The sequence below is a fragment of the Sarcophilus harrisii genome, chromosome 4, assembly GCF_902635505.1.
Source record: "Sarcophilus harrisii chromosome 4, mSarHar1.11, whole genome shotgun sequence".
Lineage (NCBI taxonomy): Eukaryota > Metazoa > Chordata > Mammalia > Dasyuromorphia > Dasyuridae > Sarcophilus > Sarcophilus harrisii.
In genome coordinates, this window is record NC_045429.1 from 27,889,615 (window position 1) to 27,961,703 (window position 72,089).

The following is a 72,089-nucleotide window of genomic DNA, read 5'->3' on the forward strand; positions in this document are numbered from 1 at the left end:
CAGTGTTTTCCTGGTTCTTCTCACTTCACTTTGCATCAGTTCATGTAAGATTTTTCTGAAAGCATCTTACTTGTCATTTCTTAAGCATAATAATCTAACATCACAATCTATGTTTTATTTTGTTAACTATTTACCAATTACATTTTAATCTGGTTTGGGCTGTACTCTGGCATGTTGTGAACAGCAGGAAGTTACAGCCTTTTTGTCTGACATTTCGGGTCTTAAATAATTGCCTAGGACATTGAGCAGTAAAGCAGCTTGTCTAGATTCACACAGCCAATACATTTAGGTAATCACTCTTTAGGAAGGAATCTGATAAACTGATGAGCGTCCAGATGAGGACACCTAAGAGATGAAGAACCTAGAGTCCATCATCAAGGAAGATTGCTTGATGAGACTGGACATATTTAGTTTGGAGAAAAGATAACTTGAAGTGGATAGATGTTGTCTTTAGTTATTTGAAAGGGGGAATTATATTTATCGGCTTTGATTCTAGAAGGCAGAATCAAGAACAATGGATAGAAATTATAATGAGCTAAGTGGAAGATGGATATCACCATAAGCTTCCTAACAATTAGAGGTATCCCAGCAAGAAAAGGATTGGATTACTTTCAAAAGGTATTAGGCTCCTTCTTTTTAATAGTCTTCAAGTAGAGTTTGGAGGGTCTCTTGTCAGGTATTGTATATACAGGGCTGATTACTCTGATGTGAGTTGGACTAGATGGTCAAGTGCTCATCAAACTTTAATTCTAAACTCTGTAATTCTTTGATTTTCTAGATATTTCATCTACCTCTTCCCAATAGATACAACTTCTTTACATTCATAATGAAGTCACTCTCCTGCTTTGTATCACCAGGATGAGTTCAAAATAAACTCACAATTTTTATCTCTTTAAACTACACAGGAATTGATTTCATAGATTCCTTTTTATCTATCCCCTTATGCTTTATCTGTTCCTTTATACAGTAAACATTTGCTCAGAGTATAATAAAAAGCAACTCATCTTTATTTGGAAAGAAAAACTATTATAAGAATACAGGCAGTGAATTGTTCATCTTCCACTTTGGAAGAAGATCAATGACATTATGGGTGATGTCTTGACTTCTTTATAAACTGGTTTTAAGTAAGGCAATATTGCATGAAGTTCTAGGTATTTCATTATTTTGGAAGCCTTGTCTGGATACCCTATCTAAAATCATACCTTTTTTTTGGTTCTGGAATAGAGGGTTATCATTTTGTGGATGATTTGGTGATGAAATTCTTACTCCCCAAGTAGTTTTTTTTCCTTTACTGGAGGACGCCCTAAGTCTATTCTATTGCTCTGAGCATTCAAGGAATCCAGGTTTATCACCATCATTAATAGTGGTTTGAGCAGGGGGAAAAAGTGAAAGGCATGGCCCCAGAAACTCTATAGGATTATATAATTTACTCCAAAGCCACAGAGAAAAAAAAGATGGAACCCTTTTGCCTAGTCCATGTCCATAATTCCATGTCTCTGTATCACTGACTAAAACTAAAGATCATGATTTCTACTATGATATCCAGAAGATCATGAAATCCACCACCACCATACAGTGGGCTAGTGGAGTGGCTTTAAATACAGATGAATCCCATTCTTGGGCTTGAGAATTATTTGGAGAGAGGGTTTGGGAATCTTCTCAAAGTCTGGAAATACTTCAAACTGGAGCAATGTCCGGGCCAGGGCCACCTTTATGAAAAGCATGGCTAATTGCTGCCCAATGCAGTTCCTGGGGATAGGAAAGAAAGGGAGAGAAAATAAGATATGAGCATGGTTTTGCTTCTCCTTTCCCTTTAGTCTCTCTTTGAAGTCTTAAGTCCTTGAGTAGAAAGACTAAAATATCTTCAAGGTTCAAAGGGTTTAGGATTTAGGATTTAAATGGAAATATTTAGAAAAGTACACCTAATCCAACTCCCTTAGATTACAGAAAAGTAAACCAAGGACCAGAAGGTATTGAATAATCTTTGGGTCAAGAACCCAGGCAAGACAATTCCAGAACTTCAAATTTGGAAAGGATTCGGGAAGCCATGTAGTCCAAGTATGCCTGGGCAGAATTCCCATATCTAGAGCACCTTCCAACAAATGGTCATCTAATCTTTCAATCATTTTTTAGGAGAAGACTTGACTCTGTACCCCTTCCATTTCACACATTAGGGAGATTTTTCTTTTTTCTTACTGCTTTTCTTACTTTGTCTCTTCATAACCCCTCACCCCCAAAAGCTCCTAGTTCTGGTGCCAGGATCCAGTTGCATAAATCCAACGCGTCTTCCACAAGATGGCAATTAAGTGGCACAGTAGAGAGAGCACCGGCTTGACATCAGGAGGTCTCATTTTCATGAGTTCAAATCCAGCCTCAGACATTTATTAATTATGTAGTTCTGGACAAGTCACTTTAGCCTGTTTGCCTCAGTTTCCTCATCTGTAAAATGAGCCGGAGAAGGAAGTGGCAAACCACTCCAGTATTTCTGCCAAGAAAACCCCAAAGAGGGTCACAAGAATAAGATCTGGCATTACTGAGATGACAACTTCCCTTCCAATACTTGAAGTCCCCTTACTAAATATTAACATCACTAGTTTATTATTCAATTAGTCATCATATCCAACACGACTGTGAGACTTCTTACCATCCTGCTTTTCCTTTCTAGGAGATAGTTCATATTGCCATGTTTTTCTCAAACTACAGTGTCTAGAATTGAACATAATAATCCACATAGGGGTTAACCAGGTAGAGTAATATGGAATTATTCTCTGCTTATTCTAGGACACTTCTTCTAAGAAAGCTCCATTTCTGACACTTCTTCTAAGCAAGCTCCATTTCCAGATACTTCACAATATTCTTTACATGCTCTCTTCTAGCAAACTGACCTGCTTACCACTTCCACAACATAACATTCTGTCTCCAGCCTCCAGACCTTTGCTTATGCGTTATTCCATACTTGCAATGCACTTTCTTTGTGGCCCTGGATGCTTCAAAAGCATAATTCGGGCTCCACTTGTGTTTGTTGTGCTTGATGCTAGGGTTCTTTCTTCTGGAAATTAGCTTGTGAACAGTGACAGTCCATCACCTCAAGATCGTGTAAGCTCACTGAAAGTGGAGACTGTTACTTCATGTTTTTATAGCCACAGCACAGTGTTCCGACTAGTTGACAGTGGAGTTCACTCTTTAAATGTTTGCAAACTTTATCTGATTTGAATGTGTCCTAAATTTGCATATGCTTTTAGATATTAATTATATTATATTGTTTAAAACAGTATATCAAATCCCTAGATCATTTTCAAATGAGCTTCTCCAGTCATGTCTCTCCTTCCCTGGACTTGAGAAATAGATTCTCTCAAGCCAATATAAGACTACTCATTTCTACTTTCTCATTTAATATATTAAGTATCCCTCTTAGTCTTGTGTGATCTGCAAATCTATTAAGTGTGCTACCTATGTCATTATCCAAGTTATTCATAAAAACAGTAAACAGCCCATGGCCACATACAGGGGACATTAAACTACAGACTGGTTGTCTATCATCAACTGCGTCATTGGTTCGCTCTTCCTTTACTCAGGTCTCAGATGTAATTGTGGTTCCTCTTACCAGTCCTTCTAGTTGTTCCCTAGATCTCATCCATTTTTGTCTCCTTGGGAAGATTTTTCCCCACAACCATCTCCCTTCTAATGCTTAATCTTACCCTATTAAGAAATTCTTCTGACACTTACAAACATGTTCAGATTTTATTCTTCCTCATAAAAATACTCATTGATTCCCTCAAGCTATCATCCTATATCTCTCCCCCATTTCTCAAACTTCTTGAAAAAGATATCCACACCCATTACCTTAATTTCTTTCTCTGAACTCTCTTCTCAATTTGAATTGCGATTTTATCACCCAACAAAAACTACTCTTTCCAAAGTTACCAATTATTTCTTAATTTTCAAGTCTTGTGATCTTTTCTCAGTTCTCATCTTTCTTGAATTCTTCACAGTATCTAATCGTTGAGTAATCCTTTGATGGAGTCCTCTCTTCTCTTTGGGTTTACACAACATAGCTCTTTTCAATATTCCTCTCCTCTGACTTTCTGCTACTTATCTACATTCATATCATACCCTAACTTGGGGTTTCTTCCAGCCCTGTGTCTCCAGTCTTCTTTTTCTCTACCCTCATGGTGACCTCATTGGCTTTGACAGGTTCATTACTATCTCTATACAGATGAGTCTGAGATCTCCATATCCTTCTGTAGTCCCTCCTAAAATCTTTCCTCTACTCCTATTCCTTTTGTTAAATTCTGTATTTCTGCTGCTGACATCATCATCCTCTCGTATCCAATTGGTTACCAAATCTTATTGAGTCTCCTTTCACATCATCTCCAGCATTTTTGTTCCTCTTCACTCACACTGCACCACTCTTGAGAAGGTCCTTGAGAGGAAACTTACACTTTCTTCGAGGATAAAATACAGCTATCTATGATTGAGTTCCCCATCACTTCACACCCAGCTACTGCAATGTCAGTTGGTTGGCTTCCACACTCCAAGTCTCTTCCTACTCCAATCCATCCTTTACTTGGCCATTCAAGTGATCTTCCTAAAATGAAAGTCTGACATTTCACATACGAACTCTTCACTTAATAAACTCCGGTGGCTCCCTACCATTTCCATGATCAAATATAAAATCCTCTATTTGGCTTCTCAAGCCCTTTCTAACACAGTAACTCTCCCTACCTTTCTAGTCTTCTTATACTTGTTCCTTCCCTGAACCCTGATTTTCTCGATGCTCCTCTCTATCTCTATCTCTCTTTTCATCTATCTGCCCTATTGCTGGAATTCTCTCCCTTTCCACTTCTGCTGTCTGCCTTCTCTGGCCTCTTTCAGGTGTTAGCTAAAATCCGATTTTTTTTTACAGCAAAGACTTTTTCTTGATTCCCCATAATTCTGGTACCTTCTCTCTGTCAGTTATCTCTAATTTATCTTGTTTATATCTTGTTTGTATGTTGTCTCACCCATTAAATTGTGAGATCTTTGAGAGCAGGGAGTCTTCCATACCTTTTTTATACCCCCAGTGCTTAGGACAGTGTCTGGCACATAGCAGGTACTTAATTAATTTCATTGGCTGATTGGCTTTTATTGGCTAATTGGCTAATAATTCCCTTTGGGATGACTGGCTAAAGTGAGGGGAACAGTTGTGGTCAAGAAACACACTGGTCTCTCTTGTGAAGTCTTATACTTCACAAGCTTTCAATCATTCCATTCTGCCTCTAAATAAAATATAAATTCTTCAACCTGACATTCAAGGCTCTCCACAACCTCAATTATTTGCAGCCTTTTCTCCATATTAGTCTCCTTCATATGCCCTATGTAGCAGCCTAAAAGGATGAATTGCTGCTCCTTGAACTTGACATTCTACTTTCTGCCTTTCAGAGTGGTTTTCTCACAAGTACAGCTGAGATACTATTTCCTCCATGACTCTTCAGTGGAAAGTTTTGTCCCCTTCTTCCAATTTCTTTGGCTTCTCATTGTGTTGTATTCTCATTAGAATCGTAGGTGTGTAACTCTAGAGCTGGAAGACACTATGGAAGCTATTTTATATAATCTCCACATTTTACAGATGAGGAAACTGAGGTCTGGGAAGGCACAAGTAGGATCTGAAATCAGGTGCTTTGACCATGATCTCCTCCGCCCTATATTCAGGTGTTCTATTCCTACTTCTAGAAAGTAAACTCTTTAGAAGAAGTGATGGTTTCATTTTTGTCTGTGTGTTCCCAAGTAGGGGAATAGGGTAATCATAGAATCATCATTACAGTGCTTAAATGGACGAGGCCATTGAGTATAAATTTCAGATGGAAAAACAGAGAAAGAAAGGTTAAGTGACTGGACCATAGCTACACATATAATAAGCATTCTAGGGGGAGTTTGAACCAAAGTCTCCCAACTCTATAGTCTGTCCTCTGTCTACTTACTCCCCCCGTGCTAATTTCTATGCCCAGTATAATCATTTAGGGTAAGGGCTGATTCATTTTTGTCTCTTTAGTCCCAGATATGGAGATACCTGTGTGGCGCACAGCAGGGACTTAATAAATGTTTGATGAATGAATAACTGGTACAGAGAACCAAACATGTTGGTATACTCTCATAGGTAGCATGTCCTAACTATTGAAGTAGAGTCAATATCTAAATTTAATTCATGGGTATAAAAACTAGGAAGAGAGATGGAAGCAAAGGGGGCTGAGGGAGAGAGCCCTTTCCAAATAAAGCTTTTTGACATTTTTCAACACAATGCCCCATATAATCCGATGCCGTATCCTTACCTGGATCCAGCAGAAAATGGTAAGAAAGCGAAAGAATGCCTCTTGTCATAATTTTCTTGGGAGAACCTTTCAGGGTCAAAGACCTGCAATGAGACCCCCATCAAGCCCCACCCCCATCACAATGTGTAAGAATATATTGCTCACAAATTCTAAGTCTTATCCAAAATGCTTTTTTTCATCCATTTGGGAACAAATGTAATCTTTAGAATTAGCCGGGCTATTTTCAACTGTGCAGAAACCCCTAGGACAGAGAAAAGCGGGTCTGAGCTTTATTCTCAGTTGTCATGGAGATACAAACAATCGTCTCACCATTTCACATAAAAGATCTTTAATCCTTAAGATGATGGCTGAACCTCCATGAAGAGGGGGAGAGAGGGTATTTATTTGATAAGTTTTGAAGGCTTAGATGATGAGGCAATTTAGATGCAAAGGGACTTTTCCAGACAGTTGAGCTTGGGCTGATGAGGGAGGTCATGTTGGGTACAGTCTGTCCTGGCCATCTTATGGCTATATTCACTAGGGGTTTAATATCAGTTTGTTTTGTAATTTGATAATGTTAATACTTTAAGCGGTTGGTGTTTCATCAGTGGAGGCCCTCGGTCCCCCATGTCTATAACAACGCCTTCATTGCTTTAGGGAACAGTTGCTGAGAAAAGTCCATTACCTAAGCTACATATTTTGGGTCACAAACTTTGTTGTCTTTCTTTTGACTAGAACTTGGGAGCAAGATCCATGTGACACGTGACCATGTATTGGAAATCTTCTCTCCTGGTAAAATCTCAGAACCCAGGCAAGGCATCCCTCACCCCAGCTTTGGAGGATGTTAGTGAATTAAATAACTTCCTCCCTCTTCTCCTATAACCAGTCCATGGACTGGCCAGGGAAGAAATGTGCCCCAGGGATATTTCAACAAATCTGAAGTTCTGCAGGAGCTAAAAGATAAAAATGGTAAAATATAAAAGGGAAATCATGTCGATCAAAATTAAACATTCCCCACCACGGAAAGGTAGCACCTCAATTGATTCTGAGGAGAACAATAAGATGGATTTGCCTTTACTGCATTGATGCCATTCTTACCTTTTTCTTAGCCACTTATCTACATAAGATTCCAAAGGAACTCAAATTAATAATCTTAAGGCATTAGAGTGCTGGGCCTGGAGTCAGGAGAACTTGTCTTCCTGCGTTAAATCCAGCCTCAGACACTTACTAAAAAGTGTGACCCTGGGCAAGCCACTTGATCTGTAAAATGAGCAGGAGAAGGAAATAGAAGACCATTCCAATATCTTTCTCAAGAAATCCCCACTACTAAAAAATGATTGAAAACAATCAGGGAAGGAGTAGCTTACTGAGGGAAGGGGCTTTTGAGCCAAGAAGAAACTCTTGATACGAGGGGCAAGGCTTCTTCCATCTCCTTAGAAGTAACAAAGGGAAGAAACTTCTGCCCTCTTAAGCTAGGGGATGTTCCCCCAGTAAAAGAGCTTTGTGACACTTCAGCTGAGGGGTGTCCAGCTGAGGATGCAGGAGCATCCAGCCAAGCCAGTGGCTGAAGTTTAAAAAAATACCGCAGCTGCTTACTGAAAAATAAGCCAAGAGATCAACAAATTGGTCTGTTCAGCAGAGATATTTCACCCCACGGTCAAACAAATGAGCCAGCCTGGCCATGGTGCCCCAGTTCCTGGGTGGCTTGACCCCATCCAACACCTACAAGTGACATTGCAGCCCAACCTTGCAGCCGCAGAGACTAGGAAGGATTCAGTCCAGCCAGTGGGTGACTTGCCTGATCCAGTGCAGCCCTAGATTGGAACATCCAACCTTGATTCCGGGAGGAATGAGGCTACATGAGCCATCGGACACAAGGAGACATACTTCAAGAAGAGACAGCTAGATAAATGATGGAGTGTTTGGGAATGATCTTTTGGAGCCACATTTACTCTTCCCCTCCATTTCACCTTAATTTTGTGCCCATTCTTCCCTGTCCTGGATTCTGAGCATATTTGTGGGAGAATATGTTCCTGATAGCAGAGGAAAGCTTCGTAATTGCTTTTCTTGCTATGCTCTGTTAGGAAAGTCTATATTAAGGGCCAGACTTTACTGGCCGATTGTGAAGGGAAAACCCAGTGATGGGTGCTCGGGAGCTAGTATTTAGCCACTCACAGGGTTATCTATAGAAATCTAGGAATAGTAACATCCATCTCTCTGAGGATCCAAGCTACCAGGGATGGTGTGAATTAGGTGAGTGAGCTCTAGAGAAGTGTTCCAGAGGAAGAAGCATTTTTTTCCTTTTTATATTTAATTCTCCTGACACTTGATCATGATGTGGAGGCGTACCGGAATTCTTGAAGGCTTTGCCCATAAAGTAGCAGGTGTTGTTAGTTCTACTAAAGCCATACAGGCTTTGAACATGGACCTGACAACAAACAGCCTCGTGTTTGTGGTCTTCTGATCAGTCTGGGTCAATATGAGAGATTTGATTTTAGGTGGGGATTTTTTTTTAGCCCTAGCAACTCATGAAGATCAACTGTTAAGGCTGATCATGATTTGCTCCCATGCATGATATTTGAGAAGCACATGTTTTGGGAGTCAATTAATCAATAGAGTGAATGCTTTGTGATTTGGGTTTGTGGAGAGAAGGCCCATATTGATGAAAATCCCTCCATTCTTTAAAATAATTCCTTGGATTGAAGATTAATCACTATTTATCAAGTGCTTACTATGCAGCAGGCACAATCCTAAGTCTTGAATCATAAATTTTATCATAGATTTACATATACATGATACCTTAGTGGTTATTTAGTCCACTTCCTTCATTTTATAGGAGAGGAAATGAGATTTGGAGAGCTTAAAGATAATCAATTCCTAAGGGTCATCGGTAGCAGAAATAGGATTTAAATCCATATCCTCAGAACTATTTCAAGTCTATGGGAAGAGCAATATCTAGCTGTCCTAAAGAAGGTCTGGATAGCACAGCTTCTATCAGAAATAATCATACCTCTGGGTTTTCCCAGACATCAGAGTTATGGTGAAGAGCCCAAATGTTCAGGATCACTATCATACCTACACGGGGAGAGAAGAGAGGAGGGAAAATTAATATTTTTAAAAGCTATTTTTGAAGCTTTGTTATCTGGGAATATAAAGAAAAAAAGGAAATAGTCCTTGATGCCATGGGACTATAATCTAACTGAAAGAGATAATGTATTCACACACATATAAATAGACAAAAATAAATATATAGAAAAATCTAGATGTAGATAAATAGATGGATATATAGATATAAAATGTGGACATATTTGTTAAAATATTTAATATTTATATGTCTACAATATGTTTAGTAATTTACTATATAATCATTTATAGAGGTATTTAATATATGTCATGGATATTTAGATAAATAATGGATATAAGGGCAGCTGGGTGGTGCAGTGGGATAGAGCACCAGCCCTGAAGTCAGGAGGACCTGAGCTCAAATTTGACCTCAGACACTTAACGATTCCTAGTTATGTGACCCTGAGCAAGTACCTTGACCCCAACTGCCTCAGCAAAATAAATAAATAATGGATATAGATAGATATAAATATAGGGATATAAATGTTACAAATATTACATGAAAGATACTTTGGGGGCCTAGGACAGAGCAAGAAAGATTTTGTATAAAAGTGATGTTTGAGCTGAATCTTGAGGGAGCTCTTAGGTCAGCCTGGGCCAATAAATAGGGATGAGAGGTAGAGGGACATACGTGAAGAACAGTCAGAAAACTTCCCGGATTTGTTCTCCATCTTGTGCACATCTCTCCCTCCCTCCTCACCAGATGTGGTCTCCTTCCTTCCTTCCTACCCTCCCTCCCTCTTCCCTCAGCCACATAAGATCCTCCCTAGAAAGGTGAGTGGCTGTTTTCTTCCCTTATTGGGTCTCGTGTGTTTTGTGGATCTTGAAATCCTTCCTGGGCCCTACTGAATTCTGATTCTATTAGTGCTGGTATCTTCTCTTTCTGCTACCCTTTGAACTCCATGATGGCTGCCCCAGGCCCAGGCCCATGGGAGCTACTGAGTAAGTCAGAATTGATTCCAAAGTGGAGATGAGAGGATTCAGAATAAACAGGATTGAAGTCCTCAAGTACCTGAAGTCCTCCTGTAATGTTGAAGCTAATTCAACTTTTTCTGCTCAGTCCCAGAGAGAAGAAGTGGGTAGGGAGGGGAAAGGAGAAGGGAAGGTAATGGGGTCGGGGCCAACATCGCCTGGATGTGGGGATAAACCTCCTCATGGTCAGACCTAAGCCAAAGTGGAAAGGACTGGCTCTGGAGGTGAGAGGCTCTCCTTCCTCCCTGAAAAAAACAACCCAGTGGAGACATTATAGAGAGGGTTCTTGTTCAGGTCCAGGCTGCACTAGTTAGCCTTAGAGGTCCCTTGTGCTTCTGGGAAGTTCTGGTCCTTCTTCCCTGTAACACTGGACACTGTGCACCATGCCTTTGCTACTTTGCTACAAAATATGATGCCTTTGAGAAAGTAATCCTTGACTGAGCCCCCGCCATGACACAGGGCCTAGCTAGGTGTTCTCTCTGTCTCTACCTGGTTTACCAAGAAAACAAATGACTGGCAGGCTCTGTTTCTAACAATCCACAAGGCCACCAGTTCTACAGAAAACAGAATTGGGTAGGTAAGGAGAGACATACCTGGAGGGAGGGTGCGTCCATCTGGGAAGGTGATGGGCGTGCTGAGCTCCCTGGCTATTTTGGGACCAGGTGGGTAGAGACGGAGGGACTCCTTAATACACTTAGTGAGGTAGGACATCTGGCCCAGATGATCCCTGTGAGGAATCCCAGATTAAAAAAAGGAGAAAAAGAAAGGCATTAACTAAGGTTTTCTTGAGCTCTGTAAGGAATGGCACAATGTTTGCTTTCCAGATACAGATTCCCCACATCTTAGAGTTGCAAGGGACTTCAGAGAGTATTTAATCCGAATCACAGCTGAAAAAGAAGCTCGGGTGCGCTCTGGCAAATCTATCTTTCTGGTTCCCCAGAGAGCAATCACTTGACTTTAATCACTCCTCTTTTTGTTACACACCCAATCTCCCAATTTAGACATGAATACATGTGTGTATATGCATATATGTTTACCTACACACATATACACATATAATTTTGATCGATGCTTTTGTCCAGCTGGACAGAGAAAAGTGGGAGAACCAGACACTCAGCAACTTTGAGTTAAACAGAGAGCAGCTCAGCAAAGACTCTGATATTCTTCACCTTTGAAAAATGACCTTCCCCATCCCTTGAATGCACGTCCTGGTTAGGAGCAAGTAGGGCCAGACTTGATGGGAAAACCAGACCATTGCCCGGCTTCTGCCAAACCAGATCATGATGTAAGAGTTTTCTTTCTTGGTTTGTGGCTTCTCAGTTCTCAGAATGTCAGGTTTAAAGTCAAAGCACTTGAGTTGCTTTCTAGTAACAATTTCTTTTCTAATCACATAAATAACGATATAATGTCTACTAAAGGAATGCTTAGAAGTGAATGTTTAGAATTAGAATGAATATCATTAACGTAAATGTTTAGAAAAGGAAGATTTGAGCATAAAAAGCAAGATAGAACAGGAGAAAGGATGTTGGACTTGGAATTAGGAGAGTCCTCAGTTCAAATAGCTTTGAGGTCACATACAAGTCTCTCTCGAAGTCTCGAAGTCTCATTTTTTCTCAGCTACAAAATGGTAAGAAAATCTACAGTAGCTACTATAGCAATGACAGTGCGAAAGGGAGTCAGAAAAGCACAGTGGAAAGGGATCAGAGGATGTGGGTTCAAATCCCGACTTTGGCCCTAACTTTAACATGTGTGATCTTGGCCAGCTTACTTGACCTTTCAGTTTTCTAGACTGAGAAATGGGCAGATTGGAATACATGGTCTTGAAAGTCCAGTTATTCTTAAAGCTACAAATTCAAGATCTCATTATCAAAACAAGGTAATCTTGTGATAAAGCAAGGAACAATCTGGATCAGAATGCATCTAGGTAGAATAGGAGAGTGCTAGAGACACATTTGTGCTAGAAAATCATTAAACAAAGTCAGCTGCTCTTCCAGATAGGATGGAGAGATCAGAACTAGATAGGAGGATATAGAACTGGCTAAATGGGTGGACCTAAAGAATAGCCATTGATGGTTTTATGTAATTTGGAAGAAAGTTTCCTCTTCAGTGCCTCAGGGACCTAGACTTGGTCCTGTGCTGTTTATCAATATTACTTTTATCAAGGACTTGACAAAGGCAGAGAGATGACTTTCGATCCTTATGATTTTCCAAACCAACAAAATCCTCCATGTTTATCATCCCCCATTCCTCTTGTCTCACTCTTGAGAGCAAGAATTGTATTTTTCTATTTATATCTCCAGTACTTAACACATAATAAGTACTTAACATATCTTTTCATTCATTCATTAAATAGTTATTTTCAAGTACTTGAAGGGCTGTTGAAAAAAACAGATTACATTTATTTTTCTTGGTCCTAGAGACAAGAATCCTAGGACTCAAAGATGACAGTTCAAGAGACATACTTAAACTTTATTTAAGGAGGAAAAATCTCAAGCTTATACTAATTATAACTCTCAGGAGCAGCTCGGTGGATAGAGCATTAGCCTTGGAGTCAGGAAGGCCTGAGTTCAAATCCAGCCATTTACGAGATGTGTGTCCCTGGGCAAGTCATTTAATCCAGATTGACTTGCCAAAAACAAACAAAAATCTCAAAAAGGGTAATCAATTTCCTCTGGAGGAAATCAATTTATTTCTCTTAGATCTAAATATACCTAGCAAAAAATTTAAAGGACCTGAATAGAATTTAAGAAAAATTAGATTTGATAAACCTCAGGAGAATATTGAATAGGAATAGAAAAAGAGTATAACTAATTTTGTGGCTGTCAGAGCACCCTCACAAAATTGACCAGTTATGAAGACATAGCTTCCTCACAAACAAATACTGAACATCAGAAACATTAAGTGCATCTTTTGTTAATCATAATGCCATAAAATTGACATTAAATAAGCAGCTTTTGAAGCATACATTAATAATGAATTGGAAGTATACTGCAGAGAACCAAAAAAAAAAAAAAAACCTAAAAGGAAGCAAAAAAAGTTGGTTTGCTTTGAAAACGATGTATAGGATTGATTACATAGGTTTTCAAGAAATGGAAATGTATTGTGTTACACTGAATTCTCTCATGTTTTGCTGTATATGTGGCAATGTTCTTTTTCCCCTATTTTTTCTCATTTTGTATTTAAGATGAATAAAATTTTTTAAAAAATGAATTGGAAACTAACTTAATCCTAAAGAATGTGTCTGTCAGAGAATAAATTATAGAAAAAAATCAATAATATCTCTGACAGCGTTGAGATGATACACCAAAATTGGGATGCAGCAAAGCAATATTTGGATGAAATTTTAAATTGCTAAATGCTTTCATTAATAAAGGAAACACCAGGTTAAAGTATTGGGCACACAACTTTAAAAAAAAGCCTTAAGAAAGTAAAAAATTACAGTGAAACACCAAAATAGAAATTCTGAAAATCAAAGGAGAGATTATCAAAATTGAAAAATGAACAAAAAAGCCTTTAAAAGCATAACTATAAATAGGAACTTAAAAATAAGCTATCAGCTGCCATCCTTACTCTATCACTTATTTACAATCTTTCTTTGTTAAGTGGCTTTTTCCTTCCAATCCATAAATATGTCCATGTCACCTATCCTGTAAAAATCAAACTCTTACTTGGTCCATCTCCATTTGTTGTTCTTGTTCATCCTTCACTTTCCTTTCTTTTTTTAAAAAAAAATTTCAATAGTATTTTTGTTCTCAAATATAGTATGAATAGTATATTCATTCTCAAAGAGGATTAATGACTTGAGGAGAGGGATATCTCGACTTGCAGTGAATTAGATTCGAGTGAGACAAAACAATGTGAAGTCATCAGTCTCACTCTCTCCTTCAGAGCCATTGGAATTCAGTGGCAAGACATTGGTCAGGATGACTGGCAATAATCCCAGATATAGAGGGAGATTTGTCTTTTTAAGCTATATCTGTCCCAGGCGTCATTTTGTCTAAGGCAACGCCCATTTAATAATTAAAGACTACATAAGAATGGAAGCCAAAGGTGGCTGAATTTGCCTTTACCAAAGAATCCATCTAAGAGAGGAAGACCCTCGGAGTTGCAGATCAGAACAGAAACAATTGCTAGGTAGGCTCATTCTGAGCCTTCAAAAACCCAAACTATGAGCAAGCGGGGCTTGGGCTATTATTGGCCAGTCAGTGAGAGCCAGAATTATTTGTTTTTCCTTCTCTGAGACACTCTCTGATTGATCCTTTTTCCAGTGTTTATTTTGCTTCTCTCCCAATTCAACAAATATTGATTAAGAATTTATTATTTATTCCACTCTCTGTCAGAGACTGTGCTAGGATATGGGAATACTAAGATAAAATCCATCCTTTTGGATGAATCAAATGAGATAATATTTGTAAGGCACTTTGAAAACCTTAAAGCATTGTATAAATGCTAGCTGCTGTTGGTACTCTTAACAATTATTAGTGAGGATAGCCTGTGCAAATGCATGGTGAGAAGAGATAGCCTATTAAGTCATACTGTAGCAGTACAATATGACTGGGATATAGAGTACATAAAAGAAATTAATATGAAATAAAATCCGGAAATATATGGAAGTACTTGATGGATAAAAGTGTTAAATGTCAGAATGAAAAATTTACATATTATTCTATTATAGTTATTTGTGTATCTGTTCCTTGTAGGGGTCCTCAAACTATGGCCCATGGGCCAGATGCAGCAGCTGAGGACCATTATCTCCCTCCCCCAGGGCTATGAAGTTTCTTTATTTAAAGGCCCACAAAACAAAGTTTTTGTTTTTACTATAGTCCGGCCCTCCAACAGTCTGAGGGACAGTGAACTGGCCCTCTATTTAAAAAGTTTGAGGACCCCTGCTTTAAAGTGTCAGTAAGCTCTTGGGTAGCAAGGTCTATGTTGTAGCTAGCTCCCTTTGTCTCCAGCACAAAGTCTACTCCACAGGTAATCAATGAATGTTTACTAAATTAAAAGTTGAATTGCTCTCCTGAGACTTTGTCTTGGGCCAGAGAGAAGGAAGCAATTACATTTGGTGGAGGAGGGAGGGTCTTGGGCTTCGCCTGTTCTTTGAGGAAAGTAATCATTTCCAACTTAATTGGACATATCAAGGGGATCTGAAGAATTAAGAATAAGTGTTGACTCTCAATCTAAAAGGTAGGGGGAAAAACCCAAAGGATCAACCGAGGTTTCAGGATTGACTCTTTGGGGCTCTCACCAGGTTATGGAGTCTCCAACTTTCAGGATACCTTGGATCTCCTCTCTGCATTTCTTCTGGTATTCTGGGTTCAGAGCCAGGCAGTATAAGCTCCAGGAGAACCCAGATGACATGGTGTCTTGGCCAGCAAACATGAATGTATTTACCTCAGCCATTAGATCCTCATCTGTAAAGTCTTCTTCATTTGTATCCTAAAAAAGTCAAGTCTTCTTTTATGCAAGACCAATATCATGGATTTGTTCTATCTGCCAATAATCAGAATGATTATAAGAAAAATCATAATTGTAAAGGGAGAAGTCTTCAAGCCACAAGAGACTGATTTTAGGACCCCGTTAACTTTCGGAGCTCTGCTGCTAACATTCCATCCAGCCCTATCCTTAATTAATATGTTCTAATTTCCATCTCACCTGATCTGGGGTCCCAATGACTCCTGGAACCACACATCTTGGTACCGTGTCTGAACAAGACCCCAAACTTGGGGTCTAAGTGATTTCCTGCATAGACTATTCTGTTGATGAAGGCTCCACCTCCCCTCCCTTGCACTTCCCAGAGGACTGTCTTCACTAACTTAAAGTCCTCTGTAATATCATAATCAGCAGCTTTCTTCCCTTTACTAGACTGTATGAAGAGGACATGGACTGCATCTTAATTACATTGTACCTTCCCAAAAGGCTAGCATAGTATATATTACATACACCAAGCATTTATAAATACTTTTAAATGAATTAATAAATGAATGAGAAAAAATGATTGAAATTAGAGCAACTTTTCACCGAGAGTTGGGAATCTTCCTAGAGCAGCCAGTTTGCTATTCAATGAATTTTTTTTAAGCAATTCAAGCTACCAGCCCAATTTCTGATTTTCCAAGTCACATAGTTTTCCATGGATTTCACCATTTTTGTTTATGGGTCTTCAAGTTTCTGAACATACTAGGTAGAGACGTTCTACTTTAAAGTTTTGCAGGCTTACTTTGGCTTGGAAGAGAATGTCCAGGAAATCCACATGCCTCCTCTTCTTTTGAGTGTTGTCCTGCTCACCTGGATTCTTTAAGAGTTCTTTCCTATCCTGGAAGATTTTAACTATTGGGGGAGAGGGAAAGAACATGTTTCTGTTACCTGGGAACCATGGATTCTGCTACTACTAAGACCCCAAGAGACTTCTGTGAGCCTGTTATGAGCTTCAAGTGAGTTTCCTATGTTGATTTTTGGCAGTGACAACAGAACCTACCAAGCTGATACTGAGGCTCTTGAAAGACACTTAATTAGTGCCCTGTATAGAGCCTCCCATGGTTTTATTGTTAGCTATTAGAAGAGGGGATTCTTGATTAGGCATAGGTAGGACTAAATACTATGGAGGTCCTTTCCCACATGAGTAACTGAGATCTATGATACTGCCAGGGTTAGAAATAGGCAAGTTGGGAAGAAAAGCAGATTTTGGTTTCAATGGTTCTAATGGCAGCATGCTCTTAGTTCAGATTCAGGGTTAGAATAAAGGGAGGCATTTGCAAGTCACTGAATATTTTACAAAAGAGGTTTACTTTGCGGTAAACACCAGGGATACGACAGCATTTCACCACTGTCTCTGGACATGCCCTCCATCCCTCACTATCTCCTTTTGAAAATGCATCGGATCAGTACATCATCAGGGTACCTCATGTGGTCTCAAGTGCTGATCAAGTTCAAGGAGCTCCTCCCTTACTCCAGTTAGAGAGAGTGGGGTGAAGGGATCCATTATTTCAAGAGGACATGCAGGACATTATCTCCTAATTCCCACTAGCTACTCTCCTGGACTTTTGAATTCTTGCAAACTCATCATTCTGAAAGAAACTGTCTCTTAGAATCCACAATTTTCTTTCAGAGTCTCCTCGGGATCCACATCTTGTGTGAGCCCTTTCCTAATTCTCCCCATTTCCCACATACTCCATCCAATGAATTTGTATTTTTTAAGCCAATGTACAACCCCAGCTCCTCTTCCCTAATGAGGTCTTCAAGCTCAAGGGTCATTATCCTTCCTTTCTTTGAACCCTAGAGCCTGGTTATAGAGGTCCTTTATATATTCCTGTTTGTATTGAATTGCACTGAATATCCCAGTCAATCATAGCATTATAGATCTAGAACCAGAAGGTCTGCACAGGCATCCTGGTACACTCCTCTTCTTTTATAATTGAGGAAATAGAGGGCTAAAGGGCATATAAGTAATTAGTCAGAGTCAGGAATTGAACCCAGATTCTACAGCTCTGGGAGTACTGCATCCCACCAAATAGCTGTGAGTGATACCCCAGAGGGCATCTATGTCTAGTCCACGTCTTAGGAAATACCTGGGTGCTTCTTTACTTCTTGGCAGAGAGCATGGAACTTCTGGAAATCAGAGGTCACCTTGTAAATGAAGTCATTATGAAGGAAGAAGTTGTGTGTGCGAAGGTAGACGTAACTTATCAATTCGGACAAATTCTGGGTATAGTTGGTTAAGCTGCAAAAGGAGAAGACATAATGTGTTACCAGGAGGAAGGGTGATGATCAGTACTTGGTTCTCATTCTAGACTGTTGGCACTGACCTGTCCTCTTGGAAGAAATCCTGAATGCCGAAGGTACATTTCAGGACACAGTCTAAGGCCATGAACAAGCTAGGCTGGTAGATGTCCATGGAACTATCCTCAGTTGTGAGTTTTTCCCATTTATCCTAAGAGAGGAAGATCTGCATTACTGTTGCTGTTCAAGAACCCTTTTTTGTTAATCTGTTTGCACATGGCATTGTTCTCTGTCTCTTTGTCTGTCTGTCTGTCTGTTTCCTTCTCCCCTTTGGATTTGACTGCTGGGTCTGTGACTTACTCATGTGATCATGGACCAAAAATGTTACCTTTATATCCATATTATTATAAACTTATTATCTTATATGAAAAATGATATAAAATTAATAAATGCTTTGTCTTAATATATTAATATTAAGAATCTCTAAATATTTTATTTTAATAAAAATTTTATAGTTTGAGACTCAGATTGCTTTTTTATTGTCTCCCTTTTATCATTTCCATTAGGAAAATTCTGTAAAATAAGCTTACTAATGCTTACACTATCTTTGTAGAATTGCTCTGAGAGTCCTGTGAGATGAAGCACTATAGATATCACAGAAACTCAGAATTTGAAAGGAATAATCTGTAAGGCCAACTAATCTAATCTTTGCTGGCAACTCCATCTTTATTTTCAAGCACACTGCCAGACATAGAAACAGATTCTTAGTTGGTCAGAAGGTTCCATTTCTTGATGGTGTTTGAACCTTTTGTGGGGATCTTTTTTTTTTTCCCTCACCAGCATCACGCAGACTGAGTTCTCTATGATGCTGACATACTCCTTCAGGATGTTGATATGGAAGGCTGGGGTCACTAGGCGCCGATGGGAATGCCATTTCTTGCCGTTCAGGACCAACAGACCGTTTCCTTAAGAAATAATAGCAGTTCTAATTAGGTTACACCAAAGATAGCACTGCCCAGACTAAGAAAAAAGTGTGAGTAGTTCCTTGGGATTTTCATCTGTGCTCACTTATCCTTCTTGTTCCCCTTATTATTTTTTTCTTGTAAGAAAATAGGGATAGTCTTGTTTTCTTCTTTACTAAGCACTTGATAAATATTTCAGCCATTCAGTTATCATCAATCTATTCTTACTGGCATCTTCATTCCTATCCACAATTATATCTTATAATCTATATATCTCTGTTCCTATTTGTATAAAGACATACATATTATTCATATATATACATATATATATATAATATGTATTATATACATATACACAAACATGTGTGTTTGTGCACTTCTGTCTATCATGATTTTTGTTACTGCTATATAGATTGTTAATTTTTGTGGGTTCCTTTTGTATCCTACTGTTTTGTTCAAGGTATTATCTCAGATTCTCTGGAGTTTTTTTTAAATCTAAATAAATGTAATTAACAAATACAGACAGTTTTTCTCCTTGTTTAATATGATTATACTTTTATTTTTTCTCTTTCTTCCCCTTCAATTTCTTTTTTTTTTAATGTTATTTTGCTCCCAACGAGAATGAAGCTGAGTGGCAATGCCTCATTTAAATCCAATTCAAGCACAAGTCAAGACATTGGTCCTCTTTGAGAACAAAGTTCAAACAACTACAATCATCACCACAACGGTTCTACGATTATGTCAAATAATAGCGAGGAAAAGAGTATCATTGCTTTACTCTTATATTTATTGGGACCTTCTGCATAGACTGTTATTTTTTAGTTTTATGTGTAGACATTTTAAAAAGTCCTTCTATTCCTGTGCCTTGTGGTGTTTTGTTTTTTGTTTGTTTGCTTTTTAGTATAAATTGATTTTACGCTTTGTCAAATATTTTTTCTGTATTTTAAAATACAAATCAACGTAGTTTTGGTTATTTTTATTTTCAATATTATCAATTGTTTTGTTTTAGTATGCTGAAGCAGCCTTGTATCCCTTGTATATATCTTTAATCACCATGACTCTCTTTTTAATATTGTTGTAGGCATTTTGCCAAGATTTCATTTAAAATTTTTTAATCAATTCATTAATGCTGTTGTTTTATAGTTCTTCCTTTTTTTTCTTTTGTCCTTCCCTGATAGATGTCTTATGTGTCTCTTAGAATTGGCATGGTAAAATATTTTCTTTCTAGATTTTTGAAAATAACTTGAACAGCAAAATGCCAAATTGTCCTTTAAATGTATCATTGAATTCACTTTATTAATTTGGACTGGGAGTCTTCCTCTCCCATTTTTGTAGTTTCTTATAGCTGGTCCTATTTGTTTTCCTGCAATTGGGTTATTTAATGTTTCTATTTCCTATCCTGTTAATAGGATTTTATATCTGGAAGGATAGTCCTTTATTTCTTTTAAAATTTCATGTTTATTGATATATAGTTTGTGATACTATGATCCAATAATTCCCCACCCCCCAACTTTTTTCTCTGCTGTGATTTTTCCTTATTCTTAAAAAAAGACAGGTCATTTGATTTTTCCTAAACTTCTTTTTAACCATTTTATCAAAAGGCTAATCAATTTTTGTTATAATCAGCTTCTAGTTTGGTCAATTCTATATATTTTTTGGTTTTCAATTTATCTTTTTTACCTCTAACTTTAAATTTTTTTAGTCCATTGGTTTCATATTTTAATACTGTATATTTAATTTATTAACCTGTACTTTGCCATTTTGCTAATAAATGTTTTCAGAGATATGATTTTTATTTTGAGGACTTCCTCAGCAGAATTCCAGGAAATTGAGTGTAGTCATTTGCTATCATTTTCTATCACAATTTTTGTTTTGACGGTTCAATAATTATTCGTTACTTTGACTTATCACTACTCCGTATATCAACTTTCATCATTAGCCCCATGTATCCACTTAATTAAAAATTTGACCTTCTTCTATCCAATTTTAACCTATCATTTCATCCTTCCTTACACCTCACCTATGGTAAATCTATTCTTTGCTTTTGATTTGCTAATCCCTCTACCTCTTAGAACTTTCTAAGGCCGTTAGCCACGCTGTGACTCCCCTTTCTTCCTTAAAAAATTTTGACCCTATAGTTTTCAGTCAGCTCAGCTCTATGTTCTCCTCTGCTCTCTAAACTCTTTTACCACTTACTTCTTGTCAGATCCCGGAATGTTACAAATATTTTCTTCCGTTGCTCTTACTCAGAGGCTCCTATATGGAGCTGGAGAAAATTCCACAACTATGCTGTACATTCATGTTATTCAACCTCAACGAGCCCATTCAATGGAAGCTCCCTTTCCTCTCTTTATCTTCATCTCAAAATCCTTTGGTATCAGGTGTCCACTCTGACAATGAGATCAACCTTTTACTTGCCAAGATCCAAATTTCCATATTTGTACTTGATCCCATACCCTTCCATCTTATTCAGTATCCTCATCCTCAATTATGTTCCAGCTCTTTCTAAACTTCAACCCACTACATACTCTTTGTTTTGTTAACTTCATTAGCTCCATGGATTTAATTATCATCTCTCTGCAGATGGCTCATGCACAAATTTATGTATCCGTCCTGTTTCCTCTCTGAACTTCAGTTTTACCTTCATTACCAGGACATTTCAAATTGAATTTCCTGTAAACATCATCCCCGCATGTAAAACATCCCAGACTGAACTCATTGCTTTCCACCTCAATCCCATACTTCCTATCAATTTTCCTACTGTTGCAATAAATCTCCTCTGCCTTAATACTCTGTCTCATCACTATCCCCATGCCTCTGTAATTGGAGGGTGGAGTCATGAACTTTAAATGTCCACTGAAGGATAGTGCTCAGCTCAGAAATCTCATTTTTCTCCGTGGCTGCCCTTCTTTGCCATTTCCTTTTCCAAATCATTGAATTGAGGTCAGCAGGTTAAGTGACTTAGCCAGAACCACACAGATAGTAGGTATCAGAGGCTTTCTGAAACTCTGTACAATATGGCTACCAAATTGTACTTCTTCAAATCACTCCATTCAAAATTACTTTGAATTTAGTTTACATTTTCTTAAATAGCTATACATGGTTTTCCTTGAATTTATAAACTTATTTAGGGTTACTTATTGTAAGTGTAATCGGGAGCTGGGGCTTCATTTTTGTTTTTTCTTTGTATCCCCAGCACCTCAAACATACTAATGTCTTAATTAATTAATGTCAATGTCTTAAATTAAGATTTGTTGGGTGAGATGGACTGAATGCCACTTAAATCAGGGTCTCCTTTCTTAGCTGAAGAATAAATTGATCACAGATACTTACCAATCCAGGGGATTAAGAATTTGTAGCCTCTCTGGGTCTTGGGATCTGCAAAGTTAAGCAAAGGAGCACATTAGGTGGAAGCTGGACAGGGTAACATCAGAGGAGGACTGTATGGACCTGCAGTGAGCCAGGTATAACAAGCACATAGCATGAGCAATGAGTACCTGGCACTTAACAGGGAAGCGGCAACACTCTGGGAAACCAGAGCTGCTTCCTCAGGTACATAACATAGCAGTGGAGATGGAAGGACAAACCCCCCCAAGTTTTTATAGAAAGGATCTCAGCATGTAGAGCTTTCTGGGATGGGTTCTCACCACGTGGTGAGGAACAGAGTGTCAAGGTTTCACCATATGTCAGAGAGCCAGAAATAGAGCCCAAAGTTTCCACTTCTCCATCCAGGACTCTGGATCTACTACACAAGGCTGAAGCCCCATTCTTGAAGCCTTTGTAGGAAGACCAGCTTCCCACTGCATGTCTGGAGATAGGGTGAGATGGACAATAGCACTTGCTGACATTTAGGTAGATTTTCAGCTGGCAAAATGCCCCATGGGTGCTCTCTCCTTGTCTTCCCAATAAGCCTGTGAAGAAGGTTCTTACGGAGCCAGAGGTGTCTTAGGCTACTGGTTTAGTTGGGATCTTAAGAGCAACAGGGGTTATTTGACTGGAGGATTGTCTGTTTCCTCATATGACAGGAACATGGCACTTAGAGCTATTGTGGTGGTGGGGAGGCACGAATTGGTACTTAGGACCTAGACCTCTGATTTCAACTGTTTCATGGAACTCAGAATATATGAGAACTGAAAGAGAGCTAGCTCAATGGCATTTAAGGACAAGAACCTGCTTGATAAATTGTCTTCTCACTGCTAAGGAGGGGGAAGCCAGCTCTGGAGGTAGTGCATTTCACTCTGGGATAGCTCTCCTTGTGGACAAGCATTTCCCAACATTTAGGTCAAGTTTATCAATTCCTTTCCTCCCTTCCTTCCCCCTGCATCACCACAGCTCCTGGACCTAGATCCTGGATCTAAACTATCTGGAGAGTTTAATCTCTCCTTCACACAACAACCCCTTCAACTCTTGAAGTCAGCTCTACTGTGTATATCAGGACCTAGTCTGCAGTTTCAAATCTTTCAGATTGTCTGTAACTCTGACAGCTTAAACAGCTTGGACATAGTTACATAGCTAACTTATCTGTTAGAATAAATCTTGAACCCAGGACTTTCTGCCTTCAAAGTGTTCCTCTATCCATTATAATCTGAAATACTAAACAGCACATATCTAAATGTTATTTTTGTGTTTTTTAAAATCACAAATACAAACTGAAAATGATATTGGTGCTTATCAGTTAATGGAAGGGCTTATGGTACATCAATGTAATCGATATAATTGTATCATAAGAAATCACAAATTTGAAAGATTTCAGGATAACCTGGGAAGACTTGAATGAAATGATGCAAAGTTAGAAGAATTAAGAGGCAGTGAGGTCCTGAATCAGGAAAACCTGGATTCCAATTCCACTGCAGACATTTACTAGCTGTGTGACTCTGGACAAGTCCCTTCCTCACATTCAATTTCAGTTTCTTTATATGTAAAATGGGAAGAATAACAGCACCTACTTTTTAGAATTGTTGTGAGGACCAAACGAAATAACTTATGGACAGTGCTGTGTAAATCTTAAGGTGCTATGTAAATTATAGCTATTATTAGTAGTAATAAGCCACACGATGACCGCAGTAACATAAAAGAAAATAGTCTGAAATACTCTGATCAATTCAGTGACACTAACCACCACTTCAAAAGACTCATGACAGCTTCCTACCCATTCTGCTAATTAGATGATCTTCAATTTTCCAATATATTTTCCAATATTCTATAATATATGATGACTTCTCCTTACCTTTTCGATTCAGGAAAACCTTTGCATATTCTGGGGTATAGATATTTAACACTGCATGAAAGGGTCCAAACCATATAGAAATAGCATTGGGGTACTTTTGTGGCAGCACCTTAAACTCCTGTAGTTCTCCTTCTGTGTGATACTGCAATTAGAAAAGCAAAAAATTAGTTGTGGCAATGAACCCCAAATTCTCTCCCAACTCCCAGACTCCAGACTCTGGGAACACTACAATGAGCTCAGAGATCTGAATAGGGATAGAATAGGGAAGGGAATAGAAACATGGAAAGTAAGAGAAAGGACCTGAGAAGCATCTACTTCCACCCTCATCTGAGTAAGGTTCTCTTCTATTGTGTCCTTGATATGTGGTTACCCAATCCTCCCCTTGGAGAATCAGAGTGGTGAGACATTGCAGTTCCTGGCCATTGCCTACTGGATGTCTCTATCTTCATTTCATCTCCATGTCTCATGAACATGTCCAACTCAAGAGGTCCAAAACAATTTTTCCCTAAATCCACCCCTTCTTCCCAAACTTCCTCATTTCTGCATCTTTGCAAACTTGGAGTTAAGCTTTATTCTCTCCTTTCTTCCACCCTTTTATGCAACCTATTTTCAAATCTTGTCAGTTTTCTCTCCATAATATCTCTCCCACCATTCCCTTCACTTCAATTAATCAGCCTTTGTATGACTGAGGTCTCACCACCTTTTGTTCAGAATAATTCAATAGCCTCTGAATGGAGGATCTAGTCTCTATGTGGAAGCTATTAGTCAACTTCTAGTTTCTCTTCTCCTTAATGCATCTTATTTAGAGCTTCTAGATGGTTGGTTGGTGGGTGTCCTTTCTTCGCAAAGAGGACTAAAATAACACTACGATGTTGGAATCAAGATACAGTGTGTCCAACCATAGCTGATCAGACCAATAGGTAGTTTTCATTGTGGGTTGGGCGCAAATACTCCATGTGAACATTTGGAGTGGAGTTGTCTGTAAGTTTGAATATCTCATATTTCTTTTGAGCCAAATTTCTGAAAGCAGCCCACTTCTTTCCTGCTTCACTGTCACCAATTGTGTTGGCTGAGCTTTCATTCCAAGTTAACAGCAAAGTATTTCTGGCTAGGAGAAGGCCTCCAATCTGTTGATGTTAAGTCTTTTGGTAATCTTGTCTTGGGGCCGCCATTTTTATTGAATGTAAATATTTATATTGGAGAGGATAAGTCTATAGTCAGTCCAGCACTCTGTACCACACATAACTTTGGTCACTCCCACATTCCTGCCTTTTTCTTTTTCCTCTTACAATGACATAGTCTTTTAAATGTCAATGGGAGGGTGGATCCATGAAGTCTTATTGTGTTTAGACAAATAGAAAAATAGTGGTAGGGATAAGTAGAGCATGAGAGGCACAAGTCTTCAGCAGTAAGTAACCATTGCTGTTGCTTCTTCCACCCCTATTCTTCCCAAGGACTCTGTGTTATGTCTGATAGTCTGTGCTTACTGCTACATTAAAGTCATCCAGAATTATAAATTTGTCCTCTTTTGGTACATTGATGAAGAGGGTTTCCAGGTCTTCATAAAATTTTTCTTTGACCTCAACCAAGTTCATCGTATTGGAACATATGTACTGATGATTGTGGTAAGGTGCTTTCCTGCAAGTGACAATCATATTCTCATGATCCTGTCAATCACTCCTTTTGGTAGTCATATAAGCTGATACTAGATTAGTTTTGATTGAAAAATCTACACCATTTTCCCCAGCTCTCCCCTTCACCAGGGCCTTCATTTGCCAGCCTTGTTTCACTCAGGGCAACTATTGGGATGCAATACCTGTTAAATTTTCTTGTAACAAGAGCTATTTGTCTTTCAGGATTTTGTGTTACCTATAAATGTACACATCCTACATACAGATGATAAATATAAATCATCTTTGTAAAAGTTTTTCTACATTTTTGTGTGTATTTTGACCATAGGGTGGTATCCCCATCTGCTACAGTAAAAAGACCAAGGTTAAGTAACACAGACAATTTTAGGACCTCTTCCTAAATGCCAGGATGTGAGCAGTGTGGTCTTTTAAAAAGACTTCTCAGATAGGCAGAAGCTTACCAAATCCTACTGCTGCTTCACTTCAGTGAGAAGACACCTGGGTTTAGGGATTGTAACTACAACTCTTACTGTGTCCACATTTGCTGCTTCATCACTTGCCCATTGCCACTGGATTTTGAGGTAGGTAAAAGTGGTATGGGTGATGTCTTTTGAGTTGTACATAAATTGGACTTAAGACAGACAGAGATGAAGTAAATTGTCAGTCTTACTCTTTCTTCCAGGGTCATTGGAGTTCAGAGTCCAGTTCCAGAGTCCAGTGGCAAGACAAAAGTTGAGATGACCAAAGATGACTTGAGATACAGTGGATGACCATGGCGTCTTTGATGTTTAAGCAAGCTCTAAGCTTTTCACAGCACACGACTTCAGCCACCTTCATGGTTGTTTTTAACAAACTGTTTTCATTCACCCATTCTTCTGGGGGAAGTGTTTGAGGTAGGTATCCCTCTAACTCACCAAGAGGTTTGAGATCCCTCAGTTGTCCTCAAGCTGGTTGAAACAGGCGTGTGGCCACTGCATATCCTACAACTTCTTGGAGCTACAGATAAGAGTTAAATGAATCAAGTGGACATCAAAGGTGAAAACAGTCCTGAGAAGGGATAAGGAGTCCTTATACCGAAAATTCTAGTCTTCTCTGAACATACTCTATGCCTTGGAATTACAAACTATTAACAATATGAAAAAGGTTATATGGTATTAATAATCATTAAATAATAATAAGAGAATTAAGTAATTAATAACAAGAAGTGAACATCCAAACAACCTCAGAGTTTTACCTCACACCATGCAAATTGATAAATATGAAAAAATTAACAAGAGTCAACATTGGAGGAATTATGGGAAGGTAGGCATACTAGTGCATTGTCAATGAAGCTGTGAATTAATACAACCATTTTGGAAAACTATTTGGAATTCTGAAAATAAGGTAATTAAAATGTCACACCCTTTAAACCACAGGTTCTATTATTAAGCTTATACTTTAAGGAAACTGTCAATAAGACGGAATCCATATACATCAAAATATGTATAGTAACACTTTTTGAAATAATAAAGATTTGAAAATAAAGTAGATGCCCGTCTATTGGGGAATGGCTAAAAAAGTACTATAAGGATATAATGAAATTTTACTATATGATATAAGAAGTGATGAATGTGATGAATACAAAGAAGCATGATCAATATGAACTGATTCAGAGTGAAGTAAGCAGAGCCCAGAAAATAATATTATACCATGACTACCACAATGTAAATGGAAAGAACCTGAGAAGATTAAGGCTGACCCTGTAGTATTTTATTATTGATCCCTAATTACAACTAATTGAATTTATACTTTAACTGCTTAAATCGTGAGTTCTTTGTCTGGGAACTTAGTTCAGAATTCAACTGGCCTACGATGAGTTAATTCTAAAAATCCAACTCTCTGCTACTCACAGAATTCTTCTTATCATAAGGAATTTTATTAACCTGGGGGAATGTGTGTGAAAGAAAGGGAGTTGGAGCTGATATCTTTACTCTACAACAGTATCTTTCAAGGACTTCTGGTTTGCTGTCCCAAAGTCTGGACTGCTATCTCGTACTTGGACGCAAACAATGAATCTCATGAGAGAAGGGGGATTGTTGCCAGCTTCAGTTACCAAATTTCCAATCAATCATGTTGTTCCCTGCACCTCAGTTTTGTAACTAATCATCTTGGATTCAATCTCATGATTTCCTCTATCCTATTGTATTCTTGTTCTGTACTCCCCAAGACCTACAAAAGAGGAATAGGTCTTTGGTAGAAATGGAGGCAAATGCTATCTTGAGCGAAGATTTGTGTCTGTTTACCCTTTTGTTAAATTTGTTAAATTGTGACAAACTACACAGAATTAAACAAAATAAAAATACTTGTTACAAAATTATAAAGAACTAACAAGATTTGGAAACAGAGCTATGAAAAGAATTTGCAGAAGTAGGAGATCCATAGCATTTACATTGCACGTCTTCAACTTTTAAAAATGTATTTATCAGTTGTTCCTTTTTTTGTCCTTAAAAATCCTATTTGTTATAAGGAATGGCTCTCTTAGAAAGGGGAGGATACCAGAAAAATCATATTAATGTCCATTTTAAATGCTACCCCCCTCCAGGCTGTCTTCCTGGATGTCTCTGTTGATAATAACTTTCCAATCTAATCTCAAATTGCACTGCTTCCCACACTCTCCTCTTTGTACTGATCATCTGATGCTGCAGACTATAGTTTTCTCTGTTTTTGTATTTTTCCTACAAAAGGTGGGCCCTGTGAGGGCAGGGGATTATATCTTGACCAAATGTATCTCCTCCTGGACTTCTTCCTGACTTGTGGGCTGAAAATTCATGCTTCTACTGCTGTTCCATATTGGAATTTCCCTGACATCCTATGGCCTCCTTGCCTAGAAACATCCAACCACTCTTGGGATGGTCCCTCGAATGTGCCCTCTTTGAGCTCACTATTTTTGGCTATTCCTTCTGGAACCTCCATCATACCACACATCTTCCTCCCTACCACCACTTTCAGTTCCTTTTTGTGTATATTAGAATGTAAATTCCTCTTTTAAAAAATATTTTATTTATTTAATATTTTTCCCCAGTTACATTTAAAATAATTTTTTTTTACATTTCCTTTTAAAATTTTTGAGTTCTAGATTCTCTTCCCCCCTTCCCTCAGGCAATTGGGGTTAAATGACTTGCCCAAAGTCACACAGCTAGGATCTGTTAAGTGTCTGAAGCCAGATTTGAACTCAGGTCCTCCTGACTTCAGGGCTGGTGCTCTATCCACTATGCCACCCAGCTGCCCATAGATTCTCTTTCTTATCCCCAACTACAAGTAAGAAACCACATGTGAAGCAAAACATTTGCATAAAAGTCAAGTTGTGAAAGAAAACACATCTCCCATCCTAATGAAAATAGGATTTTTAGGGTTTTTAATAAAAATAAAAACCCTCAAGAAAAATTAAGTTAAGAAGAGAGAGAAAGAGAATGCTTTTTCATCATAAGTCTTTCAGAGTTGGTGGGGATGATTGTACTACTGAGAATAGCAAAGTCATTTACAGCTCATCATCCCAGAACACTGCTATTATTTTGTACACAGCACATTGCACATTGCTTGAGTTCCTGGAGGACTTTTCAGAGTTGTTTGTTTGTTTGTTTGTTTGTTTTGCAGAGACCTTTCTTGTTTGCATTTGTATTGCCAGAACTTATCACAGTACTTGGTACATTTTTCTTCTCTTCCAACCTTCCCTCTCCTCCTCCCTCCCTCCCTTCTCATTCACACACAATTAGAAAACCATTGAGTATTGGAAAGGATCAGGGCAACCATCTAATTTAAACCACACAGCAAAGGAATCCCTGCAATAACAAACCCAACTAGAGATCTCCAGACTTTCTGAAGATTTCCAAAGAGGGACAGTCTCCTGCCTCTCAGGGCAGCCCTTCCCATTCTGAAGTTACTTTCACTGCTTGGAATTTCTTCCTGCTCTCCAGCCTCAAAGAGCATCTTTGCAGGTCTTCCTCCATCCCCATCCCACAGTCTTGCTCCCGGCTTTCCTTCCTTTGTCCTTAACAACAGGACAAGTTAGATTCAGTCGATCTTCCACATGACAGACATTCGTGTATCTGAATTTATGTATTTAAGTAGAAATTGTCTTCTCTATTCCAGGCTCCACGTGCACGGTTGCCTCACCTTATTCTCTTTTTTTTTTTTTTTTTAATTTATTTATTTTTTTTTATTTAATAGCCTTTTATTTACAGGATATATACATGGGTAACTTTACAGCATTAACAATTGCCAAACCTCTTGTTCCAATTTTTCGCCTCTTACCCCCTCACCCCCTCCCCCAGATGGCAGGATGACCAGTAGATGTTAAATATATTAAAATATAAATTAGATACACAGTAAGTATACCTGACCAAAACGTTATTTTTCTGTACAAAAAGAATCACACTCTGAAATATTGTACAATTAGCTTGTGAAGGAAATCAAAAATGCAGGGCCTCACCTTATTCTCACATGGCAACTCTCATTCCCTTCACAAATATCAAGCTGCCTCCAGAACATCAGGGCTCACTCAAAGCTTTCTGTGATGCTCCCAAGGGACCCTGCGCGGTCTTGTGTTTGTTCGTATCATATCAGATCTTGCTGATGTGTGTGTGTGTGTGTGTGTGAATGTGAGTGAGTGTGTGTGTAAGATAGAGAGAAAGAGAGAGCATCTATATAAATACTGTTTGTATGTATGAGTATGTGAGAAAGAGCCCATGTGTGTATGAGTGTGAGAGACCAATGGAGTATGTACTGTCTACATGTATGAGTGTGTACAGGAGAGAGAACCTGTATCTGTACATGTATGTTTGTGAGAAAGAGCCTCTCTGTGTAATGTCTGTGTGTGAGTATGTGAGTGAGAGAGATCATCTCCGGATGTATTGTGTGAGGAGGGCCTGTATCTGTACATGTATGTTTGTGAGAAAGAGCCTGTGTGTGTGTGAGCGAGCACCTGTGTGTACATACATGTATGTACGTGAGAGCCTCTGTGTGTAATGTCTGTGTGTGAGTGTGCATATGTGGGAGTGACAGAGACAGGTTGAGAGACAGAGAGACAGAGGCAAAGGCACAGAAGATAGTAGATATTTCCTTTCCAAAGTGAGTTTCGTGAGGGCAGGGCCTGGATTGGAGCTAAACTTTGAGTCTCCCACCATGCTTAGCAACACAGTACCTGCTTCCTTTGCTGAACTGAATTAAAGAAGAATAAGCCTTGTACTTGGAGTCTCAAAATAGGAATTCAAGGTTTCCTTTTAAGAGCTCACGGGGTGCCAGGCACTGTGCTAAGCACCAGGGACCCACAGAAAGGCACCAATGCCCTGCTTTCAAGGAACTCACAGTCTAATGGGAGAAACGGCATATAAACAACCTTGTCCAAGGTCTATACAGGATTTGGAAATCCTGCTCAGGGCCATCAAGAGGTGAAGCGATGGCTCGAGGTTCCCTTGACTCCCGATCTGGTCCTCTGGGCGCTGCATCAGAGCTGAGAGGAGCACGATGAGGGAGGAAGCTGGGCAAATGCAGGGAGGGCAGGAGGGGAAGGCCCCGAGTTGTCAGGCAGATTCTCTCCCTGTTTCCCCAGAATGGATCAGTGCGAGGCTCCCAAGACCCTTCCCTGTCCTCCTGCCTCTTACCGGGCCTGGAGCCGGCCCTCGCGGGGAGTCAGGCCGGGGTCAGCAGCCTCTCCCTCGCTCTCCGGCCGGGGCTCCCACTTACCTCCTTCTGATTTCCATAGAGCCAGTGGCCGGGTGGTCCCGGGAAGGGGCGCAGGGCTTTCAAAAGCGCCTGGCGCCGGAGGAAGAGCTTGACGACCACCAGCAGCAGTGGTCCGAGGGAGGCCGTCAGGATCAGGGACAGAGCCCAGGACCTCTCCAGCCACGGGACAGCGCAGGAATCCACAGGGACGGCGCCCGAGCTCAGAGAGACCGCCTCGATGTCCATGCTGCCCGCGCTCCCGAGATGCTTCTCTGCGAGGGTCAAGTACTAGCCGCGGAGGCTTTTTATGGCCGGGCTGGGGCCGCCCTGGGGCACACGTTCCCACCCTCCCCCAGCCGAGGAGCAGCGAAGAGCCGGTTCGGCCGAGCCCGGGAGGAAGGGGAGGTAGCTTGCAACATTCCCGGATTTCTCTAGGCCCATTATCCCAGGATCTTGGTAACTGCGGGTGGCCGAGGAGAGGAGGCAATTAAGTGACTTCAAACTATTTGCATTTTGGTTTTTCTTCCCGGGTTATTTCTACCTTCTGAATCCAATTCTCCCTGAGCAACAAGAGAACTGTTTGGTTCTGCACACATAGGTTGTATCTAAGATATACTGTAACCTATTTAACATGTATAGGACTGCTTGCCATGGGGGGGGGTGGAGGGAGGGAGGAAGGGGAAAAGTCGGAACAGAAGTGAATGCAAGGGACAATGCTGTAAAGAAAATTTTTTAATTAAAAAAAAGAAATTAAGTGATTTCTTGTAGAAATCGCCTCTGGGGGCAATGGGATCTTTGACAGAAACTGCTTCAGATTTTTCTCCAGTCAGAAGGAAAATAGATCAAAAAGATCTCCGAGCGGACCCTTGGGACCCCCGCCCCTCCCCCCGCCCCATCACTCTGAGTCCCTAGATTTCTCCTCACTTTTCCTTTTCCAGTTCTCTGTCTCCTGTAAGGTTTCTCCCCTCCAACCCCATCCACCCTCCCACTCCACTCAGCTCCTATATTCAGTGCCTGATACTTGGCAGAATCTCCAGATTTTCTCCATTTGGCCTCTAGTCTTATGCTTAGCACCCTTCCATGATCTCTAAGATTTGGAGACACTGGCTCACTTTCGACAGTCCTTAGCACAGGACCCTCCACATCCCTTCTTCTTGCCTTTGAGTTTGGGGATCCCCAAGCCTAAAATGCTCTCCTCCCAATCTGTCTCTTAGTTTCCTCAGCCTTTTCCAAGATTCCCCCAAAGTTCGGGTTTTTTCTTCTTCTAGTCTGTCTTTCCTGGTCTCCTCAATCCCATTTCCTCTCTTCCATCTCCTCTGTTATTTTCATTTCTCTCCTATTAGCAAATAAGGTAGATGACGAAAACCCATTTGGTATTGGCTAAGAAATAGACTAGTTGATCAGTGGAATAGGTTAGGTTCACAAGACAAAATAGTCAACTACAGCAATCTAGTGTTTGACAAAACCAAAAATCCTAACTTTTGGGATAAGAATTCATTATCTGACAAAAATTGCTGGGAAAACTGGAAATTAGTAGGGCAGAAGTTAGGCATGGACCCACACTTAACACCGTATACCAAGATAAGATCAAAATGGGTCCATGATTTAGGCATAAAGAACGAGATTATAAATAAATTAGAGGAACATAGGATAGTTTGTCTCTCAGACTTGTGGAGGAGAAAGAAATTTGTGACCAAAGATGAACTAGAGACTGTTTGGGGCAATTGCACCTACCCAAACTGACTACTCAGGAGTCACTCCAAATGATGTACAGAAAGAATTTATTAGAATCTCGAGAAGCGGACCGTCCTGGCCTGTGGGCCCAAAAGGACAGCAAGGATACCCACAGGAGGAGAGTCATTCACTTGAAGATGCTTACAACTTTTATACATTTCAGACAAAGAACCCCCAAAATCTCATCCTCTATAGGTTGCGAATTCTATCTATAGGTTGTTATATGCCTATAGGTTGTTATTTTTAGAAAACCCAAAGAACACAAACTAATTTCATGCTCTTGCTTAACTGAGTTAATAGAATTGTTTTAACTTGATAAATAAAAGACAGATAGGGGAGAGAGAAAAAGAGCCAACTGTCATATATTTGAAGGGCTATCATGTGAAAGTGGGATTAACATTGTTCTCTTTAACTTCACAAGGCAGAATCATCAGCAATGAATGGAAATTACAATGAGGAAACAAAATAAAGCAAAAACTCCCCATAAGGAAATGGGCTACTTTGGGATTCCTCCTCAGCAAATATTTTCAAGTAAATGCTGGACGACCATTTACTAGAAATGTTCTTGGGAAAATTCTTGTTCAAATCCAGATTGTACTTGATAGTAGTTCAGATCTCTTATAACTCTGACAATGGGTGATTTTGTGAATTATATAATTCCTCTTCCACATGATAACTCCTGAAAATACTTGAAACAAGACAACATGTCCCCTTACCTCCATCTTCTTTGCTATAGATTGACATCAGGTTCTTAAAATGAATCCTTTTTTTGCCATCTGCATCCAGAGTGATGACTATGGGGATTGAATGTGGATCACCATATAATATTTTCACCTTTTTTTGTTGTTGTTGTTTGCTTGTTCTTTTTTTTTCTTTCTCACTTCCCCCTTTTGACATGATTTTTCTTGTGCAGCATGGTAAATATGGAAATATGTTTAGAAGAACTGCACATGTTTAACCTATATTGGAATACTTGCTTTCTAGGGGAGGGGAGAGATGGAGAGGGAGGGAGAAAATTTGGAACACAAAGTTTTGCAAGGGTGAATGAAAACTGTGGTGTTCTCTTCTTTTCTAAAATATGATCGTTCTCTGGGAGCAGATTTCTTTGCATATATCTTTGCATATATTTTGAAAAATAAAAAAACTATTTCTGTAAAAATTCACAAGATCAGCAAAAGGATAACATTGAGGATTATAGGAAACTTCAGAATTAAATGATATTTTTGTAACTGGTGTACACAAAAAATTAATCTTTTATCCAATAGCTAATATGGATCCAGGACTAAGGCAGCACATCCTATAGGGCCTAAGTGGTCTCTGTGAGAAAACACAGATAGGAAAGAGGAAAAAAAAGGCATTAACCAGAGTTTCTGGTAATAAGATTTGCTGGAGTTTCAAACTATCCTATGTGGACTCCTAAAATTTCAGCATTACAAGGGATTTCAGAATATATTTAGTCCACCTTTCAGCTGAAAAAGAATAAACATCAAGCTGTGAAAAACCCCAAATTTGTATTTCCTCCTGATAATTAACTGATGCCTGACTTCAGACTCTCCTCTGCATGTTCCTTCTCCTTATTTACTCACATTTATTTACTCACTTTGAATAATGTCTTTGGCAACACCAAGATGAGAAAAATTGGAAGATTCTTCCTATTAAAGCTACTAATTAGACAAAAAGAAGCTGAGAAAAAGTTGTGAAAAAAGTGGCCTTGTACATTTTTGGTTAGAAGGGAGGGAGAGAGGGGCTACATGGAAAAACTAGCCAGTTTCCTAATTCCTGCTAAACCCAAATCTTTGCTACGGGACTTTCTTATTTGGTACACATGTTTCTCAGGTTTCAGAATACTCTGAATGGGATTGGGGATACTCTGGCTGAGCTGGAAAAAATTGAGTCAAAGTTCTTTGGTTTCATTTGAGATCACTGAGTGACAAGTGACTTTTGCAAAGAGCTGTTAAGAGACCAAGTGCTTCATAAACACTAAAACACTATGGTATTTAGGAGTTATTATTATTAAGAATAAACAGAAGAACCCATCCTAAAGCCAGATAAATAGTTTTGAAAGATGATTCTCCATTTTAGCTACTTTCATTATAATGTCTCATGAAAGGGATTGCTAATGCATCCAGGAAGGAAAACCAAGCATTCTGAGTAATGTGATTCAACCTTGGAGTTAGGAAAGACTTGATAGTGCATTTGATCAAAGTCTTAACCTCTCATCTAATTATAATAAATTGTATAAATTGTTCTAAACTCCTGTTTTATGTGCTATAAAATGGGGATAATAATAAATATGCGGGCTATCTCCCAGGATTTTTCTTTATTAAAAATATTTTCTCTTCATATACTTAACCATAAGGAATAAATGTAAACATTTCGCCCTTTTTCTCACCTTATTGTGGAGTTTTAAAATTCCTCAATCCATCTTTATGTCAATAAGAACTAAAAATAAAGAATTGCACAGAAAACCAGGGATCCCCATAATTTCGCCTTGATTCTGTGGATTTCATATTTACCACGTCAATGTCAACACAGGAAGCAACAAGACAGAGAGCTGGAAGGCCAGCTTGTCCTCTGGGAAGGAGTTGTTCTCTGGGAACAGGTTCTTCAGGGCCTTTTGGAGGCAGCCTTCGTTTCAGTTCAGTGTAATCACCCCAAATGCAGCCAGAAGTTAAAGTCCAACTCCTTTATTGTTTCTTTCCAAGTCTTGTCTCCTTTCCTGTGGCCCGGTAAGCTTTCTTAGAGGCCTTCTGTAGTCTTGGTTCTGAGAACTTGAGCTCTGGTTCTGAATCTCCCAGACTCCAAAGGTTTCTGCTTCAGTCTCCAGCCAGCACAAAGGTGGAAGATGGAATGAATCTGTCTCCTCCTCTGAGACCTTCTAGTGGGCTTGTCCTCTAGTGGGCTTCTCCTCCTTGGCCCTGAGAGCTCCTCCTTATATATGCTCTCTTAAAGGTGTGAATCTTGTGGAATTATAGTAAGTACTAAGTACATGTAAATTAAAGAATCATTTATCTCATCAATTCCACTGACTTAGTACCTTGTAAGAATCCTAACAGTTAGAAAGTAATTTGCCTAGGTTAGTTTAAGATCCAGAGCTAGGGTTCAATATGTCCCCTACACTAGGATGCTTTCTTGTCTTGGTTGCCCTTCTCTGCCTTTCTTTCAGTTAAATAATTCAACAAGTATTTTATTAAATGCCTACTGTGTACCAGAGAAAAACACCATGTATTGGACTACCTGTCATCCAGGGAAGGGGAAAAGTTGGAATAGAAGGTTTTGTATGGGTCAATGTTGAAAAATTACCCATGAATATATTTTATAAATAAAAAGCTAAAGTGAAAAAAAGAAAAAAAGAAAAAAAAAACATGTGTGGAAGATAGATTGTTAAAAAATATAAAGCCAGCCCCTGCCCTAACTTTCCAGTCTTCTTATATACTTCATTCCTCTCCGTGTACTCAACAATCTGAGACATCGGCTGCTTTGCATAACTGCTTGACTCTACACTTCATCTCTTGACTCCTGGCCATTTTTTCCTGGCTAGGCCCCATGCTTGGTTTATTTTTTCACTTCATCTCTGCCTCTGGCTTCCCTGGCTTTCTCCAACTCTCAGCTAAAGTCCTCCCTTCTTCAGAAAGCCTCTCTCAGTCTTCCTTATCTTAGTTCTCAATTTATCCTGAACTTTTCTTATTTTTATCTAATTGTTACATTAAATTGTGAGTCCTTTGAGAGGACTATTTTTTGTTTTCTTTGTATCTCCAATGTCCTTCTATGGCAACAATGTTTTTTGTATTTCTTCCAATGTCAGTCTTCATCCCCAAGAATAGAAGTTATATTTTATTTACTTTTCATATATTTTCTGTTAACATCCTTCTTCAAAAAGTCTTTTTGAACTGTGAAAATTTCTTTTCTTTTCTCTTTGTAACAGGGTCTAGAACAGTACCTAGCACATAGTAAGTGCTCAATGCAAATAGAATGAATGAATGTTTGCATGCTCCCCAAGACTGAGTTTTCTTTCTTGGTTGTGATACAAATGGAGGAGGCCACTTGATTGCAGATGGGATCAACTGATGGACAGAGAACTTACAGTCCCAAAGGCCTAGATTAGCTGGAAACTTGCTAGCAAAAATCAGAACTTGGTTTTGTGCTCTCACATTTATTTAGAAATCACATGAGCTCAAGAGAACAAACTCCTCTGTAGGATAAAGGGCATGGAACTGGCTTCAGGACTGCCTTTGGCAGGCCCCTGGAAACCATAAACTGACTTGGGAACTTGACAAGGCAAATTAAACAAAAGATCAAACACAAGTCTGAGGTTATTGTCTTTTCCTTCACGCAAGAAATAGAGATTGTCCCCACCTGAATACTTCCTGGAATAGAGCCCAAGCTCCAGAAAACAGATACACCAGCCAAGATCCTAGGTTTGGAGGCAGAAGATCTGCGCAGATATCTTACTGTTGCCTTTTACCTCCCTGTGGGACTCCAGCTGGGTCCCCTCCTCAAACTGTTTCAGTTTTCTTCATTAGGTTAGACTGGTCCCCTCTAACTCTAAGGTCCCCTCTAACTCTAGACCTGAAGATCTTGTGAGAGATTTTCTAGAAAGACACTGAGGTGCTATTCCACAGTCTTCATGTAAGTCTCCCAACTACAATGTGCTGGACTCACCTCCCCCCAATAGAAAAGTGATACCAGGCATGGGAGCTATCCAGCAGTGTTCATTACTACATCGCATAATAAAAGTGGAAGAAGAGAGCCCAGATAACAGTCCAGAACTTTTGCCTCTACATCTGGGAGGGTCTTCTGTGGGAGAATGAGTCTCAGGCTTGAACCCCAGTTCTCTAGCCTCTGAAGCTGAGAAAAGCTCCCCATAACATGCCCAGGAAAGGGAGAAGGATGAAACAACAAAACTATCCTTTGACATTTAGTTAGAACTTGGCAACTTGCAAAGTGTTCAAAAAACCCCTCACATTTAAGTCTCATAACAACAGCTCAGAGTAGCAGATTCCTGGGGAGCCAAAAGTGAGACAATCAATCAACCAGCAAACATTTAGTGTTTACCATGTGTGGTAAACACATGGCAATCATTATACTGGGAAGTAGGGATGCAAATCAAAATTCTAAGGAGGGAGATAAAACACACAGAGACAGAGAATGATTGCACAATAAATACCAGGATGTTTGAAGAGGGCTTATCCTAGCAATTATATATTAGGAAATATATAACCATAAGATAATACCTTTGAGTAACAACCTTGAGATTTTTAGCATTTTTAAAGAGACTCATTTAAATATGTCATAAAAATGGCCTGGGAATTGTGTCCCTGTCTTGCAAAATGGAGAGAATAAAAATGGTTCATTTTTTAAAAATTTTCTGTGAGTAGGAGATGGGTGGTGAGTTTGAATCACTGACTTCATCTTTGTGGGACACCCCTATTATGGGGGAAAGTGCCCCCCATTGAGGGGGAAGTGCCCCCATTGACTCAGATTGGCTGTGCTCTGTATCAGAAGTTTTAGGAAGCCATCTGTGTGTGGTACTTGGAAGTTGGGAATTTCCTAGCTAAGTATGTCTGAGGCAGTATTTGAATTCTGGTCTCTTTGACTCTAAAGCTGGTTTTCTATACATCTATTGCCTCTCACAGTATAAGCTAAGCATGTTAATATTTAAATGTATTAAATCTTGATATATAAATAAAATAGCATCATCGATAATAAATAAACAGTTAATATGGTACATGTAAGTAAATTATATATATATATATATGTATATATATATTTTTAAATCATGGGTATTAACTCATAACAAAGTGGGTAAAGAGGAGAAATTCATTTTTTAAAAAAGTCTGAGGAACACAGGGGAACTCTAAAGAACAGAAAATGAAGGTAATTGGAGAGAACAAGGTCTGAACTACTTGACAAGGACAGGAAGTTGGAATTGCTCCAAAAAGAGGATGAGGTAGGGACAGTCACTTCTCCCTTCAGGAAGCAGAAAAGAAAGGGGGCAAAATGAAATTACGTTAGCTAAAGCATTGGAGAATTAATTGACCCTAGGAACACGATCAGGAGGTTCCCCTACCAGGGGATCTTGGAAAGAATTTCCAGATCATACACAGGATTGGCTGCCCCTGGGGAAGTTTTCTCAGGAATAATTCATCCTCCTTGGTGATTTAGAGAAGGTTTTCATGCAGGTGAATGTTTTCTGGAAATAGTGGCTCAATGTGTCTTCCAGAAGTAATAATTAGCAATGTAATCACTGCAAAACAAACCCACAAGTCTGAAGACTGACACCAGCTTTGAAACTCTATTAAAATGAAGTGGGAGTGTGTATGTTTTAACTATCAACCCATATAGACACAGTGGTTTGGGAAAAGAAAAACCTTAAATATGATCATCAGAGGGACACAAGCATTAGTTATCAAACAATAGGGCCAAGAACCATGAAGTAGGCAGTTTGTCTGACTCCTTCCCTCCCTTCCTCCCTCTCTCTCTTTCCCTTCTGTCTTCTCTCTCTCTGTCTCTCTCTGTCTCTTTCTATCTCTCTCTGTCTCTGTCTGTCTGTCTCTTTCTCTGTCTCTCTTTGTCTCTATTTCTGTCTCTCTGTCTCTCCCCCTTCTCTCTTCTCTGTCTCTCTTTGTCTCTATTTCTGTCTCTCTGTCTCTCCCCCTTCTCTCTTTGTCTCTCTATCTCTGTCTCTGTCTCTTTCCCCACTCTTTCCTTCTCTTCCTCTCTCTTCCTCCTCCCCCCCTTCTTCCCAACCTCCCCCCTCCCACAATCTAATGGGATTATGGGAACAGAGGACTGTGTTCTGTAGAGCTGATCAACTAGTGCAACCTTCTCATGTATAGTTAGTGGCCTGAAATCAAGAAGAATTGGTTGTGTTGATCAAAGTAAAAAAAAATCAACTCAGTGGGGCAGCTAGATGGCACAATGGCTAGAGCACTGCCCCTGAAGTCAGGAGGACTTGAGTTCAAATCCAGACTCTGACTCTTAATATTTCCTAGTTCTGTGACCCTGGACAAGTCACTTAACCCCAATTGCCTCAGCAAAAAAAAAAAAAATCACCTCGTAAATAATTTGATTCTGGTAAGCTATGGTCAATTAACTTTTTTTAATCTCTGTAGAAGGAAAACATTTTTTTCTTAATAGTATTTTTTCAAATACATGTAAAGATAGTTTACAAAATTCATTTATGTAAGATTTTGTTTCTTTTTTTTTCTCTCTCTAAGCAAGCAAGCAACCTGGTTTATATATATTTGCAGGTTAAATATAGGTTAAATATTTGCAATATATTTTCATATTTGTCGTGTTGTACAAGAAAAATCAGAACAAAAGGGAAAAACCACAAGAGAGAAAAATGATCAAAGAGGTGAAAATACTATATTTTGATGTACATTCAGTCTTCATAGTTCTCTCTGTATCTGTAGATAGCATTTTCCATCCCAAGTCTATTGAAATTGTCTTGGATTATCACATTACTGAGAAGAGCTAAATCCATCATATTTGATCATTACATAAATGTGCTGTTACTGTAAACAGTAGTCTCCTGATTTTGCTCAGTTTACTCAGCATTAGTTCATGTAAGTCTCTCCAGGCTTTTCTGAAATCAGCCTGTTCATCATTTCTTATAGAACAATAATATCCCATTACATTAATATACCATAACTTATTCAGCCATTCCCCAGTTGGTGGGCATCTTCTCAATTTCCACCTTTTTGCCACTACAAAAAAAAAATATGTTACAAATATTTTTGTCTATGTGGGTCCTTTCCTCCCTTTTATGATCTCTTGGAGATACAGACCCAGTACAAACTGCTGAATTAAAGGATATGTATGCATAGTTTTATAAGTCATTTGGGGCATAGTTCTAAATTGCTCTCCAGAATAGTTGAATCAGTTCACTACCCTATCAACAATGCATTAGTGTTTCAGTTTTCTCACATCCCTTTCAACATTTGTCATTATCTTTTCCTGTCTCAGTCAATCTGAGAAATGAGAAGTGATATCTCAGAGTTATCTAAATATGCATTTCTTTAAACAGTAGTGATTTAGGGCATTTTTTCATACAACTATAAATGGTTTTAATTTCTTTATTTAAAAATTGTCTGTTTATGTCTTTTGACTGTATCAATTGAGGAATAACTTGTATTCCTATAAATATGACTCAATTCTCTATATATTTTAGGAATTAAACCTTTCTCAGAAACACTGGCTGTAAAAATTATTCCCCAGCTTTCTATTTCCCTTCTAATTTTGGCTGCGTTGATTTTGTTTTGCCAAGTCTTTTTAAATTTAATGTAATTAAAGTTATCCACTTTGTATTTGATAATATTCTTTAATTCTTCTTTGGCCATAAATTTCTCTTTTCTCCAAAGATCTGACAGGTAGATCATCCCTTGTTCTCTTAATTTGCTTATTGTATCACAGGGTTTGTAGTCTTGATGAGGAAGGTGATGAGCAGATATAACATTTACATATCCCTCTCAAATCGCTAGGGCTTTAACTTCATAGACATCTGGGATACTAGCCAGATAAATTTCCACATGCGCCTGATCATCATGGTGACCTAGATAGAAAACTTCAAGCCAGCTGGGAAAGAATAAGAATGTTGTTCTTCAGTTCTTCCCTCCCACAGATCAGGACCATGTCCAAAAGGCATATCAAAAAGACACATTTATTTTTTTAAATTTTTAAATAGTATTTTCTTTTCCCAAATACATGCAAGGATAGTTTTCAACATTCACCTTTGTAAAACCTTGGGTTTCAAATCTTTCTCCCTCTCTACCCCCTCCATCTTCCCCAAGACAGCAAGCAATAGATATAGGTAAAACATATCCAGTTCTTCTAAACATATTTTCATATTCATCATGTTGTGCAAAAAAAAATCAGATTGAAAGGGAAATAGTTTACGTGTTAAAAACAAATAAGAGTTGGGCCCAACACTGGTTTTCCTGGAACAATGGGAAAAAATCTGAAGAAAGAGACCTAGATGGAGATTTGACCCGATGAAGTGTTAATACCTCCAGGCTAGTTCCACTGAAATGGTAAATGGCAGCCCTGTAGCTGGCTAGATTGGGTGGTAGCCTTCACTCCAGCCACGTTAATTTTTACCTGGCCAGAAAGTGTGGGGAGTCAGGCATCTAAGTTAGAGAACATTTATAAAGAATACCAGGCCCAGCTGTGAAAGGTACTGGGTGAAAAGGAAGCAGTATATGCCTAGTGAGTGCAGAAGCAGTGGAGCAGAAAAGCTCTAATTTGTGGGTAACTATGGAAGGGTGGAGTAAGAGAGGGCAAAACTAAAGGAAGACCTGAGGCCAGAGGCACCATCCTCCATGCTTGAGGTCAAGAAGTAATTACACCAACCATCTGCTACCAAAAAATATAATGAGCAAGCAAAGGAGAGAGAACCCAACAACAGAAAATTACTATGGGAATAGGGAGAATTGGTGTTATTCAAAAGAGAATACTGATGCAAAAAAAAAACCCTCTCCTATCCTAAAAAGAAACTTTGAAAAGTTACTTGCTTCATTCAATTAAATATTGAATGAGAGATTGAGGAAAAACTTTTACAAAATGAAAACAATCCAAAAAAATCAAGCAGATTAAGAAAATCAACCAACTACAAAAGGAGATCCAGAATTTTAAAGAAGAAAATGACTTTTTAAAAATAGAATTTTGCAAGGGGAAGCCAGAGAAGTTATAAAAGACAAAAATTAATAAAAGAAAATATAAAGAATAAAAAATAGAAGAGAATGTGAGACATCATATAAAAAAATTGATCTGGAAAACAGATTTAGAAGAGATTATATCAAAAAAAGCATCTTAATGCAACAATACAAGAAATCACCAATTACCACCTAAAACAGATCCCATGAGGAAAACCTAGAGGAACATCATAGCCAAATTCCAAAACCCTTTAAATCAAGAAAAAACTAAGAGCAACAAGGAAAAAAAATTCAAATATATTGACCCACAATTAGAATCACATAAGACATAGCAACAACAACCCTAAGAGACTACAAGTCTTGGAACACTATTTATCAAAAAGCAAAAAAATACTGGCATTGTGGCTGAAAATATACCTAGCAAAGTTAAGCACAATCCTGAACACAAAAGAAAATTAATATTCAATGACTTTCCAGATTTTCAAAATTTTGCTACTAAAAAAGATGAACTTAATTAACAATTTTACATATGATATCCAAGAGAAATATACAATTAACATCAAAGGTTAATTTCAAGGGACTCAATAAAGACAAACTGTTTGTTTTATACTTGAAAATGTGAATCGTATGTCTAAGATTGTCACTAGTAATTGGGTAGTTCAAAAGAATGTTTGGGATAGAGATGAGTATGATTTGATTCTAAATAACAAAACCATGTAGGAAAAGGTAAAAAAGAATTATGTTATAAGAAATGAAGTGTGATAATACATTATTTGTGGAACTGTGAACTGATCCAGCCATTCTGGAGACCAATTTAAAACTATGTTCAAAAAGTTATCAAACTATGCCTACCCTTTGATCCAGCAGTGCTTCTACTGGGCCTATAACCCCAAAGAGATCATAAAAGAGGGAAAGGGACCCACATGTGCAAAAATTGTTGTGGTAGATTTTTTTGGAGTGGCAAGAAACTGGAAAATAAGTGGATGCCCATCAGTTGGAGAATGGCTGAATAAATTGTGGTGTATGAATGTTATGGAATATTATTTTTCTGTAAGAAACGATCAGGAGGATGATTTCAGAGAGGCCTGGAGAGACTTACTGGAACTGATGTTGAGTGAAATGAGCAGAACCAGGAGATATTACACAGGGTAACATCAATATTATGTAATGATCAGTTCTAATGAATGTGACTCTTTCCAACAATGAGATGATTGATTCCAGTTCCAATGATCTTGTGATGAAGAGATCCACCTACACCCAGAGAGGACTATGGACCACAACCTAGCATTCTCACTCTTTTTGTTGTTGTTCACTTGCATTTTGTTTTATAATTTTCTTTCCTTTTTGATCTGATTTTTCTTGTGCAGCAAGAGAACTGTATAAATGTTTACACATATTGGATTTAACATCTGTCTTAACATGCATAACATAATGGGTTGCTTGCCGTCTAGGGGAAGGGGATGAGGGGGATGAGGGGAAGGAGGAGAAAATCTGAAACACAAAGCTATGCAAGAGTCAATGTTGAAAAATTACCGGTGCATCTGTTTTGAAAAATAAAAACCTTTAAACATTAAAAAAAAAGAAGTATGATAGGAAGAACTGATGCAGAGGAATTTGTTGGGGAAAGAGAGCTGGTAGTTCTGGAATCATTCACATCAGGAATGAGTTAAAGAGGGAACTCTATGTGTGTGTGTGTGTGTGTATACACAACATACATATATCTATATACAAATATGTATATACAAGCATGTATATGTGTATGTATGGGCATGTCTTCCAAATTTATGAAGTATTAAGAGAGTGGAGGATACAGGATAAGGGAGTGCATAGAAAGATATGGAGATTAAGCAGAAAGGTTTAAGGTGTGTAAATTCATGGGAATGGGATAAAGAGGAAGGAAAAGGACCTGGGGATAGGATCAGGGAGGGAGCCTGTGAGGATAGATTAAGTAATAACAAGGCAAATGTTGTAGCAGAAATAAAGCAGAGGAGCTAAAGGGGATGGGAAATAAGATATCTATCTATCTATCTATCTATCTATCTATGCATCAGGAATAGAATTTGTTAGAAAAAAAAGAAGGGATAGTAATCATTACTCTCAGCCAAAGGTAAAACTAAAATAGATTTAATTAAAAGAGAAAAATTGGGAAACTGTATTATACGTTAGCTTTACTAATCAATATTGTTTTAGATTACTTAAAATAACTAGATAGTTTAAGGTTAGAATATTGTGGTATAGAAAATGATGAGTAAGTAGATTTAGAAAAAATTAGGGAAAGACTTGGACTTATGAAAGATGATATCCACTTTCAGAGAAACAGAACAAATAAGCAAAGTATGGTTTTACATAGAAGTATATGAATGTATATGTGTAAATATAGATATCATCTATATGTATGGGTATATATATATATTTATGTATGTATGTGTGTACATTCATATTGATATGTGTATATAAATATATCCACACTTAATTATAGCTTTCTTGGGGGAGAAAAAAGAATAAAGTAAAAAGTGCATAGCAGATAACAAAAGAAAACCTACAAGGAAGCAAAGATGAATAGCCTTGAACACAATGTGTTGTGTTTATTATATAGGCATTCCTGAAGTAGTTATCATTTCATATTTTAAATCCTCTCTTATGTTCACTTTTGCACATGCATACTTTTTCTTTTTTAAAATTTTGTATTTGTTTTAAATAAATATTTTTTTCAAAAGAAAAAACACACTTGCCACTCCGTCAGCTAATAAACATTTATTAAGGCACATACTATTGACAAGCCCTAGGTTAGGCACTGGGGATACCAATATGAAAAACAACATAGTCCCTACTCTCAGGGAGTTTACAATCTAATGGGGGAAAGACAATAGACAAAAGAAAGCTGAAGATTGGGGTGGAAGAGGATGAAAAAAGCTAATATCCAAATAATGGCACCTATTTTACAGAATTAATATGAGGATGAAATGAGATGGTTGTAAAAAGTGCTTAGCACAGTGCCTGACACATAGTAGGTGCTTCTTTCTTTTTCCCTTCTTTCCTTTACCTTCAGATTACTTTCTGTTGTACATGATACTTTTGGGCAGGGAGCTCAGATGGACTCAATGCAGTTGCCACTGCCAGGGTTATTTCTCTCTTGAATGACTAGACTGTTCTCTTTATTACCAGGGATCACTTGCTTTAGAGCTGCCTCCATCACTACCTCTCCTCCATTCAGGAAAAGGCAGTGAATTGAGTTCTTTCCTTCTCAAGAGCTATGTTTTTCCATCTAGAGCTGACTCTTCTATATAGACAGTCCTTGACCTTTTCTGAAGTCACACTGATGACCAACTTCTAGAAGAAGGACCAATCTATTTAGGAGAATTCTGGAGAGAATTTTTTTTAATAGCTTTTTATTTACAAGTTATATGTATGGATAATTTTACAGCATTGACAATTGCCAAACCTTTTGTTCCAATTTTTCCCCTCTTTCCCCCTCCCCCCTCCCCCAGGTAGCAGGATGACCAGTAGATATTAAATAAATTAAAGCATAAATTAGATACACAATAAGTATAGATGACCAAACCGTTATTTTGCTGTACAAAAAGAATTGGACTCTGAAATATTGTACAATTAGCCTGTGAAGGAAATCAAAAATGCAGATGGGCAAAAATAGAGGGATTGGGAATTCAATGTAATGGTTCTTAGTCATCTCCCAGAGTTCTTTCGCTGGGCGTAGCTGGTTCAGTTCATTACTGCTCCATTGGAACTGATTTGGTTCATCTCATTGCTGAAGATGGCCGGGTCCATCAGAATTGATCGTCATATAGTATTGTTGTTGAAGTGTATAATGATCTCCTGGCCCTGCTTATTTCACTCAGCATTAGTTCATGTCAGTCTCTCCAGGTCTGGCAAGAATCTTGCCATCAATGACTAAGAGAGAGACATCCCCGTGATTGTTACAGGACAATCTATTCCCTTTATCTTTATAAAGGTGGGCAATGGAGGCATCTTTGAACTCCCGGGGGATAACCTCCTCTAGCACATAACTCAGAAAATTTCAGTCATGTTTTATATGAGCCATGGATCTCCTATCTTGTAAATCTCAGCTGGAATAGAATCAGCATCAAGCGCTTTTAAACATGACAGGCGTCTAATAACATTCAAAACCTCTTCTTCCGTTGGAACTTTAGCTAGGGAGGGATTAATTTCAATTTGAAGTAAATGCTCAATGACTTTAGTATTGATTGATGATGATCTCTTGAGAACACTAAGGATGTGATGAGTCCATCTTTCTAGGATGGTTTCCCTATCATTAATCAACGTGACTCCATCAACACTGAGTAGTTGAGATAGATCATAGATCTTTGGCCCATAAGTAGCCTTCAGGTTATAACAAAAGCCCTTGTTATAGGCTTAAAACAGATTTTCATTTTCCTTCTTACTGAGCCAAGAATACTGCTTCTTTATAAGTTTTGCTTGTGTTTTACTCTTGATGGAATTAAATGTTGCTTTCTTAGATATCTCTAGCAATCATGTTAGAGATGAACAATCTTGTTGGTATACCTTCTGGAGTTCTCTTTTTTCATTTATCAGTTTCTGAATTTCCCCATCATTTTCATCAAAGCAGACTGGTTTTTCAAGTGTTCTAACCCAGTTGAACAAATGAAGTGCTGTACACCACACTTTTGAAAACTACCCATTCTTTTTCTGCTCCATTATTGTCAACTCTGTGTTGGTTCAATTTCCCCTCCAAATTAGCAACAAACTGTCCCTAATCTGTTGACATTAATTCTTCTGATAGTCATTTTGCCACTTTTGTTGAATGCTGCACTGTGGCGTTACTATCCTTTCTGAGAATGCACCTGATGACTTATCTGAACTGAATAAAGAGGAACAGAAAGGGACAAAGGGAGGGGAGGTTTATGGCGGCTTGGTATCCTGCCCCACCAATATCAATATATTACAGTCCATGTACATACTGGATGCTCAGTAAATGTACAGACACAAATACAAACAGTCCTAGTCATTTCTCCATCTTCATCACATCTTCCTCCCTCCTCCTTATGTCCCACTCCCACAGTCTCCTCACCTTCTTGAAAAGCCCTATGGGTAAGTGTTACAGAAAACTCTGGCAATCTCAAAGCAGTCTTCTCTGCCTATATAGGTCAGGTCCAGCTGAATGCCCTCTGGTAGTATGGTGTGACATGATGGTGTGATGGAACCCAACTCAGTAGAAAGCTCATGCCAGGACCTGGAACAGACCAGAAAAGATGCTTCCCTCTCTCTTCTGTACACTTTACTGTTTATCTTTGGGCTATAGCTCACAGGTGTTCCTAGGTTCAAGAGAATGTCAGAGAAAATAGAAATCTCTCATGGAGCTGAAGGCCATTTCATTGATTTTTTAATTTTTTAAAATGCAGTCTAGAAATTTGGGGCTTCATCTGTAGTAGGAGAGCAGGTTCAACAGGTAAAAATTATCAAGAGACTCAGACTAATTTCTCTGAGGAAGGAGCTTTATTATCATAAAAGGAATCAAGTAGCATCAAGGAATTCCCTGCTCTGAGAAGTCTGTCTGATATTTACAAGGCAAGAGTTGTCTCCTCTCAAGGGAGGTAACCCTTTAATTATTGGTTGGAACTAATAAGGCTCTGCTGGAGCCCCAGCCATTGAAACCCTCAGCATGTCCCAAACTTCCTACACCTGGCTGAATGGGCAACAGCATCCTGTTTTTCTGCCTCCTTCAATCAGCTTCCCATGCAGAAACAAAGCCCTGCCGAGATCCATTTCATCAGCATCCTTCCGACCACTGGGTTTTCAGCAGGAGATGGCAGAAGGCTTCCACAAGCTCTAATGATGTATCCTGGTGTGAAGGAGACCTTGGCTGCTGAAAGGCTATGCTTGCATAGCATAAGCTCTGTCAGGTTCTAGGCGACAAGCTTAAGTTAAAGAGGCTTTTCCCTAGAAAATGTCTCTTCATTCCAGGGGCTTACCTCTGTTAACTATTTCCTATTTTTCCTGTAAGGACTTTAGATACTAAACAGAGAATTTCATATTTGACAGGGAACAACTGTTGGAGTTTCTTGAGAAAAAGTCTGGTCGGACCTATACTTTAGAAAAATCAAGCTAGCAAATGGAGTAAAGGCTGAGCTGCGGTGGGGTGAGGCTTGTGGTAGGGAGAACCAGAAAACTACTGCCCTCTATTGTCTAATGTGCTGGCAAGAGGTGATCAGAGCCTGCTCCAGGGTGTATGGAAAGAAGGGGATATATAGAACAGATATCAAGAAGATAGAAATAAATTAGCTTTAATTTGTTGGTTATATAAATATGAGATTCTTATCTCATGACCGAAGACATGAGTCTAGTAGAAGAGTTAAATCACATTAATCTTGACCTTTTCTATATAAATGTGAAATGGGAGTGGTTAGACAAGTGGTGGGACAGTTGGAGAGAAGCTGGCCAATGAGAAGCCCCATTGGCACAAGGGGCTCTGGTTTTGTGAAGCTGGATGAGAAATGAGACTAACCCAACATCTCCTCCTTGTTTTCTTGTGATTGTTTACCTTTTACCACCATTTTCATTGAGTTTTGAAAATCTCAATTCCTACTTTTTCTTCTTCTGTATTAGCTGAGAGGAAGTTTGAAGTAGAATTGGTCCTAGCCAACACTTTCATTGCAGTATATCATTTAAAAGTTCCATAACGTTGATTTTGCTATGCCACCAAGTTAATTACCTTACTGTGTGTTTCTTATCTTTGGGCATTTTCCCTGACATTTTATAGTTCATTTGTACATATTTATTTCTTGAAAACAGGAACGCTATTTCTGTTTTTCTTTGTATCTCCAGGGCTTAGCTGGCACAGAGCCTGGCACATAGAAACTATTTAATAGTTGATTTCATAAATCACAAGACTATCAAAAAGCAAATAGCCCATGCTCAATGAATGAATGAAGTTACTTGGTCATAAATGATATTCTCTCCCCAAATTTTAAAAAAGGGATAAAGGAGCTTGAGAACAGAAAGGAGTGATTTCCTTTTATTATTATTTTTTAAATGTAATGTGGGGATATTCACTGTCATACATCTAGAAACACATACTATTCAGGAGTCTAAACAGAGCTCCATCTGGTGACCCATAAGGCATACTGCAGATAACTGTTGAGAAAATTCACATGCTTACTTATACTTAACATGACTTGCGATTAGACAATATATATTTTTCTTCCTCCTCTTGTTTTATTGATTTACTTTTATTTTCAGGCATTGAGACCCAATGGCAAAGTGTGGTGTTCTTTTTCTTTTGTTATAATATAATTGTTCTCTGTGAGAGCAGGTTTCTTGGGGAGGTTCTCTGGAGGCAGCTTTAGTATCAGTTCAGATCAATAATCACCCCAAATGCAGCCAGGTGTTAAAAGTTCAGATCTTTTATTGCTTCCTCCAAAATAGCCCCGTTGGTTTTCTTGGTGGCCTATCTCTCTGCTTGGTTCCAAGAGCTCCCTCTGAATGTCTCCAAATCCAAAGGTTTGTCCTTCAGCCTCCAGCTAACACCAAGGTGAAAGTTGGAATGAATCTGACTTGCCTCTGAGAGAGAGCTTCTGCTGAACTGACTGACTGGCTCACTGAAGCTCTATTTATGCTGGGTGGAAAAGGTTGACTCCTCCTCTGAGGAAGGACTTAAGGAAGGTGTGAATTCACAAAGTTAACTTTGTGAATCTCCCAGACTTGTGAACTCCAATGAGTACTTAAATGCATTAGTGAGTTAGAAAATTTGCTAAGTACCATGTTAATTTAGATAATTATTGTCTTCATCAACCCTAATGAGTTAACACTTTGTAAGGACTCCAACAGCAAAAGAGACAATTTCTGAAGAACATGACTGATGAGATTACTCCTAGTCTCAAAGAACATGCTCTTCAATTTTGAGGGACATCTCACCCAACTAGGAGACCTAATTTCTGTTTAGAGAATAAACAGGAGATTGGAATGTCATGAATGGAGAACTGGATTTTTTTTTTTCATCATGGCTTTCCGGTAATTCTTAGAATGTCTCTCTGTTTTCCAAATCAGTTGTTTTTCCAATTTTAAGTTTTCTTCTATTTGTTCATTTTTAAAAATTTCATTTGACTGATTTTTGATGTCTTATTGAGTCATTCATTTCCATTTGTCCAATTCTATTTTCTTCTAATTATTTTCTTCAGTTAACTTTTTTTACTTCCTTTTGCATTTGGCCAATTGTACTTTTAAAGGAATTGTTTGTTCTGTGGATTTTTTTTCCTTTTTGCTAAATATATTTTTAAGGAGTTGTTTTCTTCAGTCAAGCTGCTGGCTTTTTTCTTTGAACTTTCATAATTTTTCAGTATAGCTCTCATTTCTTTTCCCCACTTTTCTTCTATCTCTCTCTCTTTTAAAATCCTTTTCCAACTCTTCCAAGAGAGCCTTTTGAGCTGGAGACCAGTTTCTTTATCCCTTTCAGGCTTTATCTGAAGGCATTTTGCCTTTTCTTTTCTCTTCTGGGTTAGTGTTCTGATCTTCCCTGTCTCCATAGTAGCTTTCTATAGTCAGAGCTCTTTGCATTTTTGCTCATTTTAAAAAGTTGAACTCTGCTCCTAGGGCACAGGGGAGATTGTCTGACTCTTGCTGAGGCCTGTAGGACTGCAGGCTTCCCCACTGCACTGGGTAAGTCTGGCAAAGTTTCTCCTGTTATGCTGGAGTTGGGGGTCATAATTTGTCTTCTGTAGTTGCACTGAAGGTCTCCCAGTCAGTCTCCTGATCCAGTGGCTTTCTGAACCAGGACAGAGCAGCCATGCTGCTGAATTTTGACTAAAAGCCTCCCACTAGATTCCCTGCTATGGGCCTCCTCTCTCTGGGCTTCCCCACTCTGTGCCTTGCTGGGTCATGTTCCCCCTTGCCCAATTGAAACTGACCTTTCCTAAAGTCCTTTCAAGATATCTTGAGCTGGAAAATTAATGCACTTGAATAATTGTGTGTTCTGTCACTCCAAAATCCATTCAAAGGCTTAATCTAGTGTTGATTCCAAGGAAAGGTGGGGAGAGTTCAGGCAATTTCCTCCCCCATCTTATCAAGTCCTTTAATTTTCCTTACAGTAAGGCAGATCGATGGAGATATTCTGGGCTGACCTGGACCATGTGAACTACATTTAGGATGTATTTTGGTTCTGGGTCACAATGGCTTACCCAATATGCCCATCCCTTGGAGGCACAAGGCTCCATTTGCCTTGTAATACTCTGACAACTATAATTTGAATCAGATTTGAAAGAATGAACAAGACTAAATTCACAATTTCAAGAGATTCTGACAGCTTGTTTGAATGGTTATAATTTTGGTAGATTGCTTCAATAGTTTAAGCTCTTCTCTTATGGTTCTAACTCCTATTTTGTTTCCTTCAGCAAGCTCCACCTTGAATTTCATATTATAGACAGCAATATTTTCATTACACGTCAAAGCAAATATAAGTTTTGAAAAATAACAGAAATAAAATGATATCTTTAAACTCCCCCAGTCGCCACTCAAATCCAGATTATCCTCATTTCTCATCTTGACTGTTTCAGAAGTGTCCTAACAAGTTTATCTAATTCCAATCTCTTCTTATTCAAAGTCATTTTCCATGTAGCTGACAAAATTTTTTTTCCCTAATGTGCAGGTTTGATCATGCCATTTACCACTCCATAAATTCCAATAGCAATTTGTGCAAAGATTAAATATAAATTCTCTCATTGGACAATTAGAAAACCTTAAAAACACAGCTAAAGCCTACCTTTGAAGCCTTATTCAGATGCCCCACCCCATAAACCCTTTAGTCAAGCTGAACTCACCTTCTTATGTACACAAAACTTCATCTTCAATCTGTGCTTTTTCTTTGTCTGCCATATCTGGAATGATCTTCTTCCTCATCTACTCTGAGGATCCCCAGTTTCTTTCAAGAATCGTCTGAAAGATGATCTTCTCTATTAAGGTTTTCCCCAAACTTCCAGCTTTCAATACCTTCTGAGACAATTGTTAGAATCATTTTATATGTCATGTTTTATTTCCCTGCTGTCTTCTCCTGCTAGACTGCAAACTTAAAGAGTGTTTCACTTTTTCCTATTAATTTCCTATTAATTGCTGAGCATAGTGTCAAAATCCCAACTGATATTTAATAAGTGTTGATTGGTCAATTGTTCAGAACTACAATGGTCCTTATTAAATGACTTAATGTGAGCAGAATGCCCTCATTATCTTCCCCTTTCTCCTTCTAATCTTCAGTCTCTACCTACCAGCTACCTTATAATTACTTACAAACATGCCTTTTTGTTCATCCTTAAAAATCCATCACTAAATAACTATAATTTCTTTTTCTTTTCTTTTCTTTGGCAATTGGGATTAAGTAACTTGCCCAGGGTCACACAGCTAGGAAGTGTTAAGTGTCTGAGATCACATTTGAACTGCGAGTCCTCCTGACTTGAGAGCTGGTGCTCTATCCACTGCACCACCTAGCGTCCCCTAAATACTATACTTTTTTTATTATTATTATTTTCATTATCATCCTTTAATCCTCTTTACTCTTTCATCCAAACACCTTGAAAAAAATCTATACTCAGTATTTCCATTTCCTTGCCTTTACCTTACTTCTTAAACTGCTGTAATCTGATTAGTGATCTTATCACCCAACTAAAACTGCTCTCTCTAAAGTTACCAATGACCAGTTTAAAAAAAAAATTTGTTTTATTTTATTTTGAGAAACAAATTTCTTCCCTTTTACTTGCTCCTCCATCCTCTCTCTTCCCCCCTCATGGAAAAAAGCATGAAAAAGGGAACATGCTACAAATATATGTAGTTAAGCAAAATAAATTCTCTCATTAAAATGTGTTTTATAGACATACATATATACATAATACATGTGTATATTACAATGCATTTTGTATAGATGTGTGTACATATATGTGCATACACACACACATACACACATGATTTACTTTGCACTCTGGTCCAATACCTCTCTCTAACTTGAGCATGTTTCAGCATGAGTCCTTGTGGTTGGTCATTGTCTTGATAAGAATTCCTAAGTCTTTCATAGTTATTTGTCTTTACAATACTGAAGTAATTGCACTAATTTTCCTCCTGGCTCTGCTTACATCTCAGACTCAAACTAGGGTAAGAAGCTTGTAAAGTTCGGAGCATGAGGACAGAATTAAAACTTTCCCCTGCATCAGACAGCTTTTGACTCATTGAAAGTTTATAGGTACCTAGTCTGAGATCACTGAAGAACAAAGTATTCAATACCCAGAGTATTAAGACAGAAGATTACAAAAAAGAACCAAGCAATATCCAGATGCCCCTTTTGGAATTTCATGGTCCCAATACAAAGTTTCAATCTGGGAAGGAAGGCTAGAAGAATGAATAAACAAAGAAAGAGCTATTATGGTGATTTGTCATGCAAGACATGGAATTAGAAGAGAATGATTCAAAATATCTTCAAGCAGAGCCTAAAAGGAAAATACGACTTAAACAAAAATTCAACTAAAGAAATAAAGCAATTTTTTTAAAAAAGAATTTTGAATTATTTTTTGAAGAAATTAGAGTACTAGAGAAAAAATGGAAAAGAAATTAGGATGAAAATCTTGGAAGGATCCTAAACAAAAAGCTTGCCACAAGAAATATAAACCTTATATATGCAAAAGACTACTTAAAAATTAGAATGGACCAAAGGATTACAATAGAGAACAACTAATATATATCTCTATATATAATATATATGTATGTATATGTATATATTTATATTTATGTGTATGTATGTGTACATATTTATATTTGTGTATGTATATAAACATTTATATATGCATATATATGACAAAGGTCTGAGTTATTTCAAATTTTAAAAAATTGTTTGAAAAAATAGATGAAGGAGAGATAATTTGAGAACCACTGAACTAAAAACTATGGCTAACAAAAAGAAACCAAACATTATATTTCAAAATATCACAAAAGGAAGTTGCCTAGATCTCTTAGAACCAGAGGACAAAGTAAAAATAGAAAAATTTACCAGTGAATTTATCTTTTAGGAACGTTTACCAATTTATGTGAAAGAAATTCCAAAATGAAGATTCCCAGAAACATCATGACAAGAATCAGTTGCTCCCAGGTTCAAGAAAAAACACATCAAACTCCCAGAAATAATTCAAGTACTGAGAAGCCAATACATATTTAGTAGCCACAATAAATAAATGAAGACCTTGGAATACTATATTTCAAAAAACAGAAATAGATCTTCAACTAAGAATAACTTATGTAGCAAAATTGAGTATAATTCTAGGGTGTGTGTGTGTGTGTGTGTGTGTGTGTAAATGAACCTCTAAAAATAAAGGACTTACAAGCATTTTTGATGAAAGAGTTCAGTAGAAACTTTGAAATACAAACACAGAAATCAATAGGAACAAAAATTTTAAAGTAAATAAAAGTGAATAATTTGAAGTAACCTAACAAGGATGAAGTTTTTCCCTCTTAAAATGAGCAGATAAGAGGATCCCCTCAGAAACATAATTCATAAGCAGTCACAGTGATTTAAGGCAGAGGGCCTGTGAATTTTTTTGTTATGCTTTGATGGTCTTAAAAGAAGAAGGAAAGGGAGGGAAGAAGAAATACACAATGGGACATAGGAGCAGACAACCTCAGGAATAATAGTTTCACTTAATTGAAGTGCGTGACTAGAAGATTGTTCAAACAAGGAATGAAGTGGGACATGCTTAAACTTAACTTTTACCTAAACTGAACAAATAAGGCAAAATGCATAGACACAGAATTGGGTGCAGAACTATATTTCATCCAACAAGGACAGAATATAAAGAAGGTTAGATTCTAGGAAAGACTAGTCATAAACAAAACCAATTTTAACAACAGAGGATGGATCTGGAAAAGGTATTCAAAAGGAAATAAATAAAGGGTCAGAATTTGTGGTTGGGATCTACGTAGGAAAAGAAGAAATTTGAGGGAGCAGAAGCAGACTGTAGCAAACATTAAGCACTGGACTGAAAACACACTCCTTGTTCGTCATCCTCTTTGCAAAGAGGTAGTAGGAAGCAAATGGAGAAAAAAGTATAATACAATATGATAGAGGGAAATATACAATTAACAATCATAACTGTGAATTGAATGGTATGAATTCACTAATAAAATGAAGAGAAAAGCAAATTGAATTAGTTGATAGAGCACAACATTATATTATTTACAAGAAACACTTGAAACGTGAAGATAGAGTTAAAATAAATATACAAAATAGAGATAAAATAGATGAGCTAGATAAAAATCTGTTATTCTTTTGTTGAAATAAAAGATGCAAGTGGCTATCAATCATGACCATAGACAAGGCACTGGAAAAATAAACTCGATTTAAAAAGATAAACAAGGAAACTACATTATGCTGAAAGGCACCATAGACAATGAAGTAACATTAATACTTAACTTATACTGTAGGATGTAAAATTTAAATACTTAAAAGAAAAACTAAGTAAATTATAGGAAGAAATAGAATGTAAAACTATAATAGTGGAAGATGTTAATGTACCTTTTTCAGATCTAATGAAAACAATTGATAAGAAAGATGTTAATATCCTATAAAGAATTTTAGAAAAAAGCTACATGAAACAGATTTCTAGTGATTATTGAATGAGAATAGAAAGGAATATTCATTTTTCTCAAGCATGCGTGGTGATTTTACAAAAACTACCCATGAATTAGGGGATAAAAGCTCTACAAACAAATGAAGACCAGCAGAACTATTAAATACATCTTTTATGAACCATAATTCAATATAGATCATGTTCAATATAGAGCCACTAAATGAAAAGTTAAAATAGAAGTGAAGACTAAATAGTTCAATCTAAAGAACTGGTGAATCAAAAAATAAATCCTAGAAATAATAGATGACTTCATTAAAGATAATGAGCACATCAAAATGAGTACATGATTTAGGCATAAAAATTGACACCATAAGTAATTCAGAAAAACAAGGAATAGTCTATCTGTTAGATCTATGGATAAGGGAAAATTTTTTTTAATCAAACAAGAGATAAAGAGCATTACAAGATAAAAAATAGATAATTTTGGTCATATTCAACCTGTCTTTCCCCAAATAAAACAAATGCAACCAAGATTAGAAGGAAAACATAAAAAAATTATAACAAGGGTCTCTGGTAAAGACCTCTTCTCACATATATATATATAGAGAGAGAACTGTATCAAACTGATAAGAATAAAAGTCATTCCTCAATTGGCAAATGGTCAAAGGATATGAAGAAACAAATTTCAGATGAAAGGATCAAAGTCATCTATAATATATGAAAAAATATAATAAATATGAAAAATACTCTAAATCACTATTGATTAGAGAAATGCAAATTAAACAATTCTGAGATACCATTTCATACCTATCAGATTGGCTAATATGACAGAAAAGGAAAATGATAAATGTTTGAGAGGATGTTGGAAAATTGGAATATTAATAAATAATTGGTAGAATTTTTCATTTCACTAATATCACCATTTTCTCACATTCTCTCAAACATTTATCATCAATTTGGAATTATACCCAAAGGGCAACCAAACTCTACATACCCTTTGATCTAGTAAGTCCAGAATCATACACATACAAACACACACACACACAAATATGCATAATATATTTTGAGGTACACCAGTGAACACACGTTGCCAGCATGCACAGATTCGCAAGTCAAACAACCAAGAATATCCAATATGATAGTTAGCTAAAATTTCTGACTTTCATTCTGTAGATTACAAACTTTTGGGGCAAGTAAAGATTGAGGCTGGGGTGACAAAGACAATGGATTTTCTAATAGTAACTCTATATATCATCATATAAAAGTTAAAATTAGGGAATCTGAACTTTTGGAAGGAAACTTAAGCTATCATCCCATAGACTGGGGATAGTTTTTTGTTGTTGTTGTTTGTTCAACTTCTAAGATGATGGCACTTAAAGAACAAGCCAGGCCAGAAAGGGAGATGTAAAATTCCCAATTTTATTACCAAAGGTTGGTTGAGTGCAAAAAAAAGAAGTGGAAAATTTTCTGTGAATTTCAAACTCAAGATATTGACTTTTCTTTTTTCTTGTGCATCAATTATCACGGAGATTAAGTCAAGTTGTTTCTACTGACTCTTAAGTCATATTCTGGTCATCTTTGATTCTATTTATGTTTTAGCATTGATCTTATGTCTTTTAGTCCTGTGGAATACAAAATTCCAGTTTAAAATCAGTATCTTGTGCTAGTCAAAGTATTCTTTATTTGAAATTTGCTTAAGTAATTCTTCAGTCAAATCATGCCTAATATTCACATTCTAATGGCTCAAGAATTTGCCAGATTCTTGCCTAGTGGGGTGTACATACAGTGGGAATAGAATGTGTATTTTTATGTATGTGATTTCTCATTGTTGACTTAATTATTAGAATAAAATCTTATTCCAGGATACCAAAGCACAGTAAATGGATCTATCTCCTCACTTCTGGGAAGATAAAAGAATGAGGAATACCTTACTTACGCGGGTTCCCAACCTAGTGCTTCCAAAAAGACCTACTTGGTAGTTTTCTAAGAAGGGAAAAAAGGAGGATAAGCATTTTAAGTGGATTTGAAACTCATGAATCATTATCTGCCCATAGCTTCTTATGGACTTTGCCTATAATCTGACTATCATTCTAATATTTACATATTTAAGTTATATGAACAGGCTTAAAAACCACAAAGAATAGCAGAGGGAAAGAAAACCAGTTTCACCACTTAGATAAGTAGTTGGAAGTCCTGAATCAGTGTTTGTGATTTCCCAGTGGGTTGGTAGTGATATGACAACAACATTCTGCTTTCCATCTAAAGCAAAAGTAAACATAATAAAACATTAATGATTCCAATTAGTGACCACAAACAAAAATCCCAATGGATATTAAATATGTCTAGGCAGAGATTTGAGTTTCTGCCATAAAAATTTATTTATGTTTATTCCTAATTACCTTTTGGCTTCTTTATGGCTGAGGCCAAAATCCAGATCGCCAGATACTTTGGGGCAAAGAATGGGTAGAAAATGTTATAGTGACAATTGATTGGCAAATACCAGAGGGGAACAGCAAGCCTCTCCACATAATTATTGTCAGTCTTTGAAGAATTGTGTATAACTAGTAGCTACTTCATTCTGAATCTTTTGGTCTGAGATTCCTGTAGAAACTTCAGAAAATGATCAATATTTTTAGAGTATCAACGAGTTATTCACAGTTGATCACTCTACAATATTGCTGTTACTATGTACACTGTCTTTCTGGTTCTGCTCATTTCACTTTGTATTAATTCATGTAAGACTTTGTAGGATTTTTTTTTGGTTGCACTTAATAGTATTTTTCCCCCAATTATATGTAAAGATAGTTTTCAATTTGCATTTTTTCCTCCTTCCCTCCTTTACTCTCTCCTTTCCCAAAATGGCAATCAATCTGATAGAGGTTATATTACACAATCATATTAAATATATTTCCACATTAGTCATGTGGTGAAAAAAGAAACAAGACAAAAGGGGGAAATTATGATAAAAGAAAAAACAGGCAAAAATGAAAAGAGTACGCTTTGATCTGCATTCATACTTCATAGTTCTTTTTCTGGATGTGGATAGAAGGTAGGACTCTCACTGCTATGTTTTACTCCCTCCAAGACTGGGATCTGAGGGGTGAAAGTTCCTTCTAATAGTATTGATCTATTCTTTGCCTGCCACTGCCCACTCTTCTAAGGTTCCTTTTAACTCTGAAATTCTCTGTTTTAAACTCCCTTCTAGTTTCTCTCTTCTAGGCTCCCTCCCAGCTCCAACCTTCTCTGTTCTAAGCTCCCTTCCATTTCTAACATTCTCTGTGCTAAGCTCCCGTCCAGCTCTAATGTTTTCTTGTCTAAAGTCTGTCCTAGCTATGATATTCTTTGTTCTAAGGTCCACCTCCCAGTCAATGTTCTGTGTCCTCTCTTCTCAAGATCCTCTCAGTTCTCATATTTTCCATTCCATGTTCTAAAATCTCTCTCAGCTCTGACATCCCATGATTTGATCACCAGCTTTAGTGTAAGAGGAAGCTTCCTAGACTGGAAACATAACAGGCACTCAAAAGTCCTTATTAATTCATCCAGTCAGAAGAGGGCAGTGGTTTTGGGGGAAGATAAGATTATTTGCTCTAGGAGCAATGAAATGTCCCTAAATATCCTTTCCCTCGGTAAATATTTTAAAATTATTTTATACCTAATGTATTCTTTTGCACACTACTGGGACTGAGGGAAATCCAAAGTAGACAGTAGCCATTAATAAATCAATGTACATGTGGCAGGTCTCTAGTGGAGTGCCCCAGTGATCTGTGTTTGGTCTTGTAGTGTTTAGGGATGTCTAAATCAGCTTGGATTGGATAATGAGTTAGATAGAGCTACTGATGGCCTGCTCATCAAATTTTCTGAAGACACAAAGTGTGGATGGGTAACTAACATAAGAGACAACAATAGATCAGGAAAAGTTCTTGTAGAAGCATTTTAAAATGCCCTTAATGTCAAAAAGCATCCATATTGCAGACCAAGGGAAGAATCAGGTTGAAAAAATAAATCAAAGACCTACCCTGGAGTGGAATGAAGTATGGAAGAATGCAGACCACAACGATAAGCATTATTTATGTCGTCTCTTTGTGCATTTCTTTTCCCACGTCTGCCTACCATATTTTTTCCTCTCAAAAAGCCCTCAGCAGAGGGTGCAGCCAATGTTAAGATCATCTGGCCTCCAACACTCTTTGAGAAGTGTTTTAATTCCAAATCAAACATACCAATCTGTTAGTCAACATGCATCTGGCTCTCAGATAAGATCTTAAGCAGCCATTCACACAGGAGCACAGAGACCCTCCTATTCTTCCTTGGGAATATGGTGATGAGTTTATCAGCTGAATACACTCTGATCACTAAAGCCAGCATGAATGTCATGTCTCTCAAGAAGTCATTTCTAGATCCTATCAACAGACCTTCTCCTTGCACCCCCACCCACTAAGATCTTCTTATCCCTCTTTTATCATGTGTGAAAGGAGTCTGCATTATTGCCTCTCCCATCCCTCAGCACTGTAGTCCTCACACAATAGGTGTCCAAAAGAGCTCACTGAGGGAAGGATGACAGGGAATACAATTATTATGTCACCGAGAAGGAGATTGAGGATCATATATCCAATATCACGGAGCAAGTTGGAAAAGAGCCAGTAAAACTTAGGGCTGCTGTCTCAGACTGGTGCTAGGCTGGATGGGACTTTATCCCCTTCTAAGGTTAGGAGTTGCCTGAGTCTGAGTCTGAGGGCTATGTCTCTCTTAAATCAAGAGCTTCCCAGGGTCTTGATAGTGTGTATTTCCATACCCCTTCCACCTCAACCAGCAGCAGTCATACCATCCATGTTCCACAGCCATATTCCTTGAGCTGCTAATGCTATGCATGCTCCCAAGTATGGTAGCTCCTATCCTCTCCTCATATGTATGAACTGGGAATCAATCCACAGAGCAGGTACTGAAGGAACTGGATCTCTCTCTTGAGCCACTATCTGGAAGGAAGGATTCAGCAATAAGGAAGCATTCTTAGAAAAAACCGCAGAAGTCAGCCTAGGCAAATTAAGCCATCAGGACATGTGTAGGAGCAGACATCATTATTTTGGCCACCTGGTGGCTTGGAACAACCAAAAACCTGAAGCTGACCTCTCAAAGGTCTGGGTAGAGATCAAGGGCATTTAGGAAGGAGGCAAACGTAGCAGCAAGGAGAGGGAGAAAAGGTGGACCTCAGATGAAGAAAAGCAGGTGAGCATCTAGGAGATATTGGCCTTTCAATGACTACTTCAAGACTGATCTTGATGGGGGCTGAGCAATTAAACTATTAAGGCATTACGAATACAAGGAGATAAAAGTTCCTATGGTCAAACTTGGGGTGTATAATATAATATAATATAATATATATATAATAATGGGCATGAGGGTGTGGGTGCCAACTTGTGCAACAAAATCCTAAGCCATACTGATACCAAAGGTACTCCTGTTTCTTATCTCTAGGGTTTTTTTATAGTCCAGCATGTATTCATGGATGATAGTGTAGTGGAAGAAAAGGGGGCCATAGTTGAGGAGGGAAATAGGATCAGTTGAGCCTACAGAATTTCATAAAGCAAATGGTTGTAGTAACTTAGAAGCAAGATAGTCAATGGTCAGTACTGAAAGGTGATACTTTCTGGCTGAGAGGTGCTGATCAATGATCGTTCTTTCTGTCCAAGTAATAGCTCAAATTGAGAGATGCATGAAGGTTCTCACAACATCATTATAAAAATAGTGATGTCACTCATACAAATACCATCTCTAATCAGTGGAGAAAGAAACTCAGGATGAGAGAGTTTTCCGAGTTGCCCCAGACCTTAAGGCTGATGGATGGCTCTGGATAATCCTTCCCCACATGCAGAGTGATGCTCCAGATCCTGTGCCTCAGGAAGTGGGATCCCACCCACACTGGAAGCCCCTGGGCAAGTATCAAGCTGATATGGAGCATTTGTGGGGCAGGGGGCCCTTCTAGCTCTGAAATTATGTCGTGTTGTCCTTTATTGTATTTTTAGAACGATTAACCTGACAGAATTAATTTAAAGATGGGTAAAACACATATCCACCTCAGATTGGGTGATATCCCAAGGCAATGATTGTATGACTCTCCTCCCAAGACTGGGAACACCCCCAGAAAAGGGGCCATTTTAATCTCTGAAAGAAGGTAGTCCTTGAATTCCCTGAGGTCCTAAAGCAGTGGCTATTGTCTCCTACACACACACTTCAGATTGGAAAAAAGAAAAGGGAATGGCAATAAGTATTTATATGTTGCTTTTGTGACCCCATTTTTCTGACAGAAATACTGAAATGTTTCTTCATTTCCTTCTTCAGCTCATATTACAGATAAAGAAACTGAGGCAAATAGGGATAAGTGATTTGCTCAAAGTCACATAGCTAATATCTAAGAGCAGATTTGAATTTAGGGAGATGTGTCTTCCTGACTTCAGGTCCAGTGCGCTAACCATCACACCATCTAGCTATTCCTCTTAGAAAACCCATGTAAAGGTTGACAGATATTACATATGGAAGGTATTCCCTGGGATGTCCACTGGGAAATTTGTAAGGACAGGAGTCTGGCTCCCCCTCAGCTTTGGACACTTCCTGAGATGGGGAAGTGGAGTCTCCATAAGTAGCTGCTGAAACCCCCTCTGTACAAGTGGGCAGCTCGGTGGCCTTCCCTTCTATGGACTTTGTGCTAGATCTCAAAGATGACCCCTCTTTCTCCTCCTCCTCAATATTCTTCCACACCTCCAAACTGATTTGCTCTACACACAGAATGCTTTCTGCAGAGGAATGTTTGGTACTGTTCAGCCCTAGTAAACAATATAGCACGAAACCGAACCAAAGAGAAAAGGACAAAACATTATTCCCCAACACCCTGCCCTTATTTGTCCTTGGTGGCCCTACCAAGTAGCTTGGGATCTTCAAGTTATTCTTCCTGAGGTCAAATGTACAGGGACCCTGCCATAGGATTGTCCCCAGGCCTGATAATGCTTTTTTAAAAAATTAAGATAATTATTTTCAATTAACAGTCATTTATTTTCTCTTCTTCTAATCCCACTGGGAAAAAAATAATCCCTGTAACCAATATGCCAGTCAAGCAGAATAAATTCTCACATTGACTATGTCCAAAAATATGACTCAACCTGCCCTCGAATCTCTCGTTTCTCTATCAGGAGAACGTGTCATTGGTTCTCTGGAGTTGTGATTAGTCACTGTACTGATCAGAGTTCCCAAAGTCTCTCCAAGGCTTTGCTTATTGTTAACACTGAACAAACTGTTCTCCTAGTGTACGTGGGCTGTCCATCAACTTTTCTTGCTTTCCCTTTGTGACTAGCCCATCTTCTCGGTTTTCATTCATTCATGTCCATCAAGTATTCAATACACTGAGACGTGTTTAGTACTTACTATGTGCTGGGACCCATGCTTAGAACGGGGGATACAAAGAAAGACCCAAACTCCTGAGCTGAATTGCAGCAGACACTCCCTTCCAAGGTGACATTGGATACTACAAGGAAAACAGATTATACAGACAGTTGTTGTTTGTCCTTCCTTCTGGAAGAGGGTCAATGGCTTTGGGAGGTGATGTCTTGACTTGATTGTGAATTGGATTTAAGTGAGACAGAACTGGACAAAGCCATCACTCTCACTCTTTTCTCCAGAGTCATCTGAGCCCTGTGCAAAGACATAAATCAGAATGCCCCGAGATGACCCTGGATGCAGGAGGGAACCTTAGATTTTTTTTAAGCTAAGGTCTTTCCCAGGTCTCAGTTTGAGGCAATATACATTAAGTGATCCGAGGCTAAGTAAGAAATAAGGCTAGTTTGCCTACCTAAAAAATATGAGAGTGTAAATGTGGCCGCTGCTTTGTCATGTAGTGGGTAAGGTGGCAATTGGAGTAATAGTGACAGATATTTTTCCTTTTTTTGTTTGCTTCTTCTCAAAAGGGAAGGTCATTAATGACCTAGGGCCCCATGGGAAAGTGGCATCTTACTTGCAACCCATGGGGATTCACTGTGACCAGAATCTGATCGGGTTTTGGGAGTCAGGAGCAGAACGTGCTGGGAATGAAAGGCTCAGACCCTGAAACCTTTAAAAGGTATTGTGATAATTGTGGTAATTGCCAAGCTCCCCATGACTTAACTACGTATGGAAGCAGCAAGGTGCCACTTACCCTTTGGTTCCGCCATTATGCATTGCGCTATTGATTCCCCTCCCCAGAGTGGGGAAAGGTGTGTGCTTCATTTAATCACAGTTCAGTCTGTACCTTATTTAAGCTCTGGGTTCTCATTCTACTATTCATGCTCTATGATTCATTGATTCATTTCTTTCCAAAGCATTAATATATAATCATTTAATTCTATTAAATAAAAGGCATAAAAAACCTGAACTGTTCCTTGAATTTAACATAAACATGGGCTACACATTTTTTTGGCTTCGTGGACCCAGCCCTTCACAAAGGCCCAAACTCTCTCTAGGCCCAAATCCAGTTTTTTTCTCCCAACTTGCAGCCCAAGAAAGAAAGCCAAGTGCAAGTCTTGTTTTCAATTAAGCTTTCTCCTGAGCTGTCTGAATGAGAGTCATTGGTTGGGGTTTTTCCATTACCCCAAAGGTAGATATGGACATTTCTCTAAGTATGGCAGGAACCCCGATTTTCTTTGGTTCCAGACTCCCTTCTTAATCTCCCAGGTCCTACAAAATGGAAACCTGCTGATCATCAGGCTGTCCTACAGCCCCCCAGTGTTAGCATGGGTTATGAGAGAGCCATTTCTGGCTTTGGCAATGATAAAGCCAGCGTCCCCCATGGCTAGGGAACTGCCAGCACATAGGATACCAGCGAGTTTCTTTTCCCTTTCACATTTCAACTCAAAGTAGCCTCTAGTCCAACATCACCTGCTTGGGCTTTGTCTTTAGCCATTGCATGTCCAAGAATTCCCCTTCTCCTCACCTCTAAGGTCAATATGAAGTTCTAGTCTGAGGGCAGTTGTACTATGTGATATCAGGAAGGACTGGAGGGGAAGAAAGGACAAAAGTCACCAGTTAAGAAGTGTGTCCTTCTGAATGTCAGTGTGTTAGGGCCATATCCCATGTGCCCCATGTAGGCTCTCTCTCTCCTTCCTAGACTGATGGACCCTGATTTTCTTTAACTCAAAAACCTTCCCGTTTTAATATTATCACAATGAAGGAGAGTTGTTATCTTTACCCTGAGGACAGTTTGGGACAGTTTGGATTCTTTTCACTCTTTTCTCTTTCCGTGTCCAGCTGGAGAATGTATCTCTATTCTCTCCTATATTAGTTTCAACTGTATCTCCAACTGACCCTCTTGAACCGATGAAATTGGGATGTCTCCTACTAGGGGGAGAGTAGGTTGACTGCAAAACTGATGGGAAAGGGAAGAAGCCAAGAAATCCTCCTTTTCCCACCTCCTTCCATCTGGTCAAGGCTGGGGGTTCACACTTCACAAAACTTCTTCCAATCCTCCATCTCCTGCATTGTTCCATTTACCTGTCTTTTAAGGATGATGGACAAAACGCTAACCCTAACCCTAACCCTAACCCTAACCCTAACTCTGGCCCAGACAGGATCCCTTCCTAATTGAATGAAGGACAAATTGGTTCCTCATGGGTGTGGCCAAATGATCACAGGCAACTTAATAGCTTATTTTCTACCTATTACTTTCCGCGTTTATATTGTGAGATTTCTGAGCTTCAGGACTGGTTAAAGACTCCCCAGCATATATGCTTCAAATCTTTGCTTGAAGAAATCCAATGATGGGGTGCTCACCACTTTCCAAGGGGTAGCACATTTGACTTTTGTACAGCAAAAATAGGATATTTTTCATTATATTAAACCTTAGTTTGCAATATTTTATCCATTGATTCTCGTTTTGCCACCTGTGATGGGAATCAGATCATGTTGAATTCCTGTTCTTGAAGATAGTCCTTAAAATGCTTGAAGATCCCTCTCTTGTGCCCCAGAGATCTTCTCTCCTTTCAATCACTGGATGGAAAACCTGAGATCCATAGGGGCTGTAAGTACCCAGGAAATAGTAGCAGATCTTTTCCCTCTAATAAGCTTCTCTCTTAGTTTCCTCAGCTGCAGAATAAGAATCATAATAGCTCTAACCTGCCAGGGTTATCATGAGGATCAAATGAGAGAATAGTTTCAAAAAGCACCTCAAAGTGAGTCAGGAAATGACACCAGTGCCCTACATGGCATTTGAATTTGAATACAAAGAACAGGTACATTTATGGAGAATGTTGACTGTTATAAATCAATTGTCCCAATAAAAAAGAAAGCCTTTAGTAATTCACTCATTAATAGAGAACAATGACCAAAGATTATATTAGTTTGTAATATAAGCTGAATTGTAACATCTAATGAAGAAGGATGATGGAAGATGATAAGAAATGTCATCTCCTGGAGTAGTTCTGGAAGTGACTCTCTCTGAAAGTGAGAGTGTGTAGAAAAAAAAAAGAGAGTGTAAAGAGATATATTTAGTTCCTCAAGGGGTTCCCATAGTGCTAGACTCAGAGTGAAGATTAAAACTTTTTTGGGGGATCAGGTTAATAAAACAATTTGTTTGCTTTACTATACAGAAGTGAGAAGGGAGGGAAGGTAATTTTGTTGATTAAAAAAAACTTAATTTAAAAAATCATTTTTTGATTTGATCAAATGACTTGAAGAGGGTCATTTCAGTTAAGTGAGGAATTGAAGAGTCAAGGATGAGGAAAAGTTCAAGAATTTGGGTGACTGAGAAAATGGTGGTACACTGGCTGGAAGTAGAAAAGTTTGGAAGAAGGGAGCTTTTGAGAGGAATATAACATAATGAGAACTGTGTTTCAGATTACAATCATCCATCTCTGCTAATCCTCCTGCATTTAGCTCTTTCTCACGGGAAAAAATGTTGGGGCCAGATTGTAGAGCCTGTTCCATCACCACCTTGAAGCTACCTGGGAGTTAGGGCAGGGGAATTTTGGGGGAGGAGGTAGAATTTGCCTCTGCAGCTCCTTAGGATGGCTGGGTCAAGGTCAGGTTCAAGTTTCCCTTGGAGGCTAATGCCAAAAGTAACAGCAAGAGGCCAAAGATAGGAAGTAGTATAGTGGGGAAGTCTGTGATAATGGGTGAGCAAGGCAGGGTAGTTATGCTGGAGACAAATTCTGGATTGATTATTCTGGGGATGGTCTTTTATCTGTATCTGTGATCTTGGAGGATATCTGTAATGTCTGTATATTGGAGGATAACAAATTCTTTGAAATTATACCTTAGCCCCTACGTTAGAGAGTGCTGTTCTAAGCAACTGGACACCTACCTTGGCCTATAGCCACAGCAGCCTGGAAGTTGTAACAGGGACACAGAGTGTTGCAATCGAACCTTGCATCCTGAGAGCCTTAGCCACTTACCTGACCAAATACCCCTCTCCTGACTTCCCTATTTGTCCCCAATGCTACCTCTGACTGAACCCTGGGATACCTTAGGCTTTGTACTTTCATTCAAAAGTAACCCGATCTTCTGCCCTCCCTTCCTCTACTACGATTTCCTCATACCAGAGGCCACCTGAAGAAAAGATGCATTTCCTTTCTCCTAATCAACACCTAGCAAAGAAAAAGCAAAGGCACCAATTTTCATCTTTCCCTCTGGCAGAGTAGATGGAGAGCTGGACCTTTGTGACTCTGGGCAAGTTATTGGACATCTTGTTATGTAGATGGAAGTTATCTTATCTGGAAGTTCCTATACTACCTGGCTGATAGGGTTCTAAGTGGGATTCCAGTAAGATCTTGGATTTAAGTATCACATCAATACCAGCTTTTGTTCTTATACACACACACACACACACACACACAAACCAACCATAACACATTCTCACATCTGGATGCATTATTCAGATTCTATCAAAAGCCAAATGTTTATTAATCTGAACATCAGTTTCAAACTCATATAATTTATGAGCCCCCTCTTCTCCTGCCCCCAGTGAAACCTATAGACCTCTTCACAGAATTATTTTTAAATGCATAAAGGATTGATAAGTAAAATTATCCTAAAATATAATTGCCAAAATATTTATTTTTTAATGGGGCAGCTAGGTGGTACAGTGGATAGAGCACCAGCCTTGAAGTCGGTAGGACTTAGGTTACCAAAATCCAGTAGATCAAATCCAGTCTCAGCCACGTACCAGCTGTATGACCCTGAGCAAATCACTTAACCCTGATTACTTCCAAAAAATAAATAAAAACTCAAAGTTCTCAAGGTCCCAGATGAAGAACACTTGCCATAGAGGAATTTCTGTGCTGTGCTTTCATTCTGAAGATAAATGACCATCTTTACAGGATCACTATTTTAAGACAATCCATGTCTGTGGGAAAACTGGGACACTGATACATTGTTGGTGGAGTTGTGAACGAATCCAACCATTCTGGAGAGCAATCTGGAATTATGCCCCAAAACTTATCAAACTGTGCATACCCTTTGATCCAGAAATGTTTCTACTGGGCTTATACCCCAAGGAGATACTAAAGAAGGGAAAGGGACCTGTCCGTGCCAAAATGTTTGTGGCAGCCCTGTTTGTAGTGGCTAGAAACTGGAAAATGAATGGATGCCCATCAATTGGAGAATGGCTGAATAAATTGTGCTATATGAATGTTATGGAATATTATTGTTCTGTAAGAAATGACCAGCAGGATGAATACAGAGAGGCTTGGAGAGAATTACATGAACTGATGCTAAGTGAAATGAGCAGAACCAAGAGATCATTATATACGTCAACAACGATACTGTATGAAGATGTAATCTGATGGAAGTGGATTTCTTTGACAAAGAGACCTAATTCAGTTTCAATTGATCAATGATGGACAGAAACAGCTACACCCAAAGAAAAAACACTGAGAAATGAATGTAAACTGTTTGCATTTTTGTTTTTCTTCACAGGTTATTTCCACCTTCTGAATCCAATTCTCCCTGTGCAACAAGAAAACTGTTTGGATCTGCACACATACATTGTATCTAGGATATACTAGGACATATTCAACATATATAGGACTGCTTGCCATCTAGGGGAGGGGGTGGAGGGTGGGAGGGAAAAATTGGAACAGAAGTGAGTGCAAGGGATAAAAAAAATTACCCTGGCATGGATTCTGTCAATAAAAAGTTACTATAATAAAAAAAAAAGACAATCCATATCATCATGTTACTTCTTCCTCTCTGGCCACCTCCTCCAAGCTTCCCAATCACTTTGGTGCCTTAATTGTAACGTGCCAATTCCAGTTCTAGAATTAGGAATCAGTTAGCAAATCAACTCTGCCATTGTTCTTGGACAGGTGGGGTAGGAGTTTCAAAAGGGTTATCTGTGTAATCCTCTATAGCCACATTGACCCTCCTGTGTCCTCCTCTGCTTTCCCATTATGTGTGTTGACTCTCCCAATAGCATGTAAGCTCCTTGAGGGATCCTTTGCTTTTGTTTTTTCTATCCTAGGCATGTTGCAAAATGTTTGGTACTCACTAAGTATCAGGTGGTTTATTTTTTAATCATTCATACTTTCTGCCTTTTTTCCTTTTGCATTCCTTCCTTGTCTCCATCTTCCAGGACTTTTATCTTTCCCTCAGTGTTCAGTGCAGGGATCATTTCTTAAGTGAAGTCTTCTATCATGCAGAAATTGTCAACATCCTCTTCTCAAACTACATTGTACTTATCTATAGATGCCCATCAAGTTGGAACTCTCTAACTGAGTGTTGATTCTCCTTTTGATCTTTCTGGTCCCAGGGATCAGCCCAGAGCTGTATTCATATATATATATTGCTGAAGCAATTGGAGTAAGTGACTTGCCCAGGGTCACACAGTTAGACAATGTTGAACTCAAGTCCTCCTGACTTCAGGCCACTGCTCCACCTAGACGCCCCTCTGTGCTCATAGTTGATGCTTAGTAAAGATTGGCTGATTGGGGCTGGATTGAATTGATCTGGTTTATCTGGAAAGGGCTTACATCACCAAAGAGATGAGTTCCCTTCCCCCATATTGGGAATCTTCATAATTCCTTCTGGACCAGTATCTTGGACACTGATGAAAAAGAGGACAATCATATCTTTTATGTCCTGGGGACAGTGATATTCCTTTGTAAGTCTTGCCTTGCTGGTCTGCACTTGCATCAAGAGTGAGCAAGCCAGAGGTGAGCCTGGAGCACCAACAGGGGAAGAGATGTTTCCCTCAAGTGTCAAGTGTCCAATGTAGCGCCCAAGGGATCTGCCCTTAATCATTGTTCTGTAATCTCTTTACCAGTACTGGAATCAGATGGCGGCTCATCACATTTGTAGATGAAACAAAGTTCAGAGGGATAGATGACACCCTGGACAATAGAAGCAGTGTTCAAAAAGTATCTCGATAGGCTAAAGGATCAGTCCCAATGTACTTACTGAAATGAAAATTCATCAGAATAAATGTAGAATCTTATACTGGTCCAAAAAGTCAGTTTCACAAGTGCAAGATAAAAAAGGTATCTTTGGACCAGTTTTTAATTTAGAAGAAAAACATCTGGGGATTTTGGTGGATTGTAAATTCATTATTAGTAAGTAATGTGATATGTTAGTCAATAATCATAATGCAGACTTGAATTGCAACTGTTCTATCATTCAGCCATATCTGACTCTTCATAACCCCATTGACCATAACAAGCCAGGTCTTTCTAGCCTCTACTATCTCTCAAAGCCTGTACAAGTTCATGTCTGTTGTATCCATAACATCATCCATTTCACCTTCTGTCGTCCCTTACATACACAACTGTAGGCAAGAATCCCTTAGAAGAAATGGAGTAACTTTCACAGTCAATAAAAGAGTGAGAAGCAGTACTAGGGTACAATCTAAAAACTGACAGAATGATATCTGGTCAAATCCCAAACAAGTCATTCACCATCAAGGTAATACAAGTCTACGCTCCAACTACCGATGCTGAGAAAACCAAAGTTGATCAGTCCTATGAATACCTACACTATCTAGAAATAAAACCCCCCAAAAGATGTCACATTGATCATAGGGGCTTAGAATGCTCAAGTCGGAAACCAAAAGATAATTAGAATACCAGGCAAGTTTAGCCTTGCTGTACAAAATAAATCAGGCTAGAAACTAATAGTTTTGTCAAGATAACTCACTGGTCATAGCAAGCACTCTTTTTCAACACCCCAAAAAGTGACTCTTCCTCTGGACATCACCAGATGTTCACTATAGAAATCAGATTGTTTATGTGCTATGCTGCCAAATATGGAATACCTCTAAAAAGTCAGTTAAAACAAGACCTGGAGCTGACTGTGGCTCAAACCCTGAGCTTTTTAATTACAAAATCTGGACTTTCACTGAATAAAGTAGACAAAAACATCAGACTATATAAGGATGACTTAAAATTTACCTTAAGAATATGAAAATTAAGTGATGAATAGGTTAGAGGAATTAGATTTGTAGAGTGCCTGAATAACTATAAACAGAGGTTCACAATATTGTACAGGTGACAG

The 72,089-nt window shown here is 38.4% G+C and overlaps 1 protein-coding gene across 1 annotated transcript; it reads right to left on the bottom strand.

The window, feature by feature from the left end:
* Positions 1 to 986: 986 nt before the first annotated feature.
* On the bottom strand, positions 987 to 32,182 carry LOC100930785 (taurochenodeoxycholic 6 alpha-hydroxylase). The gene is made up of 12 exons (XM_031969165.1): positions 31,637 to 32,182; positions 24,285 to 24,426; positions 22,391 to 22,435; positions 18,933 to 19,060; positions 18,182 to 18,306; positions 17,945 to 18,096; positions 16,597 to 16,706; positions 15,628 to 15,818; positions 10,976 to 11,109; positions 9,298 to 9,362; positions 6,309 to 6,391; positions 987 to 1,749 (listed from the first exon to the last, which is right to left on the bottom strand). The coding sequence occupies exons 1-12, from the start codon at positions 31,859 to 31,861 to the stop codon at positions 1,581 to 1,583; spliced, it is 1,569 nt and encodes a 522-aa protein (XP_031825025.1). The 5' UTR covers positions 31,862 to 32,182; the 3' UTR covers positions 987 to 1,580.
* Between the last annotated feature and the right edge of the window lie 39,907 nt (positions 32,183 to 72,089).

Excerpts from the sequence above, each read along its gene's own strand:
- LOC100930785 (XM_031969165.1), bottom strand. The coding sequence starts at position 31,861 with ATGGACATCGAGGCGGTCTCTCTGAGCTCGGGCGCCGTCCCTGTGGAT. Across the intron at positions 16,707-17,944 it reads AGAAGTAAAGAAGCACCCAG|TTAAAATCTTCCAGGATAGG; the intron begins GTATTTCCTAAG and ends CTCCCCCAATAG. Across the intron at positions 15,819-16,596 it reads ACATTCTCTTCCAAGCCAAA|GATACAAATGAAGAAGACTT; the intron begins GTAAGCCTGCAA and ends TGACTTTTTTAG.